The 72,089-nt window shown below is 35.5% G+C and overlaps 1 long non-coding RNA gene across 1 annotated transcript; it reads right to left on the bottom strand.

Moving 5' to 3' along the window:
* Positions 1-48,561: 48,561 nt before the first annotated feature.
* On the bottom strand, positions 48,562-54,836 carry LOC129033750 (uncharacterized). The gene is made up of 4 exons (XR_008501663.2): positions 54,653-54,836; positions 52,269-52,425; positions 49,868-49,915; positions 48,562-48,985 (listed from the first exon to the last, which is right to left on the bottom strand). It is a non-coding gene; the product is annotated as an uncharacterized LOC129033750 (long non-coding RNA).
* Between the last annotated feature and the right edge of the window lie 17,253 nt (positions 54,837-72,089).

A 72,089-nucleotide genomic window follows, 5' to 3' on the forward strand; every position in this document is an offset into this window, starting at 1 on the left:
GTAAAAATATAGAAATCAAATACTGGATATCTATGGTTATGGATGTCTTAGTTTAGCAATCTTTTAAAACAAAGACTAAGTATTATCATTTTAGTTACAGATTAGGAGTTAAATTGTCCAGATCATTTTTAGGAAAGAGAACTAATACTTAACAGCCTTCCTATATGTGAACATTATTTTTCTTCATCTAATCCTCACAACAACCTTTTAGGTAGGTCTCACTCACCATTATTTTTTACATGAGTATGTTAGGCTTGGAAGCACCAATAACCTTGCCCAAATTTACATTATTAGCCAACTATTACACCAACTTGCAAACTCAAGACCCCACAACTAGAAATTCCTTCATTTTTTTTAGATGGCCTCTCTCCAGACTGAATATTCCACAATAAACATGTTTCCATTCATGAGTTTTTTCCCCATAGCACAGCACCACAATTTGTCTCCAGCTACTGTAGGTCAATTACCAGCACTAAAATATTTAGTAATTTCCCACTTCTTACGGAATTAACTCAAAATTCCCTAACAGAGCACAGAAGATCTTATGTAACTTGTTTCTAACCTATTTCTTCAGCCTCACCTTAATTTCTGCCTAGTCTTTTATTAAATAGATTTATCTTTCTTTGTAGAATGACAAGATGCCTTGATCAGAGTTCTCTGACTGGAATACCTTTAACTGTCTCATTTTCCTAGCTCATTCTGAGCCATTTTTTGAAGCCTTCCATAAATATCTTTTCTCTGACACCAACAACAGAACTAATTCTTACTCTTTTGTAATCTCACGCTATATTCTGTACATTTCTCCCTTCATCATTCATTCGTTACATGACATTACACAACTGAAATAAGCAGCTTGAAGCGAGACCCCAGCTTTATTCAATTTTGTATCCCCAGTACCTAGTTCTTAGTAAGTGTCCATAAACCCTATTGAGGTAAAATAAACTATGATTATAAAATAGTTAGTGTTGTTGTTAGTCTTCTTTAGCTATACATTTCAATCCACCATGGATGTATCCCATTATTAAAATATAAACTTTAAAATTCACTACACATTTATAAGGGTGGTAATTACAACTTATTTTCATATTTTCATTAGCATGTCAAGGTATCTTCCTAATAAATAATTACAAAAAGTTTTAAAAATCCTCCTCATCAAGGATAAAGAGATTATCTACTATTAGCTAAAACATGACTTTGGCTTGTATTTAAAATTAACGTCAGGTATATTGGCATAATTAATATGAAAGTATTTAAAATACTTAAAATAGATATTATTTTCCATACTAAGAAGTAGATTGCATCATGCATCTATAAATTTTTTCTCTAAACTCTATTAAAATATGACTGTGAATAACTATAAATTATACTCATTGTATATTACTAGCAAGATATAGAGGACAGACAAAAGAGTCATAGCTGATGGGCCTACACATTTGTAGGATGAACCCCTTTGAGGCTCTGTGGGATGAATACAAAGACACCCTCAATAAATTTGTGTTTATTTTTTATAAACAAATCTGGAAGCCAATTCAAAATGTATGCTCTAAGCTATTTTATGCATATCTTGTATGCTTGTGCATTTTTCTGGAGACATGCATGGGGACTAAATACATTTCTTCAAAACCCTTAATTCTACACTTACTATATGAGATTACAATGACTGAGGCTCCCTTTTCACATGCTTCAAGCCCTTTGTAGTATTCTATATCCATTAGAAGTATATCTGCAATTCATAACACTAGAATTTTAACACATTCTTAGAATTTTAACACACTTTTAGTTTCATTAATTTTGTGTTTTTTTCTTTTTTCTTTTGGATTCTAAGTATGCTGGTAACTAGACCATTCTTTGAAATACATATTTCTAAAACTTTTCTCCCTATTCTCTCTTCTATCTTTCAGCCTCAGTATAATAAGTTCAACTGATTTGATTCCAATTGGAATTTTTTTTTTCTCTTTCGGTACATGTGAATTTAGTTGTCTATGTAACATTGGAAAATTGCCTGAGAGAGGACTGCATCATTGATAAAAACAGTTGGAGTGGTTTACTGAAGGAATGCATTATTTCTAATCTCCTCCATTATGTATCAAGGCAACATCTTGACTGATGTTGCTGAATTACCTTTAACAAGACCATTTGCAGCTGCAATTTGAAAGGGATGTATTCCATGAAGTTCCTGATACTGCCAAGAGCAGAGGCTGGGTTTTTGTGGCCCTGATGATTGTTAGCCAAACACTTGAATTACTGGACTTCACCAATGTATCATTTTGTAAAATCTGAGGAAAGAAAAAGCAATTTTAGAAAACAGCTATACGTACTTTTAGGAAACATTGAACCTTGACAAATCATTTCAAAGACATCTCAAATTAATTAAAGCATCTTAGTTCAAACCTCAAAAATACTATATTCCTTTATGTGTTAGATTATAGGAAAAGCCTAAAAATGCTGATCTAATCTAAAGTGGTAGAAAGTAAATCTTTAAATAGAAAACAAAGAGTAAAAAACCTCGAAGTGCTATTTTGAATTTCACTTAAAAATATAATAGTATGCTTCAACAATAAGGTTTTTAAGCACTTCAGTCAAACAAATGGTTTAATATACTCCCCTTTTTACTTTTTCACTAAAAGTGGAACAATAAAATTAATTCTAATTAGTTCTTTGCATATGTAGACTACAGTGATGTCATTCATGGGTTAAGGATTTTAACTTTCTCTGCTGTGTTTATCCATTTCACATGAACTATCCAGCACCTAAGCCGGAGACATTTGTTCCTTTTCCTTAATTATTGTGGGCCTTACAGGTATGTCTTGTCCCTGAGGAAAAATTCCTCTACAAGTCCAGAGATAGAAAAGCTGTGTCTCACATCATAGAGTAGAAGCTTTATTGCTTTGCCTTCATTTTACCACAGCTGTGGGACGTCCAAAGTTAAATTTTATTCTCCATTATTCTTTGCTCTTGGATTTTTTAAGATAATTTTCTTTGTTTCTTATATGATTCTTATATTTTTATCTAAATTTTAATTATTTTATCTTTAAGCCATTCTGTGAAAACCATCTTAAATCATTTTTGAAAACTTGCTTTTTACAAACAATTTAATAAATTCGCAGGAAAAAGAAGTAGGATAGCCTATGTTAAGTTACAAGAGAACTTTTGAATAGCTGTCTGCACAAAATATTTTGTCTAGTGACATTCAAAATTCCACTCTTGTTAAATAAATGGTAACAAAGAAAAATAGCATTCTTTCCGCAGCCATTCTCTGTATATGAATTCATCAAATTAATCTCCTTAAGTAACTAACAGAATCATGGAATAGCGGCCCCGAAAAGACAGGAATACTGAAGAAAGAAGACATACTCCTTTCTTTCTTTTCTAAGATTGACGCCTCCCTTCCATTACTACGTAGTAGTTTCTAGAAAGTACAGAAAGAATAACTTACTGAGATTAAAAGAAAAAGAAAAAAGAAACCTTCATACAGTGTGGGATCAGTAGAAGGATGATCACAAACTACTGCTGTGTAGGAACTTCAGCCATACATAATAATCTTATCTTCATGAAGGAAGACTCAACCACCTTCGAACTCCATGTTACATTATGCAAAACTCTATTTCAGACCAATAGGTTAATTTGTTAATAATTTTTATTGGTTGTGACACCTCTTTAAAAATGTTCCTTGAGGACCCATATGCATGTTTATTTTAGTATTCAAAAGGGCTGGGTATGGGAAAAGTTTTAAAATTTGGTCAGCTTAATGTATCATAAAATTTAGACCATTGATCCCAAACTTAAGTTATTTATTTCCTATCTTTTGTTCATAAATCTATATTATATTTTTACTGGCCTTAGAACACTTTATTAATGTAGTAAAGCTATTGTCCCATGTATATATAAATGTTTTCCCCAGGTTGCTATTGGCTATAGCCTGCTTTTCTTTCTAAGCTCCTTTATCTCTGTAGTTTTGTATCCAAAATTTACAGGTAAATCAGATTACTCATTCAACTTCCATTTCCCTAGTAAATATTTGACCCTGTACAGTGAAAACTAATTATGCACTATGCTTTTCCTTGAGCTAAGCAATGTGAAGTACTAACTCAGGCCCCAGAGTACCATATCACACAATGAAACACTCACTTTGCTTAATGCCCTAGTGAATTGTAGAATTAATACATTTCTTAAGTGCCAAATATAATCCCATGCATTAGGTCATGTTTTGGGAGAATGTAGTTCAATGTGAAAAAAACAACTTGGTATTAGCACATAAAATAAGAAGTTTATGAAAAATAGAAATAAAATATATCCCTAAGCAAAAAATTTATTTTTTTCCAAGAGATGTTTGTTGAATAATAGTGACAATTTATCAATTATAGTATGCTCTAGGGCTAGTTTCACATTTACTGTTAAGAAAAGTTGTGGTCTCTTCCAAGATGGCTGGATAGGAACAGCTTCGGTCTGCCGCTCCCAGTGAGATCGATGCAGAAGATGGGTGATTTCTGCATTTCCAACTGAGGTACCTGGTTCATCTCATTGGGACTGGTTGGACAGTGGGTGCAGCCCACGAAAGGCGAGCCGAAGCAGGATGGGGCATCGCCTCACCCGGGAAGTGCAATGAGTTGGGGGATTTCCCTTTCCTAGCCAAGGGACAGAATGTACCTGTGACAGAATGTACCTGGAGGAATGGTACATTTCTGCCCAAATACTGTGCTTTTCCCACAGTTTTAGCAACCGGCAGACCAGGAGATTCCCTCCCGTGCCAGGCTCCGCAGGTCCCACACCCACAGAACCTTGCTCACTGCTAGTGCAGTAGTCTGGGATCAACCTGGGAAGCTGCAGCCTGGTGGGGGGAGGGGCATCAGCCTTTGCTGAGGCTTGAGTAGGTAAACAAAGTGGTTGGGAAGCTCGAACTTGGTGGAGCCCACCACAGCTCAGCAAGGCCTACCGCCTCTCTAGACTCCACCTCTGTGGGCAGGGCATAGCTGAACAAAAGGCAGCAGACAAATTCTCCAGACTTAAAACATCCCTGTCTGACAGCTCTGAAGAGAGTAGTGGTTCTCCCAGTATGGCGTTCGAGCTCTGAGAATGGACAGGCTGCCTCCTGAAGTGGGTCCCTGACCCTCATGTAGCTTGACTGGGAAACACCTCCCAGTAGGGGCTGACAGACACCTCATACAGGTGGGTGACCCTCTGGGACAAACCTTCCAGAGGAAGGATCAGGCAGCAATATTTTGCTGTTCTGCAGTATTTGCTGTTCTGCAGCCTCCGCTGGTGATACCCAGGCAAACAGGGTCTGGAGTGGGACTCCGGCAAACTCCAATTGACCAGCAGCTGAGGGAACTGACTGTTAGATGGAAACCTAGCAAACAGAAAGGAATAGCAGCAACATCAACAAAAAAGACATCCACACCAAAACCCCATCTGTAGGTCACCAACATCAAAGACTAAAGGTAGATAAAACCACAATGATGGGGAGAAACTAGAGCAGAAAAGCTGAAAATTCCAAAAACCAGAGTGTTTCTTCTCTTCCAAAGGATTTCACCTCCTCACCAGCAATGGACTAAAACTGGATGGAGAATGAGTTTGATGAGTTGACAGAAGTAGGCTTCAGGAGGTTGGTAATAACAAACTTCTCCGAGCTGAAGGAGCATGTTCTAATCCATCACAAGGAAGCTAAAAACCTTGAAAGAAAGGTTAGATGAATGGCTAACTAGAATAAACAGTCTAGAGAAGAACTTAAATGATCTGATGGAGCTGAAAACCATAGCATGAGAACTTCGTGATTCATGCACAAGATTCAATAGCTGATTCAATCAAGTGGAAGAAAGGATATCAGTGAATGAACATCAAATTAATGAAATAAATCAAGAAGACAGGTTTAGAGAAAAAAGAGTAAAAAGAAACAAACAAGGCCTCCAAGAAATATGGGACTATGTGAAAAGACCAAATCTACATTTGACGGGTGTACCTGAAATTGATGAGGAGAATGGAAACAAGTTAGAAAACATTCTTCAGGATATTATCCAGGAGAACTTCCCAAACCTAGCAAGGCAGGCCAACATTCAAATTCAGGAAATACAGAGAACACCACTCAAATACTTCTTGAGAAGAGCAACCCCAAGGCACATAATTGTCAGATTCACCAAGGTTGAAATGAAGGAAAAAATGTTAAGCGCAGCCAGAGAGAAAGTTCGGGTTACCCACAAAGGGAAGCCCATCAAACAAACATCAGATCTCTCACCAGAAACCCTTCAAGCCAGAAAAGAGTAGGGACCAATATTCAACATTCTTAAAGAAAAGAATTTTCAACACAGAATCTCATATACAGCCAAACTAAGTTTCATAAGTGAAAGAGAAATAAAATCTTTACAGACAAGCAAATGCTGAGAGATTTTGTCACCACCAGGCCTGCCTTACAAGAGCTCCTGAAGGAAGCACTAAACATAGAAAGGAACACCCGGTACCAGCCACTGCAAAAACATGCCAAATTGTAAAGACCATCGATGCTATGAAGAAACTGCATCAATTAATAGGCAAAATAACCAGCTAACATCAAAATTACAGGATCAAATTCACACATAACAATATTAACCTTTAATGTAAATGGGCAAAATACCCCAATTAAAAGACATAGACAGGCAAATTGGATAAAGAGTCAACACCTATCAGTGTGCTGTATTCAGCAGACTCATCTCACGTGCAGAGACACACATAGGCTCAAAATAAAGGGGATGGAGGATAATCTACCAAAGAAATGGAAAGCAAAAAAAAGCAGTGGTTGCAATCCTAGTCTCTGATAAACAGACTTTAAACCAACAAAGATCAAAAGAGACAAAAAAGGTCATTACATAATGGTAAAGGGATCAATTCAACGAGAAGAGCTAACTATCCTAAATACATATGCACTCAATACAGGAGCACCCAGATTCATAAAGGAAGTCCTTAGAGACCTACAAAGAGACTTAGACTCCCACACAATAATAATGGGAGATTTCAATACCCCACTGTCAATATTAGATCAACAAACAGAAGGTTAACAAGGATATACAGGACTTGAACTCAGCTCTGCAACAAGCGGACCTAATAGACATCTACAGAACTCCCCACCCCAAATCAACAGAATATACATTCTTCTCAGCACCACATTGCACTTATTCTAAAATTGTCCACATAATTGGAAGTAAAACATTCCTCAGCAAGTGTAAAAGAACAGAAATCACAACAAGCAGTCTCTCAGATCACAGTGCAATCAAATTAGAACTCAGGATTAAGAAGCTCACTCAAAACCACACAACTACATGGAAACTGAACAAGCTGCTCCTGAATGACTACTGGGTACATAATGAAATGAAGGCAGAAATAAAGATGTTCTTTGAAACCAATGAGAACAAAGACACAACATACCGGAATCTCTGGGACACATTTATAGCAGTGTGTAGAGGGAAATTTATAGCACTAAATGCCCACAAGAGAAAGCAGGAAAGATCTAAAATTGACACGCTAACATCACAATTAAAAGAACTAGAGAAGCAAGAGCAAACAAATTTGAAAACTAGCAGAAGTCAAGAAATAACTAAGATCAGAGTAGAACTGAAGGAAATCAAGAAAGAAAAAAACCTCCAAAAAATCAATGAATCCAGGAGCTGGTTTTTTGAAAAGATCAACAAAATAGACCACTAGCAAGACTAATAAAGAAGAAAAGATAGAAGAATCAAATAGACACAATAAAAAATCATAAAGGAGACATCTCCACTCATCCCACAGAAATACAAATTACCATCAGAGGATACTATAAACACCTTTATGCAAATAAACTAGAAAATCTAGAAGAAATGGATAAATTCATGGACACATATACCCTACGAGACTTAACCAGGAGGAAGTTGAATCTCTGAATAGACCAATAACAGGTTCTGACATTGAGGTAATATTTAATAGCTTACCAACCAAAAAAAGTCCAGTACCACACGGATTCACAGCCGAATTCTTCCAGAGGTACAAAGAGGAGCTGGTACCATTCCTTCTGAAATTATTCCAATCAATGGAAAAAGAGGAAATCCTCCCTCACTCATTTTCTGAGGCCAGTATCATCCTGATAACAAAGCCTGGCAGAGACACAACAAAAATCCCTGATGAACATTGATGTGAAAATCCTCAATAAAATACTGACAAATTGAATCCAGCAGCATATCAAAAAGCTTATCCACCACAATCAAGACAGCTTCATCCCTGGGATGCAAGGCTGGTTCAACATATGCAAATCAATAAATGTAATCCATCACATAAACAGAACAAAAGATAAAAACCACACGATTATCTCAATAGATGCAGAAAACACCTTCAACAAAATTCAACAACCCTTCATGCTAAAAATTCTCAATAAACTAAGTATTGATGGAAAGTATCTCAAAATGATAAGAGCTATTTAGGACAAACCCACAGCCAATATCATACTGAATGGGCAAAAACTGGAAGCATCCCCTTTGAAAACTGGCACAAGACGAGGCTGCCCTCTCTCACCACTCCTATTCAACATAGTGTTGTAAGTTCTGGCTAGGGTAATCAGGCAAGAGAAAGAAATAAAGCACATTCAATAAGGAAAAGAGGAAGTCAAATTGTCCCTGTTTGCAGATGACATAATTGTATATTTAGAAAACCCCATCGTCTCAGCCCAAAATCTCCATAAGTTGATAAGCAACTTCAGCAAAGTCTCAGGATACAAAATCAATATGCAAAAGTCACAAGCATTTTTATACACCAATAACAGATAAACAGAGCGAAATCATGAATGAACTCACATTCAATTGCTAAAAAGAGAATAACATACCTAGGAATCCAACTTACAAGGGATGTGAAGGACCTCTTCAAGGAGAACTACAAACCACTGCTCAGTGTAATAAAAGAGGACACAAACAAATGGAAGGACATTCCATGCTCATGGATAGTAAGAATCAATATGGTGAAAATTGTCACTCTGTCCAAAGTAATTTATAGATTCAATGCCATCCCCATCAAGCTACCAATGACTTTCTTCACAGAATTGGAAAAAACTACTTTAAAGTTCATATGGAACCCAAAAAGAACCTGCATAGCCAACACAATCCTAAGCAAAAAGAACAAACCTGGAGGCATCACGCTACCTGACTTCAAACTATACTACAAGGCTACAATAACCAAAACAGCATGGTACTGGCACCAAAACATATATGTAGACCAATGAAACAGAACAGAGGCCTCAGAAATAACACTACAGATCTACAACCATCTGATCTTTGACAAACCTGACAAATACAAGAAATGGGTAAAGGATTCTTTATTTAATAAATGATGCTGGGAAAACTGGCTAGCCATATGTAGAAAGCTGAAACTGTATCCCCTCCTTACACCTTATACAAAAATTAACACGAGATGGATTAAAGACTTAAATGTAAGACCTCAAACCATAAAAACCCTAGAAGAAAACCTAAGCAATACCATTTAGGACATAGGCATGGGCAAGAACTTCCTGACTAAACACCAAAAGCAATGGCAACAAACGTCAAAATAGACAAATGGGATCCAATTAAACTAAAGAGTTTCTTCACAGCAAAAGAAACTATCATCAGAGTGAACAGGCAACCTACAGAATGGGAGAAAATTTTTGCAATCCACCCATCTGACAAAGAACTAATATCCAGAATCTACAAAGAACTTAAAGAAATTTACAAGAAAAAAACAAACAACCCTATCAAAAAGTGGGCAAAGGATATGAAAAGACACTTCTCAAAAGAAGACATGCAGCCAACAGACATATAAAAAATTGCTCATCATCACTGGTCATTAGAGAAATGCAAATCAAAACCACAATGAGATACCATCTCATGCCAGTTAGAATGATGATCATTAAAAAGTCAGGAAACAACAGATGCTGGAGAGGATTTGGAAAAATAGGAACACTTTTACACTGTTGGTGGGAGTGTAAATTAGTTCAACCATCGTGGAAGACAGTGTGGTGATTCCTCAAGGTTCTAAAACTAGAAATACCATTTGACCCAGTGATCGCATTACTGGGTATATATCCAAAGGATTATAAATCAGGCTACTATAAAGACACATGCACACACATGTTTATTGCAGCACTATTCACAATAGCAAAGACTTGGAACCAACCCAAATGTCCATTAGTGACAGACTGGATTAAGAAAATGTGGCACATATACACCATGGAATACTATGCAGCCACAAAAAAGGATTAGTTCATGTCCTTTGCAGGGACATGGATGAAGCTGGAAGCCATCATTCTCAGCAAACTAACACAAGGACAGAAAACCAGACACCTTATGTTCTCACTCATAGGTGGGAGTTGAACAATGAGAACATATGGACACAGGGCAGGAAACATCACACACCAGGGCCTGTGGGGGGATGGGAGCTGGGGGAGGGATTAGAGAAATACCTTATGTAAAGGACGAGTTGATGGGTGCAGCAAACCAAGATGGCACATGTATCCCTATGTAACAAACCTGCACGTTGTGCACAGGTACCCTAGAACTTAAAGTATAATAGAAAAAACAGAAAAGTTTTTGCAAGCTACAATTTTAAAAAGTGATATGCAATTTATTTTAAAGAGACAAAGTAGGCACAGTTGATTATTACTTAAGTCCTCTCTGTTGCATACCAATATGTCAGATTGTAAGCATGGCTCCCCAAACTTCTTGAGGAACAAGTAACGAGTTCTGCTATGAAACCAGAAAGTGGAGACCTTGTACAATGTTAAGCAGATGATTTTATAAGTTTTTTATGAAAAGGGTATCAATCTACACCAATTCTGTAATTTCCTCTCGATAGAAAATATCTTGCTAGGATAATCTCTATTGAAAAACATAAACAAGCTCAAGCTCAAATATGACATTATGAGTCACTCATCAATAAAACTTGCCCATCAATACAAAACAATGGGTAAGACTGATTTTTTAAACTGATTTCTATTAATTGCACAGACCTAACTGGAAATTAAAGGCTATGCTCCAGATAATTGCTTTGTTCACAGAACTTTCACTCTAATAAAGACATCCATCTTATTTTTTCTCTAGTATTTCCTGTACTTCATATAAACCAAAATTATTATTAATCCTAAAGTTTCATAGTTTTCTTTATATGCAACAGACATGCACCTGAAGCTTCAGTGGGAAATAACAAAACTTGAATTAATACAAACCCATATATTATATCTGTCAAATAAGAATAATGAGCTAATAGTTAATTAACAGTTTACTTCATTATTTTTTTAAAAGATAAAGGGGAGTTGGGGCTGTTAGAGGAGGAACCTTATCTTGAGTGACATCTAGTGGACTGCTGCAAAATGACATTTTTAAAGCTTCCTTTTTAAAAAAAAATAATTTCAACTTTTAGATTCAGAGGGCACACATTTTTTTAAGTTGAAGCTACTACAGATAGAGTAGCTGTAACATATTAGCACTTTGCATTTGTGTAAGTAAAACAATAATCTACTCAAAAAACCTTTATGTAAGCAGTAAAATTATTCTCAAAGGGAAATTACAGATGACCTAGAAAATCTATAAATGGAAAAAAGAATATCTTAATTTTAAAAAATTTCCTATAAATAGAATTGCTTATGTTGTAATATATTATTATTGGAAAAATGTTTTTAATACTTTTGAAAGCCATTAATAGTCGAGATCTCTATTTTAAGTAAATAAAAATATATACTCTATATTTTTACTCTAAAACCTCAATCTTGAAATCTTTAAACTTTTGTTTTATTGCTAAATTAAGAAGCTAATTTATTTTATCAGAAACACTTATTCTCACTGTATATTTTCATTTGTGATTATTTGAAGTGCAAAGTCGTAGTCTTTTGTTAATAGTGGAACATTGGCATATTTTCTCATTGTTCCTTGACTATCCTTATTCAGTAATATACAAAATAAGAATATCATGTGTGATTTCCATTGCTTTATTTCTGTTTAGCTCTTTGCCTTTGAGGCCACATTGAACTTGTATTGTTGTTAGTGTTTTTTCATCTCCATTCATAGTGTGTCTATTGGTAAGACATTTGGTGCTTGACCTTTATTTTGTTTCAGTATCTCTTTGTAAAATTTCCTCTCAATTCTGTTTTTCGTATGCCTTCTACAACCCTGTTCATCTCATCGGAATTTTCCTTTCTGTGTCATTTAGTTGATGTACCTTATGATGTATTCTAAATTTCCTTTCATTGTTCTTACCACCTTAAGCTGTCTCTGTCTGTTTAAATGTTTGCCACTAATCCAAACACTCTCACAGGAGAGAACAAGTGGTGATCTTTAATCATTTTCCTTAATATATCCTTTCTCTTTCTGTTCAAACACTGTTTACTCATTTGTCATATCCACTTTCCTGAGGGTCCTAAGGTGATAACTGAGTAATTTAAAAAAAATTTTAATACTTCACTTTAAGAATATTGATATTCGCTTAAGGGAATTTCCTTAACTAGCTTTATCACAATTTTTGAAATTAGCAAACTCAAGTTCTTTTAGGGTTACTGAGGAAATACAGCTTGTTGTCTATGCCCTGAAATGATTAATCTAGTGATATCACATGTGAAGCAACAACAAAGAAGATAATAAATAACCAAGTGCTAAATTTTGTAGTATTAACACAAGCGTTATGTTAAAAATTTAGAGAAGGTAGAGAACAAGAAAGAAAGAGTGGTATTAAGGAACTCATGGAAAGAGTAGAACTTACTTGCTATCGTTTTAATGTTTGTATCCTCCTTAAATTTTTATGTTGAAATCCTAACCCCAGAGGTGATTGTATTAGGAAGCAGGGAGACTCTTGAAAAATGCCCAGACCATGAAGGTGAAATTTTCATGAATAGGATGAATTCCTTTGTAAAAGAGGCCCCAAAAGGCTTCCTTATCTCTTTACCATGTTTCTACACAGCAAGAAAGTGCCCTTTTTGAACCAGAAAGTGGGCTGTCACTAGAATCCAAATTTGCAGGCACCTTGATCTTGGACCTCCTGGCCTTTAGAACTATGAGAAATAAATTTCTGTTGTACATAGTATCCAATTTACAGCATTTTACTAAAGCAGCTAGCAATCTAAATGGAGAAAGTCTAAATCATTTGAAAGTAAATAGAAATAAAACATGTATAATTTATTTGTTTTTCATAATTATCTATATTTTCTTATAAATAAATGCTTTCTCCCATAAATCCTACTTCCATAGTATTAATTTTATGTCTTTTAACACATAAGTAAATAATAGATAAATAATAAACTTGTATTTAACAATATTTTATAGTAAAAATAATAAGAAAGGATTAAGCTAAGTTCATTGTCATTTTCTAGCATTTCTAAACATTTGATGTGATGTTAATATTCCTTGTCTTAGACTACATAAAACAATAATATAAATTTTAGATGTGTTGATAATTAGGTTCCCATTTTTAAAAGTCTGAATATTGGAATAGTGATTGGAGAGAAGGGAAGATATCAGTAAGCTTATGGAGAAAAAGAGAAGAAATTAGTGAGCTCATAGAATTCAGGGCAAACATGAGACCAAGGGGAGAAGAAAATAGTGTGTGCCTGAAGAAAGTTGTAGCAAACATCTTAATTAAATCCAGAAGCATATACGGGGAGTAAAAAACAAAAAAACAAAACAGGCAAACAGATAACATGAAAGTACTGGAAACAGTGAAGATTTTAGCATCAGGAGAAAAAAATCATCTCATAAGTAGTAAATGTGGTCATTATTGTTTTCACCAAGTAGCCACTAACAGTTTTTAAGAGGTGGAATAACTTGATCAAAGTACTATTAAATGCCATAAAACTGATCATGGTACATACTGGAGAAATAAACCAATAGATTGGGAGATCATTAAACGAGCATCACACAGGCCCAGGTCTGAAATCCTGGTGAGCCTTGTCTAAGATGCTGAGTGGTCAGTTTAGAGAAGCATGGATAGAAAACAGACATTTCAAGAAGAAAAAGCTTAATAAAACTCTAAGACTAGCTGCTATTCTATCAACATAGATTTTTATTTGAAATCGCAAAACAAAATTATCGCTGATTAATTAGTCAAGAGTTAATTAAACGGCTTTGTGTAGCTCACAGGATCATTTGGAAACCTGGAAGTAGACTCAAGCCAAAGCTTCCAGGAGCAATATCTAAAAAAATGGTGTCTGAAGAAACCATTACTATTGGGGTTACTCTGTGAGCACTGGAGAAAACAGCTTACTATGTTGCCTTTCTCCAGCAAAATGAGTACATTACGGTGTTTTATTTCATAATGTGGATTTCCAAATTAAGGTCTCACGTGGACAAGTCTGACTGGCAAAGTCTTCATCACATGCTTATAGGTTAATTGTAAAATAGACTGGGGAGGAGAGATGAGATTCATAAAGGCTGTCACTGATGAAACATAGCAAGAATACTCAGAACAAGCTGTTCTTGGTATCTTCTTCTAGTGATTGTGAAGTATATCATTTTGAACCAAACTTCTTACTGAGAACAACTAGAAAATATGGAGAAGATTCAACAAAAGTTATTGTTTGAAGGTCAGTTTACAGGATTAGAACCTGAGCAGAAGTTTGACATATGTCAAAAGAAAAATTGGCCAGGCGTGGTGGCTCAGGCCTCTAATCCCAGTACTTTTGGAGGCCAAGGTATGTGGATCATCAGATGTCAGGAGTTTGAGACCAGCCTGGCCAATTTGAAAGAAAGAAAGAAAGAGAAAAAGGAAAGAAAAGAAAAGGAAAATCAAAATTTCATATCTTCCTAAAAGGAAGAGAAGATTAAATTCTACACAGCCTTAAATTACCTCTAAAACTTTCAATCTACAGTATCTTTTGTTCATTGAAGTACACAGAAAATAAGTTAAAAACTAGATAAACTTTCAATAAAAATTAAGAGAAAACTTATATAATAGGAGAGGACCCGGAGTAGGGCAAGATATTTAAGTTATCTGAGAGAGCATTTAAAATTAAATGTTCAAATAATTAAATAGCAAGATAGAGAACTGGGGGAGAAATGGAAACACTAGAAATATCAAACAAAATCTAGAAATAAAAAATATAGTAGCTGAAATTAAAACAGGATAAATGGCTTCAATAGCAGATTAGATATAGTATAAAATATGTAAAAACAAAATATCACAAGCATAATGAAACAAAGAAATACAGAACAAATAAAAGAGTCTATGCAGGCCAGGCACGGTGGCTCACACCTGTAATCCCAGCACTTTGGGAGGCCGAGGCGGGTGGATCACGAGGTCAGGAGATCAAGACCAACCTGGCTAACACGGTGAAACCCTGTCTCTACTAAAAAATACAAAAAATTAGCCAGGTGTGGTGGCAGGTGCCTGTAGTCCCAGCTACTCAGGAGGTTGAGGCAGGAGAATGGCGTGAACCCGGGAGGCAGAGCTTGCAGTGATCTGAGATCGCACCACTGCACTACAGCCTGGGCAACAGAGCGAGACTCTGTCTCAAAAAAAAAAAAAAAAAAAAAAGAGTATATGCAGCATATGCGTGAAAATATTTAACACATATGCAAATGGAGTCCTAGAAGAGAGGACCGGGAGAGAAGCAGGCAATATTTAAAGAAAAGACTGAGAAATATTATTTTTTAATTAAATTGTTTTTTAAAATGTATGTGGGTACACAGATGTGTATATTTATAGTGTACATGAGATTTTTTGATGCAGACAAGAAATGTGAAATACACATATATGGAGATTGCAGTATCCATTCCCCCAAGCATATGCCCTTTGAGTTACAAACAATCCAATTACACTCTTTATTTTAGAATGTACAAGTAAGCTATTATTGATTATATTCACCCTATTGTGCTATCGAATATCAGGTCTTATTCATTCTTTCTAACTTTTTTTCTTTGGTACCCTTTAACCATCCCCACTTCCCCTCCAACCCCCTACTACTTTCCCCAGCCTCTGGTAACTGTTCTTCTACTCTCTATTAATATGTACATGAGTTCAATTGTTTTGATTTTCATATCCCACAAATGAGTGAGAGCATGGGTTTGTCTTTCTGTGCCTGGTTTACTTCACTTAACATCTCCAGTTCCATCCCTGTTGTTGCAAATGGCTGGATCTCATTCTTTTTTATGACTAAATAGTACTCCATTGTGTGTACATATACTACATTTTCTTGATTCATTTAACTGTTGATGGACATGTTCGCTGCTTTCAAATCCTGGCCATTGTAAACAGTGCTGCAGCAAACAGCAGTGCAGTTATCTCTTTGATATACTGATTTCCTTTCTTTGGGGTATATATCCAGTAGTGGGATTGCTGAATCATATGGGAGCTTAATTTTTAGTGTTTTGAGGAACCTCCAAACTGTTCTCCCTAGTGGTTGTACTAGTTTATATTTCCATCGACAATGTACAGGGTTCCATTTTCTCCACATCCTCGCCTGCATTTGTTATTGCCTGTCTTTTGGATATAAGCCATTTTAACAAGGGTGAGGTGATATCTCATTGTGTTTGATTTGCATTTCTCAGATGATCCAGTAATGTTTAGCACCTTTTCATATGGCTCTTTGCCATTTTTATGTCTTATTTTGAGAAATGTCCATTCAAATCTTTTGCCCATTTTTTAATTGGATAATTAGATTTTTTCCTATAGAGTTGTTTAAGCTCCTTATATATTCTGGTTATTAATCCCTTGTCAGATGGGTAGATCGCCAATATCTTCTCCCATTCTGTGCATTGTCTCTTTACTTTGTTGATTGTATCCTTTGCTATACAGTCATTTTTTAACTTGATGTGATCCCATTTGCCCATTCTTGTTTTGGTTGCCTGTGCTTGTGGGGAACTGCTCAAGAAGTCCTTGTCCAGACCAATGTGCTAGAGAGTTTCTTCAATGTTTTCTTGTAGAAGTTTCATAGTTTGAGGTCTTAGATTTAAGTCTTTAATCCATTTTGATTTGATTTTTCATAGATAGTGAGAGACTGGGGTCTAGTGTCATTCTTTTGTATATGGCTATCAGTATTTTTCAGCACCATTTATTAAAAAGCCTGTCCTTTCCCTAGTTTATGTTCTTGGCACCTTTGGCAAAAATGAGTTCACTGTAAGTGTGTGCATTTGTTTCTAGGTTCTCTGTACTGTTCCAGAATGTGATTCTGAGAGGAGGTGCTAGCCGGGCTTCCTGGGTCAAGTAGGGTTTAGAAAGCTGTGAAACTTACTTATTTCTTGCATCAGGACTTCTTTCGGTCCTGGATAAATAATATTAAAGATAAATGCTTAAAATATTCCTAACACTAGGAATTGTGCATGTGTTTTCTTTCTCAAGAAAGCTATAAACAGCAAAAATTTTGCTGTCAGTTTCCCTGTGTCCTCTCTCCCTCTCTCCCTTCCCCCTCTCCTGAAACTAAAAATAATGTTAAATGCCCCTTTTTCCAGCATACCTTATCTATGCTCCCAATTCCAATTCATCTGAAACATACTTTGTAAAGTCCTGTGAGATCCTGTCTCCTTTGCCATGCTGCTGCAAGGTCATAAAGTAGATAAAACCTAAGTAGCAATTCCAGTTTTCCTCAAAATCTAAGACATGTCACAAAATAATTTACTGCCTTTGTTTCTCGCTCTAGTAACATCTTCCTGCCACATGTATTTTCCGCCTTAAAGAGTTTAAAAGGCAATCACCCAAAACCAACAGTGGCTACCCACTAAAGACCCCATCCACGCTGTAGAAGCTTTGTACTGTCACTGCTCAATGAAGCCTACAGCTTTTTTTCCTCTTAGTCTGTGTCTCTATCACTCGACCCAAGCAGCCACCACACCAATTCTTTGGCACAGCTAAGGCAAGAAACTTTAGCGTTACATTTTGGCAAGCCAGCCAGGAGATCCAGGAAAGGCGTCTAGGTTGTCACACAGTGAGTATGATTGGACCTCTTTCGCTTGCTATTCTGTCCTGCTTTCTTGGAATTAAGAGGCTAAATACCAGGCACCTGTATTAAGGCCACTTAAAGGCGATTAACGAGGCCACCGGACTAAAGACACAGGTGTCACGCTGTCTGGAAAAGGGCTCTCTAACAACCCCCTACCCTTCGGGGTTAGGAGCATTAGTTAGCCTGGACTCAGTTCTAACTCTTTCACTTTCCACGGTGAAGTACACCCCGCAGTGCTCACCGGATGTCTTAGTCTCCCAGAGATCCTGGTTGAGACCATGGCCCCACCAGAGGCTCCCCCTGCAGGGGTTGCTGAGCATAAGACAGCCACATCTTCTGACCCCTGCCTCCTAGGTCCAAATGTCCACCAGCTAGACTTCTTTTCTCATCTGATAAGCAAGATTCTTCCCTTTAGGCAGGATCAAGATTCCCTGTTTAGAAGTCTTAAATTCTTGAGGTGACACCCAGAAGATCCCTGTTCACAGTGCCCTCCAAGGTTTAGGCAAGTGTTGCCATTTGATGGCTATTTTGAAGGGCCAGTTCCCCACCATAGTGTATGGTCCCTTACATCAGGACAATTTAAAGACAGGTGTGTAATTTTCTTGCAGATAGTAGAAGCCTTAAGGCATTTCCTCCACTGTTCCCCAGATAGACTTTCCCCTTCCTTGGGGCCTCTCAAGTACAATCTGTGGTGCATAAGTACAGCTCTTAGAGCCGTTAAATTGTTGTTTCAATCATTCAGTAATTAGTACTGGAAGGAAGAAAATATAGTCAGTTAGGACACAGGATACTAGTACTGCCTTGAGAGAGGGGCTTACTGCTTTAATCGCAAGTGAGGACAAAAGGCTAGAGTACAGCAGCTGTTCTCTCAGCCCTGGCCTAGACGACACCCACCACCCCCTTTAAGTTTACTATGCCTCCTGTCACTAATTCAGAGATTTCTCCTTGAAGGACAGTTTTATGGCCAGGCCCACATAAATTAGGCCTTAGTATGCAAGCATCAGTGGTGCCCCCAACCCAGGCCTTGCCTCCCTAGAACAGGTAGGATGCATTTGTAATAGAACCACAATAAATCCAACAGTCCTTGTGCCCCGTTTAGTGGTCAATAGGCACATGGCAGGGGCAAGGGAAGTTTCCATCCACTGGTAAGCATGGTTAAATCCGTTAGATGGAGAGCTCAGGAAAAGCGGCCATGAGCTTTGAGCACAATTAGACCTGAACCTTGGAGGACACCCTAGAGGAAAACGAGTCCCAGGACAAACCAGGGTTGTGGGCATCCCTGTGTTTAAAATTCCAGATAGGCACCACACGTTCAAAACCGGACACCCCTTTAAGATGTATCCTGAATAACTGGGACAAAATCGACCCTGAAACCTTCAAAAAAAGCTGCTGATTTTCTTCCATACCACTGTCTGGCCACAGTATTCCTTACAAAATAGAGAAACTTGCCCTCTAAAGGAAGTATTAATTATAACACCCTTCTACAACTAGATCTTTTCTGTAAACAGAAAGGTAAATAAAGTCCCTGATGTACAGGCTTTCTTTACCCTTCGTAACAATACTGCCCTGTGCCAAGCCTGCAAGTTTTGCCCAAATGACAAAGGCCCACAATTGCCTCCATACTCAGGACCTCTTCCCTCAGCTGCACTCTCCTCCCCCACTGACTCTCCTCCATCCCGCCCCACCAAAGTGTTAAAGACACACCAGAAAGAGAACATAAACTCCACAAGCCAGGCACCAAAAGTATGTTCCTTATGAACAGTAGGAGGAGAATTTAAGCCCATTCATGTGCATGCCCCCTTCTCACTCTCAGATTTAAAACAAATAAAGGCAGATTTAAAGAAATTCTCAGATGATTCTGATAACTATACAGATATCCTGCAAGGATTAATGCAGTCCTTTAATCTAACATAGAGAGATATCATGTTACTTTGTGATCAGACCTTAAGTCCTACTTAAAAAAAAAAAAAAGAAAGCAGCTTTAGCAGCAGCCCAGCAATTTAAAGATCTGTAGTACCTTAGTCAGGTAAACGATGGAATGGCCCTAGAGGAAAAGGAAAAATTCCCCACAGGGCAACAGGCAGTCCCCACTGTAGATCCCCATGAGGATACTGACTCAGATCATAGAGATTAGAGCCGGAGGCATTTGCTAACTTTCATTTTAGAAAGATTGGGAAAGACTAAGAAAAAGCCTATGAACTACTCAAAGCTATCCACAATTATGCAAGGAAAAAAGAAAACCCCTCCACTTTTCTAGGAAGGCTAAAGCAGGCCCTAAGACAGTACACCTCCCTAACTCCAGATTCCGTAAAAGGCCAACTTATTTTAAAGAATAAATTTATCACCCAATCAGCAGCTGACATTAGGAGAAAAGTCTGCTTTAAGCCCAGAACAAACTTTGGAGACATTATTAAACCTGGCAACCTCGGTGTTCTATAACAAGGACCAAGAACAGGCTAAAAAGGAAAAGCGAGATAAGAGAAAGCCTGCAGCCTTAGTCATGGCCCTCAGAGAGGCCGACCTTGGTGGCTCAGAGGGAACAAAGAGAGGGGCAGGCCAATTGCCTAGTAAGGCTTGTTATCAGTGTGGTTTGCAAGGAGACTTTAAGAAAGATTGTCCAACCAGAAACAAACTGCCCACTTGCGCATGTCCAATATGCCAAGGCAATCACTAGAAGGCACACCGCGCCAAAAGACAAAGGCCCTCTAGGCCAGAAGCACCCAATCAGATGATTCAGCAACAGGATTAAAGGTGCCCAAGGCAAGCGCCAGCTCATGCCATCATCCCCACAGAGACCCAGATAAGTTTGACCATTAAAGGCCAAGAAGCGTACTTCCTCCTGAACACTAGCACGGCCTTCTCAGTTTTAATCTCCTGCCCCAAATGACTGTCCTCAAAGTCTGTTACTGTCTGAGGACTCTTAAGACAGCCTGTAACTAGATGTTTCTCTTGCCTCCTCAGCTGCAATTAAGAGACTTTGCTCTTTTCATGTGCCTTTCTTGTTGTTCCCCAAAGTCCCACATCCTTATTAAGAAAGAACATATTAGCCAAAGCTGAGGCTATTAGCTACATAAATATAAGGAATAAATTACCCATTTATTATCCCCTACTTAAAAAGAGAATCAACTCTGAAGTCTAGGCCTTAAAAGGACAATTTAGAAAGGCAAAGAATGCCCATCCAGTTCAAATCAGGCTAAAAGACCTCAGCACTTTTCCTTTCAAAGGCAATATCCCTTAAGGCCTGAAGCTCATGAAGTATTACAAGATATTGTTAGACATTTAAAAGCTCAAGGCTTAGTAAAAAAATGTAGCAGTCCTTGCAACACCCCAATCCTAAGAATCCAAAAACCAAATAGTCAGTAGAGACTAGTGCAAGACTTCAGAATCATCAATAAGGCAGTAATTCCTTTATATCCTGCTGTACCCATGAACTCCCAGTTCATGTTGCTATTTCATTAACCAGTCAGAAATCATTACTAAAAAGGTCAAAGAAATAAGAAAATGGATAAAAAGTAAAAAAAAAAAAAAAAAAAAGGAGCTTAACCACTCAAGACCCTAGAATATGTTTAACCAATAGATACCTTAGCTCCTCCCTTTCTAGGCCGTGTAACAGCCATCCTACTATTATTCGCCTTTAGGCCTTGCATTTTTAACCTCCTTGTCAAATTTGTTTCCTCCAAGATCGAGGCCATCAAGCTACAAATAGTCTTACAAATGGAACCTCAAATGAGCTCAACTCACGGCTTCTACTGAGGACCCCTGGATTGACCCAAGGGTCCTTCACTAGCCTAGAAAGTTCCCCTCTGAAAGACACCACAACTGCAAGGCCCCTTCTTTGCCCCTAACCAGCAGGAAGTAGCCAGAATGACCTCCACCCAGTTCCCAACAGCGGTTAAGGTGTTCTGTTTAGAGCGGGGAATGAGAGGAGGTGCTAGCCGGGCTTCCTAGAGCTCAGAAAACTGTGAAACTCGCTCATTTCCTGCATGAAGATTTCCTTCAGTCCTGGATAAATAATATTAAAGATATATGCTTAAAATATTCCTAACACCAGGATTTGTGCATGTGTTTTCTTCCCCAAGAAAGCTATAAACAGCGAACATCTTGCTCTAAGCATCCCTGTGTCCTCTCTCCCTCTCTCCCTTCCCTCTCCCCTGAAACTAAAAAGAATGTTAAATGCCCATTTCTCTGTGACCAGCAGAACTTATCCATGCTCCCAATTCCAATTCCTTGTAAACATACTTTGTAAAGTTCTGTAAGATCCTGTCTCCTTTGCCATGCCGCTGCAAAGTCATAAAGTAAATGAAAAGTAAGTTGCAATTCCAGTTTTCCTCAAAATCTAAGACATGTCACAAAATAGTTTACTGCCTTTGTTTCTTGCTCTAGTAACATCTTCCCACTGCACGTATTTCTGCTTTAAAGAGTTTAAAAGTTAATCACCCAAAACCAACAGTAGCTACCCGCTCAGGACCCCTTCCATGCTGTAGAAGCTTTGTACTGTCACTCTGCTCAATAAAGCCTACAGCTTCTTTTCTCTTAGTCTGTGTCTCCATCACTCGCCACAGGCAGCCGCCACACCAATTCTTTGGCATGGCTAATGCAAGAACTTTTACCGTTACAGTTCTTCAAGTTTTGTTGTTTTTGCTTAGGATATCTTTGATTATTCTGGGTCTTTTGAGGTTCCATATACATTTTAGGATTATTTTTCTATTTTTCTAAAGAATGCCATTGATATTTTGATAGACATTGCATTGAATCCCAAAGATTGCTTTGGGTGTTATGAACATTTAACAATGTTAATTCTTCCAATCCATGAATATATAATATGTTTCTATTTTTGGTTCCCTCTTCAGTTTCCCTTATTAGTGTTTTATACTTTCCATTATAGAGATCTTTCACTTCTTTGGTCAATTCCTAGCTGTTTAGTTTTATGTATGGCCATTGTAAATGGGATTACTTTTTTATTTCTTTTTCACGTTGTTTATTGTTAACATATAGAAATGGTACTGATTTTTGTATGTTGATTTTGCATCCATAAACTTTACTGAATTTGTCTATCAATTCTTATAGTTTTTCTTGTGGAGTCTTTAGGTTTTTCTAAATATAAGAGCATATCATCTGCAAGCAAGGATAATTTGACTTTTTTCTTTCCAATTTGGATGCCCTTTATTTCATTCTCTTTTCTGATTGTTCCAGCTAGAACTTCCAGTAGTATGTTGAGTAACATTGATGGCAGTGGGCATCCTTGTCATGTTCTAGATCTTAGAGAAAAGGCTTTTTAAGTTTTTAATCATTCATTATGGTACTACTGGTGGGTCTGTTGTATATGACTTTCATTATGTTGAGGTATGTTCCTTCTGTCCCCAGGTTCTTGAGGGTTTTTTCATGAAGTTATGTTGAATTTTATCAAATACTTTTTCATCATCAATTAAAATGATCATATGGTTTTTATCCTTTATTCTGTTGATACGATGTATAGTTGATTTTGAGCTTTGCTTTTGCTTTTCTAGATATTTTAGATGCATCATATGGTTTTTATCCTTCATTCTGTTGATATGATGTGTCATGCTGATTGATTTGTGCATGTTTAATCACCCGTGCATCCCCGGGATAAATCCCACTTGCTCATGATGGATCATCTTTCTAATACATTGTTTAGTTTTGTTTGCTAGAACTTTGTTGAGGATTTCTGCATCAGTATTCATCAGTGTTACTGCCCTGTAGATTTCTTTTATTCATGTGTCTTTGTCTGGTTTTAGTATCAGGGTAATATGGGCCTCATAAAATGAGTTTGGAAGTATTCCCTCCTTCTCTATTTTTTGGAATAGTTTGAATTGTATTAGTATTAGATATTTTTTAAATGTTTGGTAGAATATAGCAATGAAGCCATCAGGTCCTGGGCTTTTCTTTACTGGAAGACTTTTAATCATAGCTTTGATCACATTACTTGTTACTGGTCTGTTCAGGTGTTAGATTTTTTTTTCCTGATTCAATCTTGGTAGGCCATATATATCTAGGAATTTGTCCATTTCTTCTAGATTTTCCAATTTTTTGGCATATAGTTGCTCACAATAGTCCCTAATAATCCTTGAATTTCTGCAGTAACGTTTGTAATGTCTCCTTTTTCCTGATTTTGTTTATTTGGATCTTCCCACTTTTTTTTAGTCTGGCTAAAAGTTTGCCACCTTTGTTTAACTTTTCAAAAACCAACTTTTTGTTTCATTAATCTTTTGTATTCTCTTTTCATGTCAATTTCATTTTTTTCACCTCTGATCTTTATTATTTCTTTCTTCTACTAATTTTGAGCTTCGTTTGTTCTTGCTTTTCTATAGCTTTTAGATGCATCATTACACTGTCTATTTGAAAATTTTCCTCTTTTTTGAGGTAAGCACATATACATATAAATTTTCCTCTTATTACTGCTTTTGCTATATCCCATACATTTTGGTATGTTATGTTTCCATTCTTATTTGCTTCAAGAAATTTTTCAATTTACTTCTTAATATCTTCATTGACCCACTGGACATTCAGAAGCATATTGTTTAATTTTCATGTATTTGTATATTATCCTAAATTCCTTTTTTAATAATTTCTAGTTTTGTTCCATTTTGGTCAGAGAAGATGCTTGATATTATTTCAATTTATTTGAAAGTCTTAAGACTTACTTTGTGACCTAACATATAGTGTCTCCTTGAGAATAATCCACATGCTGAGAAAAATAATGTGTATTTTGCAGCTCTTGGATAAATGTTCTGTAAATATCTATTAGATCTGTTTCATCTGTACTGCAGATGAAGTCCAACATTTCTTTGTTGATTCTTTCTGGAAGTTCTGTCCAGTGGTGAAAGTGGGGTGTTGAAGTCTCCAGCTATTATTGTATTGGGACCTATCTCTCTCTCTTTAGCTCCAATAATATTTCCTTTATATATCTGGGTGCTCCTGTCTTGGGTGCATATATATTTAAAATTGTTATAACTTTTTGCTGAATTGACCCTTTACCACTATATAGTGACCTTCTTCATCTCTTCTTATTGTTTTTGTCTTGTACTCTATTTTGTCTAAGTATAGTGACTCCTGCTCTTTTTTGATTTTCATTGTCATGGAATATCTTTTTGAATCTCTGCATTTTCAGTCTATATGTGTCTTTATAGTTGAAGTGTATTTCTTGTGGGCAAAAGATCAATGAGTCTTGTTATTTTATCCATTCAGCCAGTCTGTGTCTCTTGGTTGGAGACTCTAGTCCACTTACAATCAGTTATTAATGATAAGTAAAAGAACTTACTCTTGCAGTTTTATTATTTGTTTTCTGGTTGTTTTGCGGTCTTCTCTTCCTTCTTTTTCTTTCCGATCGAAGTACTCCCTTTAGCATTTCTTGTAGGACTGGTCTGGTATTGATGAAATCCCTCAGCTTTTGTTTGTCTGGGAAAGTCTTTATTTCTCCTTCATGTTTGAAAGATATGTTCACTGGATATACTATTCCAGGGTAAAACTTTATTTCTTCAGTACTTTAAATGTGTCATGCCACTCTCTCCTGGCCTGTAAGGTTTCCACTGAAAAGTCTGCTGCCAGACATATTGCAGCTCCATTATGTCATTTGTTTCTTTCCTCTTGCTGCTTTTAGGGTCCTTTCTTTATCCTTGATCTTTGGGATTTTGAGGTAGTCTTCTTTGTGTTAAATCTACTTCCTGTTCTACAACCTCCTTGTACTTGGAATTGATATCCTTCTCTAGGTTTGGGAAGTTCTTTTTAACTTTTTGAATAAACTTTCTAAATGTATCTCTTTCTCTACCTACGCTTTAAGTTCAATAACTCTTAGATTTGCCCATTTGGGGCTATTTTCTAAATCCCGTAGGCATACTTAATTGTTTTTTATTCTTTTCCTTTTGTCTCCTCTGACTGTGTTTTCAAATAGACTGTCTTCAAGCTCAAGCTCATTCATTCTTTCTTTTGCTTGATCCATTCTGCAATTAAAGGACTCTGATGCATTCTACAGTATGCCAATTGCATTTTCAGCTCCAGAATTTCTGTTTATTTTTTAAAATTTATTTCCATCTATTTGTTAAATTTATCTTATAGAATTCTGAATTCCTCCTTTGTGTTATCTTGAATTTCCTTGAGTTTCTTCAATGCAGCTATTTTGCCAAAAAGGTCACATATCTCTGTTTCTCTAGATTGGTCCCTGATGTCTTATTTAGTTCATTTTTTGAGGTTATTTTTTCATCAATGGTGTTCATATTAGTACATGTTCTTCAGTGTCTGAGCATTGAAGGGTTAGGTGTTTATTGTAGTCATCTCTGTATGGCCTTATTTGTAGCCTTCATTCTTTTGAAGGCTTTCCAGATATTTGAAATGACTTGGGTGTTGTGATCTAAGCTATTTCTGCTTTAGACGGCACCCAAAGCCCAGTAATGCTGTGGTTCTTGCAGACTCATAGAGGTACCTCCTTGAAGGTCATGGACAAGACCCTGGAGAATTATCTGGATTACCAGGAAGATACTCTTGTTCTCTTTCCTTACTTGCTCCCAAACATACAGTCTCTATCTCTGTTCTAAGTCACCTAAAGCTGGGGATGGAGGGACACAAGAACCCCTGTGGTCACCATCACTATTACTGCACTGGGTCAGATCCGAAGCCAATACAGCCCTGGATCTCACCCAAGGCCTGCTGTAACCACTGCCTGGCTACTGCCCATGTTTGCTCAAGGCCCTGGGGCTCTACAGTCAGCCCTAGGTGGCAAAGCCAACTGAGTCAATGTTCTTCCCTTTAAGGCAACAAGGTCTCCCAGGCCTCAGGTTGGTCCAGAAGTGTTCTTCAGGAGTCAGGGACTGTAGTCAAAAACTTACCTGGTGTTCTATTGTATTGCAGCTGAGCTGACACTCAAACCAGAAGATGCAGTTCTTCCTACTCTTCTCTCCCTTTTCCAAAGGCAAAGAAGCCTTACCCCATATCCACTGCCATCTCCCTGGCCATGAGGAGTACTGCCAAACTACATCCATGTTCCCTTAAGGCCCAAGGCCTCTCTTATGTCAGCTTGTAGGGAATGTTGACTGGCCTGGGACTCACCCTTCAGGGTACTGGGCTTCCCTCTGGTCCATAGCAGGTCCAGAAATTCCATTCAAGTATCAAGTCTTGAAACTGAGAACCCCAAGTGCCTGCTTGGTGTGATACCCTCCTGTGGCAGTGTTGTTGGCACCCAAAGTGCAACACAAAGTCCCTTTTACTTTTCCCTCTGCTCTTCTCAAGCAGAAGGAATTTTGCCCCATAGCCACCATGGCTGGTAATGTTCTGACTCTTATCTGAAGCCAGAAAGTCTCAGAAGCTCACCAAAGCCCTTAATGTAGTACCTGGGTATCGCTGATATTATTCAAGGCCCAAGGGCTATTCAGGTTAGCAGGTGATAAATGCTAGCAGGACTGGGTCCATTCCTTCAAGGCAATGGGTTTCCTTCTGGTCCAGAGTGTGTCTAAAAATGTTGTCTGGGAGCTAGAGAGACTGAGAATTTTCTGAAATTGTCTAATAAATAGTTTTTAAAAGCTGATTTGATACTTAAAGTAGTATAAAAGAAAGCAACTACCAATTCAGGACTCTACATCCTTTAACATAGCTTTTTTTTTTTTTTTTTTTTTTTTGACAGAGTCTCACTCCATCACCCAGGCTGGAGTGCAGTGGCTCTGTCTCAGCTCACTGCAACCACTGCTGCCCAGGTTCAAGCAAGTCCCCTGCCTCAGCTTCCCAAGTAGCTGGGATTACAGGCACCTGCCACCATGCCCAGCTAATTTTTTTTTTTTTTTTTTTGTATTTTTAGTAGAGACGGGGTTTCACCATCTTGGACAGGTTGAACTTGAACTCCTGACCTCGTGATCCACCTGCCTCAGCCTCCCAAAGTGCTGGGATCGTCAGCATGAGCCACTGCGCCCAGTTTAAAATAACTTTAATAAATTAAGATAGTAAATATATTTAAAGAAAATAAATTCAAAATATGAGAGAATTTTTCATCAGCTGACAGGCACTAAGGAATACTAAATGAAGTCTCCAGGCAGAAGGAAAATTATTCCATGCAACTGAAAATGTAAATAGAGGAGTAAATACAAATTGATATTAACTGAATATTAAGCCATAAATGATATTAATATCTCATGTTGTTTAAAATCTATAGAATAAGAAGCCTCCAAACTATTTTCAAGAGTGACACTTTAAAGAGTACCACTTTGTTTCCTCCATTAGTGTGTAAGCAATACTGTTGCCCTGCATCCTTGTCAACATTTGATGTCATCCCTGTTTTCTACTTTGTCATTCTGATAGGTATCCAGTAGTATCTCACTGTGGTTTACATTTTATTTACCTAATGGTAAATGCTATTAAATATCTTTTCACGTGTGTTTTTGTTGCCACTTTTATAACTTTTCCACTAAAATGTCTGTTTCTGTAATTTGTTTTCTAGTTGGCTTGATTATTGTTGAATTTTGATAATGCTTTAATAAATTACAAGTACAAGTCCTTTGCCAATTATGTGTTTTTTACATATTTTTGCCCAGTCTGTACCTTGTTGTTCTTGGCAAGGCTTTTGCAGTAGAAAAGTTTTTAATTTAGATAGTGTCAAAATTTTCCTTTTTTCTTTTTTTTTTTTTTTGAGACGGAGTCTTGCTCTGTCACCCAGGCTGGAGTGCAGTGGCACGATCTCGGCTCACTGCAAGCTCTGCCTCCTAGGTTCACGCCATTCTCCTGCCTCAGCTCCTGAGTAGCTAGGACTACAGGCACCTGCCACCACACCCGGCTAATGTTTTTGTATTTTTAGTATAGATGGGGTTTAGTATAGATGGGGTTTCACTGTGTTAGCCAGAATGGTCTCGATCTCCTGACTTCGTGATCTGCCTACCTCGGCCTCCCAAAGTGCGGGGATTACAAGAGTGAGCCACCACGTCCAGCCTAATTTTCTTTTAAGAATCATTCTTTTGGTGTTAAGTTCAAGATTTCTTCACTAAATCTTAGTTCCCAAAGATTTTCTCTATAGTTTTCCTAAAAAAGATATATACTTTAACATTTTTAAATTTAAGTCTATGATGAATTTTCGGTTAATTTTTGTATAGAGTGTGAGGTTGAGGTTGGGGTTCTTTTACAACTTACCATATGACATAGCAGTTGCATTTTTGCAACTTTTGGCGTTATTTCAGTCAGCTTAGGCTGCCATAACAAAATATCAGAGACTTGGTGGCTTAAACAAAAGGATTTATATCTTATTGTTCCGAGGTCTGTGAAGCCCACGATCAAGATGCCACTCTCATGATGTGACCTAAACATGATTACTTCTCAAATGTTCCATGTCCTAATATGAACTTTGAGAGGACACAAACATTCAGTTCATAGCAAGTATGTTTTCCAGCAAAATGAAAGCTTATGTTTACTTTAAAACCCACGTACAAACGTTCATTGTAATTTTATTATAAAAGCACCATACTGGAAACAATTCAAATGTCCTTCAGTGGGTGAATGATTAATCAACTCTGTTACATCCATACTACAGAATACTAGTAATAGAAAGGAAAGGAGTATTAATATATAAAATGACCTGATAAATCTCAGAGGCATTGACCGAGTGACAAAAGTCCATTTTAAAAAGTTATGTACTGTGTAATTCCATTTATATAACATTCTTGAACTGACAAAATTATAGAGATGCTGAGAAAATTAGTAGTTTCCAGGAACTAAGGACTAAGGGATAGAGGCAAAGATTGATATGGCTATCAAAAAGAATCTTCGTGAAGATTGTACAGTTCTCTATCTTAACTCAGGCAGTTACATAGATTACACATGTAACAAATTTGTGTAGAACTAAATATGCATACGTATGCAAGTAAATTCGAGAAAATACTAATAAAGTTGGTGTACTATACCAATGTCAATTTTCTCATAGTAATATTTTACTATTTTTATGTTAGATGTTAGCACTGGGATAAACTGAGTAACGAGTACGGGCAACCTCCCTCTATTATTTCCCAAAATTGTGTGTAAATCAATAATTATTTCAAGATAAAATAATACACACACAGAATAAAAATACAGAAAAATATAGAATTAAAATATAGAAAGACAGTAATTTAAAAAGAGAAAAGTAAACCAAGTGGAAAGATAGAAATGAAAATAAAGTTTACAATAGTGACGATAGAAAAATAACAACAATCAGAGCATAGCAGAAAGAATCAAAATCAGTAAAAGTTGCTTCTCTGATACACAATGGATTTATAAAATTTTGTTAAGGCTGATTAAGAATTTAAAAAATACAAAATCAATATTAGGAATTAAAAACAGGAACATTACTATATATAGTCTAAATGTTAATAATATAATAAAGAGACATAATGAGCAACTTGATGCTACACATTAGTGAAAAAGCATTCTTAGAAAAACTCAACTTACTCAAAATGATACAGAAGATAATTTAAAAATCTGAATAGTCTTGGATCTATGAAAAAATTGAAATGTTTAATGAAAAGCATTTTCACAGGTAAAATGTTGTGATCAACTGGCTTCACTGATAAATTTGACTAATTATAACATAAAACATAGAAGGAGGGACAAGATGGCTATGACTAGACACAGACAGGAAGTACTGCTCCAACAAAGAGAGAGCAAAAATTTGAATAAACCAATATAATTTGAATAGATCTTCAGAGAGAAATTGTCAAGAGGGGGATGGAGACACAGCACAGACACTGAGGCTGAAGAGGGAGGAACCTGGCAACCCTCCATGGGGTACCCAAACACTAGGGCTAGTTCCAAGATCCAATGGTTCATAAGGAAGAGGTGAATGAATGAATGAATTGTGGGGCTTCCCACTCTTGCCAAGGATCTCTGGGAATCTAGCCAGAGGTGAGTGCACAACCCCAGTGGACATTTGATCTGGCAGGAGGATCTTCTAGGAGAGCAGACAGAGACAGGGCTTCAACTGGTGTGGAGCCAGGGGCCTTTGTATCCAGAGGCACTCATTTCCTCATTTCTCTCTAAGAAGCTCTAGCCCCAACTAATCACTAGGCCAGGAGGAAGTGGGCCTAATTCCTCTATGAGACTGAAGCACATTTGTTCTGCAGACCCTCCTGCTCAGCAGTCCCTCCCAGGGTCCCTGTATGTCTCCCCTCAGGAGTATGTAGACAGGGCAGCCTCTGCTGCCAGCTTGGGTGAACTCTTTTACCTGAATACATTTTTGGTGGCCTGGGAAAGTTTCAGATCCCACAGTTTACCTGGAACCTAACCCCGAGAGTCTAGATAGTGGAACTGCAAGCCAGTCTTGGTGCTCCAGGGCTGCAGTGAACAGGTCAGGAGTGCTAAGCCAAGATCTGCAGCCAGCACCCAAGCAGAGAATTAGCCCACATTCTCAGAGCTCTGAGAGGAGTGAGATGCATAGGTTTGTTGGCTGGCACAGGAATGGGGCAAGCCTCCCTCCACAGGGATGGTCTAGAAAGGATATGACCTATCTCCCTGCTGCAGCCTCTGCCTGAGGGAACCCTGTGGCCTTGAACACCTACCAAAAGAATTGCAAGAACATTGCTAGTGATTGGAGGGACCTCAACCAAGGCCCAGGAGTAGACTTGTGAGGGGGTCACCTCTCTCTCCTCTGAACTTCACAGCACAACTGCAAACACGAGGAAATACAAAGAAGCCATATAGGCGGGTAAGAGCATATCAACCACCCATTACTCCTAAGTGCCATCTACTGAATTGCAGCCTAAGGTCCAACACTAAAAATATTTTGCTTATATAGCCCCCTGTGAAAACAAGGGCAATAATTCAATCACAAATAAAAACCTTGTACAGAGCCTTGGCCGGTTGAAAACATCCAGAAGGACTTTAACTGACTTTACACAACTTACAGCCCAGTTAAAGAAGTAACACCCTTCCCAGATGAGACAGAATCACCTCAAGAACTCTGGAAATTAAAAAACCCAGAGTGTCCTCTTACTTTCAAACAAGTTCACTATGTCCCCAGCAATGATTCTTAACCAGTCTGTAATAATGAAAATGACAGGCATCGAATTCTGTCTGGAATCTGGATGGAAAAGAAGTATATCAATATTCAGGAGAAGGTTGAAACCCAGTCCAAGAAATCCAGTAAAATAATCCAACAGCTGAATGATGAAACTGCCATTTTAAGAAGAACCAAACTAAGAGTGCAATGGCTCATGCTTGTAATCCCAGCACTTTAAGAGGCTGAGGCAAAAGGATCACCTGAGCCCAAGAGTTTGAGACCATCCTGGGAAATATTGTGAGACTCCCTCTCTACAGAAAATTTTGTAAAAACTAGATGGGTGTAGTGGCATGTGGCTGTGGTCCCACCTACTCAGGAGACTAAGGTGGGTGAATCACTTGAGCCCAGGAAGTTGAGGGTGTAGTGAGCTATTGTCATGCCACAGCACACCAGCCTGGGCAACAGAGAGAGACCCTGTCTCAAACAAACAAACAAACAAGAACAAAACTGAACTTCTAGAGCTAAAATATCTACTATAAGCATTTCATTATACAATTGGAAGTATTAACAGCAGAATACACCAAACTGAAGAAAGAATCTCAGAGCTTAAAGACGAAACCTTCAGATAATATTAGACAATAATAAAGCAAAAAGAATTTTAAAATGAAACAGAACATCTGAAAAATATGGGATCATGTACAGGAACCACGTGTAGGACTCATTGACATCCCTCAGAGAGGAGAGAGAATAAGCAGCTTGAAAAACATATTTGAGGATATTGTTCAGGAAAAAGTCCTTAATTTCACTAGAGAGGGTGACATGCAAATTCAAGAAATACAGAGGACCTCAACTAGATACTATACAAGACAACAATCCCCAAGACATCAGATTAGCCAGGGTCAATGCAAAATAAATGATCTTAAAGGCAGCTAAAGAGAAGAGAAGAGTCAGGTCATATATAGAGTGATGTCTATCAGGATAGAAGCAGACCTCTCGGCAGAAACTTTACCTCTAATGTCTAGTAAGACATTAGAGGCCTATTTTCAGTGTTCTTAAGAAAAGAAATTCAAACCAAGAATTTAATTTTCTGCAAAACCAGGCTTCATATCTGAAGGATAAATAAAATACTTCTTACACAAGCAAACACAGAGGAAATTCTTTTCAACTAGACCAGTTTTACCTAAGACCTCTACCTAGGATCTCTCCTTTAAGAAGTCCTTAAGGGAATGCTAAACATGGAATCAAAAGAATAACATCTACAACCACAAAAACACACTTACACACATACTCCACAGGCACTATAAAGCAACTACACAAGCCTCCATAACAATGAGCTAAAAACACAATGACAGGATCAAAATCTCACATATCAATACTAACTCTGAATGTAAATGGCCTAAATGCTCCACTAACAAGACAGATTGACAAGCTGGATAAAAAGAGAAGATCCAACAACCATTTGGTGTCTTCAAGAGACCCATCTTACACATAACAACATCCACAGGCTCAAAGTAAAGTGATGGAGAAAGATTTACCATGTCAACAGAAAGGAAAAAGTGGCAGCAGTCACTTTTCTTATATCAGATAAAACAAACTTTAAACCAGTAACAATTAAGATGAACAAAGCAGGGTAATACATAATGATAAAGGATACAATCCAACATCAAGACTTAACTATCCTAAATATATATGCACCCAATAATGGAGCACCCAGATTCATAAAACAAATTCTTCTTGACCAGAAAATACTTAGACAGTCACACAATATAGTGGGAGACTTCAGCACTCCACCTACAGTGTTAGACAAATCAGTGAGGCAGATAACTAACAACAAAACTGTTAAACTTGACACCTACCCAGTTGGACCTGATAGACATCTACAGATCACTTCATCCAGCAATCACAGAATATACATTCTTCTCATCTGCACACGGAACACATTCTAATATTAACCACATTCTCAGTCATAAAGCAAGTCTCAATAAATTCAAATACACTGAAATTATACCAAGCACACTCTTGGACCACAGTTCAATGAAAACAGAAATCAATATCAAGAACATTTATCAAACTACTCAAAAACATGGAAATTAAATAACTTGCTCCTGAATAACTTTTGGGTGAACATTGAAATTGAGCAGAAATCAGAAAATTATTTTAAATGAATAAAAATAGGAATGCAACTTAACAAAATTTTGGGGATGCAGCTAAAGCAGTGTTAAGAGGAAAGTTTATAGCACTAAACACCTTCATCAAAAAGTTAGAAAGATCTCAAATTAACAATCTAATTTTGCACCTAAAGGAACTAGAAAGAAAACCCAAAGCTAGCAGAAGAAAAGAAATAACTAAAATTAGAGATGATCTGAATGAATTTGAGATGCAAAAATCCATACACAAGATGAATGAAACCAAGAAACATACTTTCTTCAAAAGAATAAACTAGATTAATAGACTGCTAGCTAGATTAACAAAGAAAAATAAGAGAGAAGATCCACTAAGTACAATCAGAAATGGCAAAGATGACATTACAACTGATACAAAAGTTCCTCAGAGACTACTCTGAACAACTCTATGCGCAGAAATTCAAAAATCTAGAGGGAATGGATGAATTCCTGTAAACACACAGTATCCCAAGATTGGATCAGGAAGACATTGAAACACTGAATACAGCAATATTGAGTTCTGAAATTGAATCAGTGATTTAAAAACCCGCTAACCAAAAAAAAGACCTGGAACATTTGGATTCACAGATCAATTCTACCTGACATACAAAGAAGACCTGGTACAAATTCTACTGAAACTACTCCAAAAAATTGAGAAAGAGAGGCTCCTACTCAGCTCATTATTTGAAGCCAGCATCATCCTGATAGCAAAATCTGGCAGAGACACAATAAGAAAAAACTTCAGGCCAATATCCCTGATGAACATAGACACAAAAATCCTCCACAAAATACTGGCAAACCAAATCCAGCAGCACATCAAAAACTTAATAAAGCACAATCAAATAGGCTTTATTCCTGAGATGCAAGGCAAGTTCAACATACACAAATCAATTAATGTGACTCACCATATGAACAGAATTAAAAGCAAAAATCATATGATCATCTCAATAGACATAGAAAAACCTTTCGATAAAGTCCACCATTCATTTATGATTATTAAAAAACCCTAAACAAACTAGGCATAGAAGAAACATATCTTGAAATAATGAGTCATCTATAGCATACTCATAGCCACCATTACACTAAATGAGAAAAATCTGGAAACATTCCCCTTGAGAACTGAAACAAAACAAGGATGCCCACTCCCACCACTCTGATTCAACATAGTACTGGAAGTACTACCCACAAAAATCAGGCAAAAGAAAGATATAAAAAGCATCCAGTTAGGAAAGAAGAAGTCAAACTATCTCTCTTCATGAATGATATAATTTTATACCTAGAATACCCAAGAGACTTCACCAAAAGGCTCCTAGAACTTATAAACAACTTTAGTAAAATTTCAGGATACAAAATCAAAGTACATAACATCCAGGCTAAGAGTCAAATCAAAGAAACAATCCTATTTACAATAGCCACAAAGAAAATGAAATACATAGGAATAGAACTAACAAAGTAGGTGAAAGATCTCTACAAGCCACTGTTGAAAGAAATCAGAGATGAAATGATCAAATGAAAAAAACATTTCACGTTCATGAATTGAATGAATCAATACCATTAAAATGGCCATACTACCCAGAGCAGTTTATAGATTCAATGCTATTTCTTTCAAACTACCAATGTCATTCTCACAGAATTAGAAAGAAACTATTCTAAAATTCATATGACTCCAAACAGAGCCCAATTACCCAAAGCAATCCTAAGCAAAAGGAACCAAGCTGGAGGTGTCACAGTACCCAACTTCAAACTATACTATAAAGCTACAGTAACCAAAACAGCATGATAGTGGTACAAAAACAGACACACAGGCCAATGAAACAGGAAAAAAAAAAAAAAAACCTCACAAATAAAGCTATACACCCACACCCATCTGATCTTCAACAAGACCTAAACAGAAACAAACAATAGGGAAAGAACACCCTATTCTATAAATGGCACTGAGATAAATGGCTAGCCATGTGGCAAAGATTGAAACTGGACAACTACCTTTCATCATATACATAAATTAACTAAAGATGAATGACAAATTTAGATGTAAGACCATAAACTATAAAAATCCTAGAAGAAAACCTAGGAAGTATCCTTCGTGACATTGGTCTTGGGAAAGAATTTTTGGCTAGATCCCCAAAAGCAATTGCAACAACACCAAAAATTTACAAGTGGGACTTAATTAAACTAAAGAGCCTCTGCACAGCAAAATTATTAACAAAATAACCTACAGAATGGAAGAAGATATTTATAAACTTTATATTTGACCAAGGTTTAATATCTAGAATCTGTAAGGATCTTAAACAAATCAAAAGCAAAAAAAAAACTTATTAAAAAATGGGGCAAGTTGCAGTGGCTCAGGCCTGTAATCCCAGCACTTTGAGAGGCTGAGGCGAGTGGATCACAAGGTCAGGAGTTCAAGACCAGCCTGGCCAATATGGTAAAACACTGTCTCCACTAAAAATACAAAAATTAGCCAGGTGTGGTGGTGGGCACCTGTAGTCCCAGCTACTTGGGAGGCTGAGGCAGAAGAATCACTTGAACCCAGGAGGCAGAGGTTGCAGTGAGCCGAGATTGTGCCACTGCACCACAGCTGGGTGACAGAGCAAAACTCCATCTCAAAAAACAAACAAACAAAACAAAACAAAACAAAAAGAAACAAAAAATGGGCAAAGGACATGAACACAGACTTTTCAAAAGAAGACCTACAAGAAGCCAAGAAACATGAAAAAATGTTTCAACATGACTAATCACCAGAGAAATGCAAATCAAAACCACAATGAAATACTATCTCATGCCAGTGAGCATGGTTAATCTTAAATAGTCAAAAAAACAACAGTTGCTGGAGATGCTGCAGAGAAAAGACAATGCTTACATAGTGTTGTTGGGAATGTAAATTAGTCCAGCCACTGTAAAAAGCAGTGCAAAGATGTCTCAAATAATTTAGAACTACTATTCTACTCAGCAATCCCATTACTGGGTATGTATTCAAAGGAAAATAAATCATTGTACCCCCAAAATTCATGCACTTGTGTTTTCATGGCAGTGTTGCTCACAATAGCAAAGATGTGGAATCAATCTAGGTGCCCAATAATGTTGGATTGGATGAAGAAAATGTGATACATATACACCACGAAATACTACACAGTCATGAAAAATAATTAAATCATGTCCTTTTCAGCAACATTGATGCAGCTAGAGGCCATCATTTTAAACAAACTAACACAGGAACAGAAAACCAAATACCACATGTTCTCACTTATAAGTGGGAGCTAAACATTGAACACACATGGACATAAACATGGGAATAAGACACTGACGACTCCTGCGGAGAGAGGGAGGTAGATGTCTGTGGGTTGAAACACTACCTATTGGGTACTATGCTCACTACATCGGTATTGGGATCTGCACCTCAAACCTGAACATCATACAATATACCCATCATACAATATACCTGAACTTGTACCCCCTGTATGTAAAATAAAAGTTGAAAATAAAAGAGAAAAGGTGGTACATATGCATAATAGAATACGATCCAGCCACAGAAAACAATGAGATCCTGTCATTTGCAACAACGTGGATGGAAGTGGAGTACACTATGTTAAGTGAAATAAGCCAGGCACACAAAGGTAATCTTTGCATGTTATCACTCATATGTGGAAGCTAAAAATTAAAACAATTGAACTCATGGAGATAGAGAGTAGAATGATGATTACCAGAAGCAGGAAAGGCTAGTGGGCTGAAGTGGAGAGAAGCAGGAATGGTTAATGGATGTATTCCTCTGTTCTCACATTGCTATAAGTTCCCAGTAAGCTCCTCGTTTCCATCTGAGACTTCATCAGCCTGGCCATCTCTGTCCATATCACTATCAGCATTTTGGTCACAACTATTTAACAAAAGTCTAGGAAGTTCCAGATTTTTCCTCATCTTCCTATCTTCTTCTGAGCCCTCCACACTCTTCCAATCTCTGCCTGTTGCCCAATTCCAAAGTCACTTCCATATTTTCAAGTGTCTTTATAACAATACCCTGCCCTCAGTACAAATTTTCTGTATTAGTCCCTTCTCGCATTGCTGTAAAGAAATGCAAGGTTTAATTGTTTCATGCTGCATGTTTTCTCAGGCTGTGCAGCAATCATGATGGCTTCTGGGGAGGCCTCAGGAAATTTTCAATTATGGTAGAAGGCAAAGGAGTAGCATGCATGTCTTACGTGGCTGGAGAAGGAGGAAGAGTTGAGAGCAGGGAGGTGCTACACACTTTCAACCTATCAGATCTTGTGAGAACTCTACCATCAGACTAGAACTAGGGGGATGGTGATAAACCCTTAGAAACTGCCCCCGTCATCCAATTACCTCCCACCAGGCTCCACCTCCAGCACTGGGGATTACATTTAAACATGAGATTTGGATGGGGACACAGATTCAAACAATACCAATGGCTATAAATATATAGTTAAAATAAAAAAGTAATATCTAGTATTTAATAGTACAGTAGGGTGACTATAGTCAACAATAATTTATTGTACATTGACAAATAACTAGAAGAGTATAATTGGAATGACTGTAACACAAATAATAAATGCTTGAGGTGATGGGTATCCCATTTATCCTGATGTTATTACACATTGCATGCCTGTAACAAAATATCTCATGTACCAGTACATATACACACTTACTATGTACGTATAAAAATAAATTAAAAATATATACATGATTTTTCCAGGATATAAAAAATGTTGCATAATTTTCAACTTAATTCGTGAGACAAGTATAACCAATAACGGAACCCGATGAGGACATTACAAGAAAGGAAAAACATAGACCAATCTTTCTCATAATATGAAGTGAAAAATCCAAAAGATGATACTGAGGAGCTAAATCTAGAAATATTTTTTTAAAAAAATGTTTAAAAATACTATTTTATTTTCTATTGCTATCCATAATGATGTGGATTAATCTCACAAATGCATTGTTGAGAAAAAGAGGACATAAAACTAATAATACATACTGTGTAGTTTATGTATGATATAAATAAAGAGAAAGCCAATCTATGGCTTTTAATGTCAGATTTTTTATAACCACTATGAAGAAGTAGAAAATAATGACTGAAAGAAATCACAAAGGGACTTCTAGAAATAAGGTAAATTTCATTACTGGCCTGGGGTAGTGGTTACATAGATGTGAACAACGCTATGCTATATTATACTTTACTTAAAATACTTTAAAAATTAAATGAAGAAATGTAAGTATTGTGTGCCTAGAAAACCTGGCAAGCATTTACTTCCATTGAAGAGAAAGTGAGTCAAATGTTACATGACATTGTTGCAGAGGTAGTGCATTAAGATAAATGTTTTTTGAGAAAAAAATCAGTTCAGGAATATATTGAAGTGATGGATTTAAATAAGTTGTTCTTAAGATGATGTTCTAGTAACCCCCCAAAAAATGTTCCTTAGGCTGTTGGAGAATGGCACCAAAATAAGAACTTAAACACGCTTTTTATAGGTGGCATGTAAAAAAGTATATAAATAAAAGTTGAGAAAGTATACTTTTGAATCCTTCCTCTAGGGCAGAAAAGGAAAGCAAGTCAGCAAAGGAACCATTTCTTAAAATCAAATTAAAAGTAAAACAACTATAATTCATTACTCTTTACTTAAACTCTAAGTTGCTAACCAACTAATGAAGTTCGGGTTGAGAGTTTCTCAGTGGAATGCGGGCTGTGTACATTGGAAGATATCGAATGACATGAGTCCTGTGTTCTGCTTGCCCAGTGACTGGTCCTGGCAGTGAGTAGCATGGATTTTAGAGAAAAAATACAGAGTATTTGTCATCCCAGAAGACTTCTTGGAAGATTAAGGAATTATTTGAAAGGAGTGCTATTAAATATATAAGAAGAATTCTAAGATCATGCAGATGATGTTGTGCTAAATTTTGTTTGTGGGGCAGTAAGTGGTACAATCATACTAGTGAACATAGTTCATATTAGGAACAGTGGGAAATTAAGTTTGCAAAAGATTATTAAAAATAGATGCTGGAATATTCTAGTTTTAGCAATTCTCTGTCTTGCCAGCCTCATGTATTATTTTAGTCAAAGTATCAATTACTTACTGAATGGTGGGCAGAATGGAACCCACTTTTGCAAAAGTGTCTTTTTTTAATGTAAAGCAGAATTATTAATTATTTTTATCACTTTCCTTCCCTATATCATGCTGGATATTACTTATTTTCTCACTAGACTCTCACGGATCTTATCTGTCTTCAGGGTACAGTGGGGAAAGATGGTGTGGAAGAAAATAAAAGAAAATAACAACCTTTCTTTATAAGTTTCATGCTTCCAGGACTAAAATCTCCTCTCTGTAGAAAGTCTGCTTTCATGAAGGGGGATTAGAGCAAACCTTTCATCTTCCAGAGCTCCATGGGCTGCATCCTCTGCTTTCAGGGTCTTAATGTTATTGGCATCTGTTGTGTTCTGGTAACTGGTTATATTTGTCCAAATATCCACCTAGAATCAGTAGTTTTTCAAGGAATTTTAAAAATTTCTTCTCAACTGTCTTCACCTACCAATTTTTTTAAAAAGATCACTTATCAAGATTATTTTAAAACTCTGTCTCATTTTTCTAAATATTATCTCTGGACCTCTAGCTGAAAGATCAGAGTACAAAAAGGCCTTCATGATTGTCTTCACATTTTCTCCCAGTTTCTTCTTGAACACGCTCCTTGTGTGAATAGGACTGATGTTTATCTAAAATCACTGCAACAGACGGATGCTGAAAAGCTTTCTAAATTTAGATATCTTTGTTTGCTTATTTTATTTGGCAAATAAAAGAAGAGAAGAAATGGAAAGATCATCCTTATTTGCTAACACCCACAATAGCCATTTTGTTTCTCAAAAGTGGAGGTCTGTTTAATAACGTTTTCTGTGGAGTGACTCTACAGCCCTGCTATCATTGCAAATGTCTGATGTATACAACACTTAACTCCGAAGTTGAAATCAAATATATTAAAAGTTTAAACTGTAGCCCTCTCAATAAACATGTTGAACTGATCCACACTGCAATGGCCTCTCTTTTTCTCAAAAAAGCAAAATGTGAATATAGACACCAAACGTAAGTCAGTTTTTCATCTTTGAGCTCATTCTCATTGTTTAATATGATCAATAGTGATTCTGAAGGATAGCATACTGATTAAATTGCTGATGATACCATTTTGTGGACAGGTGGAATGTAGTAGATAATATTTCAACAACAATAACAAAAAATGTTACAATGAAATTAAATTCAGTAAAATGAAGATAAGTTTTTAAATGTAAGTATTATTTAATGATACGAGTTTAAATCAATGCTCTCAAAGAGAAGAAAACCAATAATGGGAACCAGTAGACACCACAAGGCATGCTTCATAGCAGCTCGATGTATTTGTTTTTCCTTTCTTTCATTTATTCACTCATTTAATGTAAGTAGCCAGGAAAGTTCATTAAATTGAAGCTTGCTTTACCAAAATACCAGGGTTTGGTCTAGGTGCTGCTGCTCCCTGCACAGAAAGCCAATGACTGAGACAGGTGCTGCAGCTGAGGAGATGGGAGTTCAGCCTCTAATTCATCTCCCTGACTGACAAAAACTAGGGGTTTATATAGCATGGAAGAAATGTACTAGGGGTTTATATAGCATGGAAGAAATGTAACAATATGTAAGAAAACAAGAGCTGGGGGATGGGGGGAAAGGAGGGATCTGGTGCTCTGATCTTGTGCAACTCAGTAGTTGGCCAATCATTCAGAGTTATTTTTCACCATTTTAAAGCATTTAGATTTTAAACTCAAAGCAATCTGGGAAAATGGAAAGGTATTAAGAATCATCACTGTTTCTGGCTTGACTTACCGTAATCACTTACTAACATACTCAGGACAGAGTAATACATGTAAATACCCAATCCTGGACATGCTGTGCTATTTGACAATACTCAATAGACCATCAGTCTAAAGCCCCTGTGCATCCTCTTATGAAAATACTAAACAGCAATTATCTTGTCACATGTCTTTCCTTACCATGAACCTCTTGAGGGAGATTATCTAACCGGCATATTACTGGCATCTATCTCCATGTCTGACACATGGTAGTTGCTCAAACTTCGTAATAAATTTAAAGACGATTAACATTTGACCTAGAGAAATGGATTTAATACCTTTAACATTTTTTTCCAAACTATAACGAAACAACTCAAATTGTCGATAACCAAACTTTGATCCCTGGATCAGCAGCATCAGCATTATCTGGGAACTTGCTAAGAAAAGCAAGTACTTGGGCCTTATACTAGACCTACTGGTTCAAAAACTCTGGGGGAGTGCCCAGTAACCTGTGTTTTAATAAACCTTCCAAGTGATTCTGATGCCTACTGAGGTTCCAGACCACTCTTTATACAACAGATGTCTCTGTAGGGAATGAGTTGGTTTTACAACATAACTGGGCCACAGATATAAAACTGCAGCATATTACTGATAAGATAACAACCTGTTTTTCATTATTCTTCAAGGTATAGGTATGGTGCTAACTGGGATGTTTTCTGTGGATTCAATAAGAAAGTATTTTTTATATGTATGTTTTAAATTTGCAAGGTGACTTAATTTATTTGCCTACTTCCATTATTCTTTATGAGACATCAGGCTGAGTTCAACAACTGATAAAAATTCTGAAGCCAGAAACTTAACTCAGTAATTTATCGACTTATCTATGCAAATGATGGAGAGATTTGTTATAGAACAGTTTTAGAGCTATTAATTAGCAACAACATTCAGATAAGGAATGAGAAATGACAATTATGAACCCAGAAAGTAGAAGAAAACACAGTCTGCTTTATTGATTCAGGCATTTCTTTGACATCTGGATCAGTGGGTCAGGCATAACATAAATTATAACAATAATTTTATTTTTCCACAACTGGTTATCAGTATTTATGGGTTTCAGTTGCTGCCTTTGTTTGTTTTCTTATTCACAAATTTGTTCTGGCTTCTTGTCCTCTTGTTTAGAAAGGTAAATGCATTAAGAGCAAATTGAAAGAGCAGTGTCACATTGAATACAATGGTCAACATCCTGTTACTAATTCCTGTTTCACAATGATCAATTAGATAATTTTACACTGGAAAGCCTTTTCAAAATATAATCAATAAACTATTTTAGGTTTTTGTTGCTATTGAAAAATATAAATCAAACCAAACCAAACAAGAACAGAAACAGAAGCCTTTATTCTCCATGTCAGTATATACTTATTTAAAATATATCAAACTATGGTGCTTTCAATTAGATTTTCTTTCTTGCTCAATAATAAGGAATTATAAGATACAGTCACTCACAAATCATCTGGATAGACTCAAAGCATCTTGGAATGGAAAATATTATACATTTTTTCTTTGCTTCTTCTATATTTTCTTCATGAGTCATTTGAAATCCAGAGACAGTAATGACTTTTCTGAGGATAGTTAGTTTGTGACAGAATCTTAAGTAGAAAACAAGTGTATTTACTTAAGTTTAGTGCTGGTAAAGGGAATATTTATTAACTTGAATATATATGTATATAAATATATGCTTAATTTATATAAACATCTAGGTAACATTTAAGACACTGTAGATAACAGAGGAAAATTGGGAAATCATTTTTAAATGTTGGATAATTTGATAATTTTTATAAGTATTTCTAAGGTTTTAGTTATATTTCCAATTTTCTATTTTTTTTAAATTTATATTAGAGGTAAAAGTTAAGAAGACCAAAAAGGAAGAAATAGCTCAGAATACGATGTTTCACTTGTTTGTAGTAATGAGAGTCAGTTTATTAAATATGGTAACAGACTTTCAAAAAGGAAAATAGCGATCTACTCAAATATTGTTTATATTTAGAAAGGTTATATTATTCCTTCAAAAATTATTTATAAAATCCTAAGAAGTTCCAAGTACTATTTGTGGTGGTGAAGATACAGAAGTCAATAAAACAGAGAAAAATTCCTGCCCTAAGGAAGCTTGGATTCTAGTGGAGGAAGTAGGATAACAGGCAAAGGCATTGGGAGAATGCATAGTGTATAAAACAGTAATAGATGGAAAAATTAAGACAGAAGAATAATAATAGGAAGCACAGGAATAATATACGATATATTTGAAATAAAACGGCCAAGATGATACTTGGAAAACACCTAAAATAAGTATGAGAGCAAGCAACATGTATTTCTGGGATAAACGTGTATTAGAAAGAAAAGCAAGCACAAAGGCCCTCGGGCAGAAGTAGGCCTGGAGAGTTCAAGGGGCAGACAGGAGGCTAATGTATTAATAGAAAAAGAAACCAAATGGAAATTCTGAAGTTCCAATATATAATGACTGAAACAATAACTGCACTAGAGGAATTAATGATAGATTTGAAGTGAAAAGTTAAAAAATCAGTAAAGATTATAGATCAACAAAAACCATGCAATCTAAAAAACAGTGTAAAATGAATAAAAAATAAACAAACAGTGCCTCAAACAAATATGGAATACCATTAAGTACATTAATGTACATATGAAAGGATTACTAGAAAAAAAAGAAAGGAAACATGAAGAAAGAAGGCCAGAGAAATAATGCTTGAAGACTTTCCAAATTTGCTGAGAAGCATTATGTAAATGTTATACTGTAAATATACTCAAAAAGCTCAACGAAATTAAGGTAGAGTAAACTCAAAGATTAATTCTCAGAATATCACAGTACAATTATTTTATGCCAAAGACAAAGAAAATTTTGAAAGAACAAGAGTAAAATAACTCATTGCGTACAAGAGAACCACAATAAGACTAACAACTAACTTCTCATGAAAAACAAAGCAGATCAGAATGCAGTGAGCTAATACAATCAAAATCCTGACACAAACAACAAAAAAGTCCATGAATCTCATGTTCATCAAATCTACATTTCAAAATTAAAGAGAAAATAAAGAAATTTCCAGATAAATAAGAAGTGCAGGAAGTTGTTGTTAATAACCAGTGCAGAGGAAGCCAGAGGGAGAGATGAGAGATTCAATCCATTACTGCCTTTCACATATTCCCCTTCTTGAATTTCCTATTCCCCATTGATAAGGTAAACAGGAACACCTCAAAAGGTATAAAGTACTTTGGAGAGTAGGCGTGGTTTCAGGAAGTTTCCCATATTCACCAGACTCTCAGAGTTGGCCTAGAAAATCCCCTAGGGTTATTTGCTATCTAAGTCACATCATTTTGCTCCTACCAAATGCTATTCCAGAGTAGAATCTCTGGACCAGTTTTCAGAATTCCATTTCAGAATGCCAGATATCACCAAAGATACAGTCAGTGGATCAAGAGTAGATAGCCTCCTTAGATAAGCTGGCTGCTGACTATATTAAAAAAAAAAAAAAAAAAAAAAAGACTTGGCAGCAAAGTCTGTCTTGTTTTACAATTGAATCTGGAATGAAACCTCAGATGATTTAAAATTGGATAAAATGCAGAAAATTAAAATGTTATTTGAGATTTGGCAAAAATCTTGGAACTTTACTTTTATATTATTTCAAATTTTTTCTTCTATGAATATAAATATTGTTGAGAAGTTGACTGTAAAACAATTATATACTCTTTCAAGTATTTTGAGAAAGAGTTGACCAGCTAAATACTAGATTTTCTTTTTCATGTCATATACTTTATATCATTATTTTTAGTAAAGAATTTTTAAAGATCTATTTCAACATGTGTAATGTTACTCCTCTCTTTGATTGCTATTTTTGAAGACTAGAGTAATAGAAAAATTAAAAAATACTATATTTTTATTTCACTGCACCCTCTCAAAATGCTTTCATAGATGGTAAAATTAACTGATACCTCTCCCATGGAGGTCACAGAACATAAGGTGAAATTTCTGGAAACCACCTAGGTTGTTTCTCAGTTTTATCCTAATTTAAATCTAGTTGTTTATTTGTTTGAATGTGATGAGTTCTCATGGTATTAGTTCTAGAAATGATTAGAAGCTTTTGGATCAGATTCCTACAGTCTAATTACACTTTTGCCTTACAACCTTGGGAAAGTAATTTAACCTCTTTACATAGTAGTCTTATAATAATTAAAATGGGTAATAACTATCAATTTCATTGGATTAATACAAAATATATAATGATACTGTATACCTCAATAGTATATGATAAAGATTAAATGAAAGAACTATATATAAATAATCACCACAATGATGGTTTTATATAATTATTTTTAGTAAGGAATTTTTTAAGACCTATTTCAACATGTTTAATTTTATGAGTGCCTTCATTTGATGAGCACTCAGTAATTGCTAGCTGTCATAATTAACAAATATCTTGCTTGCTAAACACTGAGTTTGCTTTAACACATTAGATATCTTTATGTTAATTATTGAACATATTCAAATATTTTTCAGAAATATGACACTCATTTTATGTTCTCCATTTACACAATATAAATTGTACTTACAACATATTGGCACCTGAACTGCATCTTAAATTTTCAGCAAAGAAAACTTTAGCCAAAGAGGGACAGTATCTGAACCTCATTTAGAAGTTGTGTTTTGCTTTCATGCTGGGCCGAACTTCACACTTCAGCAATGTCAAGGTTTTTACTTTTCCCTATAAATTATTGGTAATGTTAATAACAACAAGATGATACTATTTAATATGAATTAAGAGTTCTCAGGGCACTTTCACATATATGGTTTTATTTGATTTTTACAGGAACTCTGTTGTATTAGTGTATTCTCACACTGCTATAAAGAAATACCTGAAACTGCGTAATTTATAAAGAAAAAGGTTTAGTTGGCTCATGGTTCTGCAGGCTGCAAAGGAAGCATAGTGGCTTCTGCTTCTAGGGAGGCCTCAGGAAGCTTCCAACCATTGTGAGCGAACCATCTCACATGGCAGGAGCAGGAGCAAGGAGTGGGGAGGTGTTAAACACTTTCAAAAGACCAGATGTCATGAGAACTCACTCACGAGCACAAGGATAGTGCCAAAAGATGCTGCTAAACCATTAATGAGAAATCTGCCTCCATGATCCAATCACCTCCAACCAGGCCCCACCTCCAATAATGGGGATTACAATTTGACATGAGATTTGGGCAGGGACAGAGATCCAAGCCATGTCACCTATCATTCTCAGTATTCGAGTGCTTTCAGTTTCTCAGTGGTTAGGTGAGTAGCCCAAATTTGAGCAGGTAATAACCAGTGGCTCTATCATGGAAGCCCCTATCTTCTGATTCCTTGTCTGAGTTTCTTTCTAGCCTACCACATTACTTCTACTTCCCATGTGAAAGAGAATATTTAACATCATGAAAGGACAGGCACAACGGACTTCATATTCTGGGTGGTAAGAAATCTGAGGGAGATACATCTTAACAGAACCGCAAACTTTATTAGTCTTCTTCAAATGATACCTGTAGTTTTATACTGATATTCTCCGATTGTCTTTGAATTGATGGAAGGATACTAAGATTACATTAGATTAAATTGCTGGAGTCAATCTGTTAAAATCAAAATGTTTCTAATATTTATTTGAAAACATATATACATAAGTATGTATATATCTTTACTTTTACATAAAATATATTGTATATACATAAGTATGTATGTATCTTTACTTTTACATAAAATATATTGATGGAAAGAATAAATTATGCATATCTCTGGGTATTCATAAAGGATTTTTCAACTTTCATTGATTTTACTATAGTTATAAGTAGAGAAAGTTGGGACTTAAAATTTTCAATACATATTTTCTTTACGAAAATATGTTCAGAAATATTTACTTAGGTTAATGGATTATCTTAAACAAGGCAATGAGTGCATATATGTGTCAGTGTGTTTATGTATGTGCATGTGTGTACATAGCCACATATTTGCTAGAAACATGTGGATGAGAAATAAATAATTTAAGCTAATTGCAAGGGGGTATTTAAAGAAATTCACCATTATTAGTCCAAGGAGAGAGGTGACACATGCGCACCAGCAATTCCTTAGGGGACACGAAGTTCTTGGAAGCAGACTAAGGCAAGAAGATATTTCTTTTCTAGTTTAGAGGAGGTAGAAAAGAAAAATGAACAATCGAAGAAAAAAACATTAAAAAAGAGAGGAAAGAGGAGACGAGGAGAGGGGGAATATTTACTTTAAAGCAGTGAGTTCAGACTGGCCTTTCCCCTTCCCTCCTATAAGTATTGCAAGCAGATGGCTACTCCTGTAATTTAGTCCTTGCCTGCTCTGATACAGAAGGTTTAGGGGTTTTCCCCCTCCTGTAGATCTCTTTGCTAAAATTATAGTCTCTTTAAAGCAAAAAGACCAGGTATAGGCGTGCATTTGTGAATCATGTAAGATAGCATTTTCTAATTTACATTTAAAAACTAGCAGTGAAAATGGAAATAGGAAAGGTACAATGAAATACAGTTCAGATTTAATCTTACATGACATATCGGCAACTCACTGACTGATTCAATCACAAGTTAGCCTACTGAAATTTTTAATTACAATTACTTTTAATGAAAGAACATCATTGGAGCTTGGATGCATTCTATCGATGAGAAAGGAATGGAAGAAATATAAATACTATGTAGGCTATGTAAATTTTTCATTTTTAATATGCTTATATGTTTGCATGAATCACAATGCATGTATCTGAAATTGACCTAAAATAGGGCAGAGCTGTTCATAAACCAATTATTTAAACAGAAAAGCTTTAAAGATACTCATCAACAAAAACTCCATCAAATAACCCTTGAAAGAATAAACTGCATAATGAGAATTAAAAGTTCCAACAATACCCATTAGGGTATTCTACTGCACCATTGATTCCACTAGTATCAATTGCTTTCAGTTAGCTGAACCTTTGAGTGCTTATTGGAAAGGACTAATAAACCACAATCAATTTTCTTTTTAACCTCACAAGGGTAGCTTGAATGAACTAAATGCTCTTCCCCTGTTTTCCATTTCAGACATGTAAGTAGCAGGAAAATCTTAAACATGGCCGTTTATAAGTCTTTTCTCCTGCAAATAAAAACAAGAAAAATGTATGAATCTATTCTGTCTATGATGAAAATATTAGCATTTTTCTCATGCTTTGTATCATTATTGTACCTATTAAATTTTACAGATGTTCTTCTCTTTGTTTCGGGTTCAAAGAAGCAAAAGCATGAGACCGCTAAACAAATTTGGTGCTACCCATTAACTATTTGCCTCAGTTTTATTGAGGTAACAACCTGTACATTTTTAAAAAAATAGATAGGTATACATATAAATAGACAAACACATAGATAAATGGCTTATATGTCCAACATCAATGCTTTCAGGTATTTGACAATTGCAGAGCAAGATGGATTTAAACTGATAATTCCTTAGTGTTTGTGAAAGGAAGTTGTGTTATCATGTCAAGGGACAGAAAGTTTGCCTCTGTACTAAAGATACAATTAAAATTTGTTCATAAAATATAATAAATTATTAGACTTAAAATTACTAGAAGTATATAGATACTATGATTATTGCTGTTTGCATTCTGATTTTTACACCTAATTTGCTCTAAAATAATAGCTAACTTTCAAATGTTAAACACAATGCTTAAAACAAACTTTTAGAAAATTCTGAAATTATATAGAACGGAATTAATTAAACATTTTTATTTTGTCTTGAATGATTTAAATTGTTAGAAAAATGTAGCTGCCAATAAAAATCCAGTTATTTTCTGCTGAAGATCAAGTGATGAAATTTTGTTAAATGTGAGGTTGAGATGTTCCAAATTTACCTGAAAATCTTTCTATGAAAGGCAGTTTTGAAGTACGTTATTTTATATTGTATAAGATTATTTGTATGTTGTATATATAATTATAAAATAAAGACTATTATTAATTTTAAAATAGAAAAATACTGACTTACAGCCATCAATGTTTCAGCCAAAATCTCAGTTGTCAGCCTATAATACTTCTGTAAAAGAAGATATCAGATTTGTACATCGTTGTTAAGATTTGGACCCATTGATTTTTATTCAGAACTATCTGAGTTTAGAAATTTCATCTTTCCCTAAATATATACCTCATGAATTTGCTGGAATCTTGAGATAAATTTGAGTTGCTCACTAATATGTCAAATTCTTATGCATGAATACAAAATTTTGTTTCCCTGGAGGCTAGAACGTGTTTGTTGCATAGAAAATTCCTGTTGATTGCTGTTGGCTTGGATTTTTTTTTTTTTCCTTCAACTTTTATTTTAAGTTCTGGGGCAAATGTGCAGGATATGCAGGTTTGTTACATAGGTAAACGTGTGCCATGGCAGTTTGCTGCAAAGATCATCCCATCACCTAGGTATTAAGCCCAGCATCCATTAGCTATTCTTCCTGATGGTCTCCCTTCCCCCACCCCCACTGACAGGCCGCAGTGTGTGTGTTCCCTGCAATATGTCCCTGTGTTCTCATTGTTCAGCTCCCACTTATAAGTGAGAACATGCGGCGTTTGGTTTCCTGTTCCTGCATTAGTTTGCTGAGGATGACGGCTTTCAGCAACTCCTATGTCCCTGCAAAGGACATGAACTCATTCTTTTTATGGCTGCATAGTCTTCCATGGTGTATATGTACCACATTTTCTTTATCCAGTCTATCATCGATGGGCATTTGGATTGATTTCATGTCTTTGGTATTGTGAATAATGCTGCAGTGAACATACATGTGCCTGTATCTTCATAATGGAATGTTTTATATTCCTTTGGGTATATACCCAGTAATGAGATTGATGGATCTAATGGTCTTTCTGCCTCTAGATATTTGAGGAATCACCACATTGTATTCCACAGTGGTTGAACTGGTTTACACTTCCATCAACAGCATCAAAGCATTCTTTTTTCTCTGCAGCTTGCCAGCATCTGTCATTTCTGGACTTTTTAATAATCATTGATCATTTTAGAATTTTGGGGGAGTGTGTGGTTTGAAATTGTACATTTAAAATAATGTGTAAAAAATTATGATGAGATATAACCTAACAAATCATAACACAGGGTGATTTTCAATTTGTGAAATCTCCGTAGGACACATTCAATAGTGCGCTAGCGATTTTTAACAACTGGCTCCCCTGCCTATCTATTCTCTCAGACTGCCTGCTTTAGTGCTCGAGGTCCTGACCTGCTGATTATTTGTATGGCAATAAATATATAGCAATTGAGAAGTGTACCATCAAATGTAGATTTCAACGTGAATGCATATTTAATATGCCATCCATGCATGATTATGTGAGCTGAGCTCTCTTAAACTAATTATCTCAGAGAATTAAGATGAATTTTTATAATTATTTCTGAAATATAATCACAAGAAACTGATATAACTTACCAAATATGTTAACAACTAACTCCAAAGAAAACTTTCAAGGACATTAAACACACAGGACACGGTTTACCACTGAGAATTTACTCATTGAAATTGAGAAACTTCATCCACTTTCCATAAATAAATATCACTGTGGTGACAGACAGAAAAGTAAATTTCTATCCATACTGAATAATAAGTCTTTAGGAAAACTGTCATTTGATAAAATGTCAAGCCATTCATTTAAAGTGAACATAGTCTATGAACTGGTAATTTTTGAAAAGTTGTCAACAATTTTTTCAAAGATTAATTTATCAGTTTTTGGTTCTCTCTAAAGCTTCCTTCTTTTCCTCAGCCACACAGACCGCTTCTGCCTGTAGGGAAAAATATTAAAATGGCTATAGCAACTTGAGCTTTTCAAGGAACAGCCACTGTAATGAATGAATGAATGTCCATGGTTAGCCCCTCTCCCAGCGTACCTCCAGGGAGACTGAATCATAGTTGTGATAACGTGATGAATCTACTTCACATTGTTTTAGGCCCTGCCCTGCAGATGCTCCCTTTTAGTCTGTGGAGGCTGGAAACTCATGAACCACTGTAGCATAAGATAATTTTGCTGAGTCTGTGTTGAGGGAGGGGCAGATGCTAATGGTAACTAAGGGTGTATTTACAATGTCTAAATAAAAGGAAAATAGAGTTGAATATTTAATCTACCGTCAAAGCCCATTTGACTGAAACTTGCTTTCAGGTAAGCTATTTAATCATTGTGTGCATGTGTGCACTGTGTGCATGTGTTTGTAGGCATTTTAGAAAACTACAAATTCTCAAAACAAATATCTCCTGACAATTACCTCTGCTCCTCTACTTGTTTACCTCGGTTCCCCATCTTACACACAATAGACTCATGAACATTTTCCCGGACTATTACTTGGAGTGGAAAATTAAAATCATACATTTTCTCCCATATTATTACCAAGTCAGTAATACCTTTGGTCTTAAAAACTATCTCAGAGGAAGTATAAGAAATATTAGTTTGGAAACTAATGCCGTCTTCAGCATGTGAATTTTTGAAGACAAAGGGTCTTGATGCAATTTGTATCATCAAGCAAGGAGTGGTTGACTTTTCTCGATCTCCTCCTTGTGCCTAAATGTAAGTAAATTACCAAAGTATCAACACTATAAGCCATTCATGATGGTTTTATAAAACATATATATTTTATATTGAATGAATTTGATATACCACACACAATATGCAAACACAAAATTTACCCATAAATGTTTTGAAATATATTTTTATCCATACCACAAGTATGTAACATCTATCAGCTATGAGACCAGGTATAGACCATAATGTTGCTCAAAGACTCATCACACAGTCTGGGGCATGAAGATATGTGTAAAAGAGCGATAGATACTACATGTGCTAGCAGAGGCTTTCTAAAAGTATTTGGGACAGTCAGAAGTGATGGTCAGAGATCTCACAGATGAGGTGGTATTAGAGCTGAGGTTTTAAAGGGTACCTAATAGACCTCCAAGCTGTCAAATAAAGGAAGAGTAGCATATTCAAGCCATATTTAGAAACTGTAATTAGTTAGCTGTCATTAAGGGTTGAGATTGACAGGGGGACAATCTGGAAAGAAAAGATTCAATATGATCTGCATTTTGGACTTAATACTGGGTCACTGGAGAACGAGAAAGGGTTTTTAATGGGGAAATTTATGTAATTAGTCTTTTTTTAAATAAATATATTTTGACAACAGGAGAAATAAGAGTCTAAAGGCAGAAAAAGTAGATAGGAAGCTATTTTGATAGCCCAGAAGGGCGGTGAAGTCCATGGAGGTAAAGAGTCTAGTGCAAGAGGTAAACATATTGAAGACTATGAAAGGAGGTATGAGACTATAGCAAATGTAGGCTTGTTTTCACTACCAAGGACAAATTGAAAACACTTAACACAAACACACACAGGCACACACAGAAGCACATATACATAAAATCAATGTGCCAAAGAGAAAATGAAAAACTTTGGAAATTTGGGCAACAAATTGGTACTAGCTTCATTTTATCCCCTTTATTATAAGGATTTTATTCTGAAAGTTGATTTAAGCATATAACAAATATTGATTATAAGTTATCTGTGCGCAAATGTCCATTCTAGGTGCTCAGATTTAGAAACTTAGAGACAAATTCTCTGCCAATATGGAATTTGTATACTAGTAGAATGTCATTGACATTGCTTCACTTTAAGTCTAAAAGATAAATCAATGGAGGAAATTTAATTTAGAAGACTTAGCTCAGTAGTAACAAATAGGATCTGCTTCTATGGGACTTTTTCCTAAGAAAGTGATGATTTCTTAGTAATTATCAATAAAAAGCACCCTGAAATTTATTGTTTTACAGAAAATACCTACAGAAGTAAAACTCTTAAAAATTAGACATAATAAAAACAGAAATAATAATGCCATAGTATTATTGTATAACTCAAAATCATCTTTGAAAAGTTGACTTAGAAAAGATAATTATAATGGAAATTGGACTATATTTATTTTCTTCATAATTTGGGTTAAAGGCCATCTAGAAAAAGAAACTGACATTACTGGCTCTATCATAAATATTCTAATTAGGAACAATTAAATTCAATAATTAAATTACATTAAATTCTAATCTCCCCATACTACATAAATAAAATATGTGTAAAACTATATAAATATGTACATACAATGTTATTATATATATTTATGTACACACATATAGATATATATCACTTCTGTTTCCTGATTCTAGAAGCTTTGTGTCAGTTTTCTTGTTTCCAAGTACATCAAATACAAAAGAAAAAAAAAATCATTTTTACAGACCTCAGGCCAGTGACCCAGGTGAAAAGAGAAATGAAACAAAGCTTTCTTGATGGAAGAATAAGAGCTTTCTCATCATTCTTGACCAAGCTTTGAGCCATGTATAAAAAGTAATTTATTTTTGGAGAAAAAAACAACGAAATTACTCGCTGGTGAAAATACAATTGGAGAACTAGAATTTGGGGAGACAGACACCCAGATATATCTTCTCTTGAATCATTACACACACGAAATCTACATACCAAGAAATTGAAAGGAAATTTTAAAAAGGGTATATAGAATTCCCCAAAGTGCCCCTTATTTCTCAGTTGTTTTCACTAGTGAAATATATCTTTTTAAACCAGTTAGTGGAGATTTTTATATGCCGTTGTAGTTAAGTGAGAGTTTTTTACAACAAACTGTAAATTAGTACTGCTCTAGACACACCAAGTGGCCGATATCTCTCACCCTGTTTGCTGTATTTACTACCTCAATGTTTAAATCTTGAATACTTAATGGATTTGTTCATAGTTCCTTACTCACTTCCTTGTCCTCTATTCAGCATGTTCCAAGTCTGCTCCTGTTCTCCAAATATTATCTACGTGTCTGGCACTTCTGTTCCCATATATCCAGACGAGTTAACTGCCAAATACCTAATCTAGAATTTACTTCATGTCAAAATGGAGTAACCCTGCACTGACCTCCCAGGGGACCAGATGGTGCAGGCAAATGTCACAATAGCAGATGTCACAATTAGATGTCACAATAGTACTTAAGTTAAAACAATATTGGAATGGTAATGTGCAAATATTTTATACATATTCATTTAATTAAATAAAACATTGTGTAATTGGTACACAAGGAGGTTTTTACAAAGCGCAGATATATAATGGAGAATGAGGTCACACTTTTAAAATAAAAAGGATCCTATTTATGTCCATCCAGCTTCTTCCTCAGTCTCTCCTGATTTTAATGTTCAAATAAGTTTCCCCAAGTGAGTTTCAAAGTGAAACAAGACGAATGAGCACAGACATGTGCCATTGAATAGATTTTTGGATTAGTTTTGGATGAATGCTTTTTAACGTGAATACTATATTTAGGTGCTCAGTACGAAAGGTCATTCCATAAGCACTCCCTAATATAGTAATTTGTGTTACTTTTAGAGAATTCAGAATTCTCTTACCATCTCAAACGACTTAATTCTGCCTGGCAATTCTACTGTTAGACAAAAGATAATTATACCCTTCTCATTACATCTTCAAGAGGCTCACCACAGCCATGTTTTGTCCAATTTTATTTAAGGCCTGCATAGTTTAAAAGTAACCATTCATTATAATTTTAGTTAACACTTATTTAAAATCTTGTGGATATTTTTATAATTCATACAATGACAGTAATAATAACTAATAAGAAACAGGAATTAGCATCAGCATTTTTATTTTTAAAAACATTTTGCTTTTAAAACTAACAAAGGAAAGACTAGTGACAACATGAGCTTTGAAATAAATTTTATAAGGATCAATCAAAGAAGAATAATGTTAGCAAGAGTTTTTGAATGATAAATGATAGCATTTGAGTTTGTTTCATAGAAGTAATTAACAGACTAATATGACACCATGTCATTTAAATCTTGCATCTGAGATTGCTTCCCATGTGATTTTAAAGAGGCTGGAGTAAAGAAAGAGGCTAAAACTTGAAGTGTTTTTTAAGCCAAAGAAGAAAATTTTAAAAAGCAATCTTCTTAAATCCTTAAGAAAAGGACTGCAGAATTTGTAGACTGTAATATATCTACAATTCACATACACCATGGCTTTTTCAAGTTTTACTGGGTGAACTTCTTGACTGAGTTAATGAGCAGTCATAGACACGAGCTGTTTTTGGATAGATGGTGTTTGTTATTCACATGTGTGTTCTCCTCATTGTTTAACAAAGAACCTTGCAGATAGTAAATAGTCAATGAATTTCTGTTTGATCAAATTATGAATAAAAACCTTTTACTTATTGTTAAATTCTGATCAAATCACAAATACATTTTTTTCCCAACAAATTTACAGTTGTGGTATTGACCAGTGAACTCTTAACCCTATAAATGTAAGGGCTTCACACTATTACTGTGTGTGTGTGTGTATATACAATAATATATAAATATGCAATTAAATAATTAAATTTATTTGTTAAATTTTACAAAGCTCAATCCAAAATGATATTCTTATGACACTTTATTTCAGAAAATTATTTTATGGAAATAAAATGCATTTAAAATAACATATATTATTCCCTATTATGTGAAAACATTAAGTGATAACAATTTAGGTATGAACAACCAACCACTCACAGTGATAGATATGATTTACAATAATGATGGCTGCATCAAAATATAAACTTATATAATTATTTTAAGTAGTCAAGAAATTAATGCTTTGCTTTCTAACAATCATCGTATCTACTTTTCCTGTGGGTTTAGGCAAGTCTAAGCAATTGTTTTCCCTATCATAAACAATAGAATATTCATGCCAAAATGAGAACTATTAAATCAAAGCATGAATTATTTACTGTTGCCCAGAGATGCATTAACTTCACGGAATATTACTAATTCACAAAGGCTTTGAATACCTACCTGAGGTCAAACATTCCTAATACATGATTCTAAAAATAATATTCCCCAAAGTGTGCAATTTTAAGTTGAAAAAGTCAATACAAATCTATGATGAACAGTAAGAATGCATCCGGGTCAGAAAAATGTATTTCTTTTCTCTCTGCAGGTTAAAAATGAAGTAGTGACTTCTAGACACACCTCTTGTGAAATAGAAACAAGGCATTTGCTCCTGAGCGTGTCCTCACCCCTATGGACTCTTCATAGCAATTGCAAAAGGCTGGGATAATGATGTTTCATGCTGACATTTTGATGGCACCAGTGTTCCATCATGACACAATGGGGAAACTCAATAGGGTAGGATTAGATAATTTTGCAAAAGATAATTAAGGGACTCTTTTCTTTTGGTTCCCAACCAATTCATGAAGTTGTGACTGTATCAGAAACCTTCCCTTACCTTTAGAGTTAGTGTGGTGCAGTGCAAAGAACACAAATGTGAAGCAGACTCATCTATGTAATTTTGTGCAAATTAATGAATGTTTCCAAATTCTTGGTTTTATGTGTTAAATAACTACATCCTAGGGATGATGGGTATATTAAATAAACTAATGCATGTTAATTACTTCTTACAGCTCCTAATGAGTTAGTATGAATTTACAGAATTGGACACTTGGGTTCAAATTATCAGTCTGCCTCTTGTGCATTTTGGTGATTTAGAGGAAGCTATTTAATTTTTCTCAACTCCATTTTCCTCAGTTGGGAAATGGATAATAATATCACCCAATATGGTGTGTTGTTGTTTGGGTTAGGGAGTGAATTAGCATCGTAAATAGCATACCATAACATTCTATTTAGGTTAACTTTTATTTTATAATCAGTTATTTTCATTTCTATGATTCATTTGATGATAATAAAATTAAATGACCCTACTGGCTGCTAACATTTGAATTTTAGGGGAAAAATGTAGTTTTAATATTTGGAGAAGGAATATACAATGAATATCTAGCATGAATACTGACAAATTTACATTAAAATTATTTTAAAGTACTCGTTATTCTGAGTTACTGAAGTCAAATATGTGTCTTGGTCGTCAAGAGGCAATAACAAAATATGAAGAATCTTTTAGAAATTTATTATTTTAAATTTTTTTGTAGATACAGGGTCTCACTTTGTGGCTCAGTGTGGAGTGAAGTGGTGCAATCATAGCTCAATGCATCCTTGAACTCCTGGGCCCAAAGATGCCTCAGCCTCCCAAGCAGCCGGGACGACAGGTGTGTGCCACCACATCCAGCTAATTTTTTGTATTTTTCAAAGAGACAGGGTCTCACATGTTGCTTCCAAGTGATCCTCTGACCTTGGATTCCCAAAGTGCTGAGATTTACAGGTAGGAGCCATGATGCCTAGCCTAGAATTTTTTACAAGACTTGTAAGAGAAGCATGTGACAAATTGCATTGCTAATTATTTGGCTAATCTCAGTTCTACTAAAGAAATAAAAGAGAAAGTTTACATTAAGCACTTTTGTGGTGATATTGTCAAGTCATCTGAAGATCTGAATTCAGAGCTCCTCTTAATGAGGTATAAAATTCAATTTATTTATTCAGTCATTATAAAGCTATTTCTTAGGTGACCATTGTGTTTGTCCAATACTTTTCTAAACTTTGAGCATGTAGTTGCCTAAAATCATAGGCAAAAATATATGCCCTTATACAATTTTTTTCTGGAAGAAAACAATATTTCAGAAATACTTAAACATGGTATAGGTTAGATGGATTTCAGTGATTAAGAGTAACAGATGGTTGGCGGGATATGGCATAGCAGTGAGGTGCTGCAATTTTGGATGGAGGTTCTGGGAAGGCCTCGCTGAGAAGGCGACATTTCGGTAGACACCTGAAGGAGGTGAGCGAGTAGCTATGTGAATCTCAGAAAAGCGTGTTCCAGGAAGAGAGAGCTGCAAGTGCCAAACCTTCAGTTAAAGCATGTGTCTGATGTGTTTAGAAGGATGACCATTCCAGAAGGATATACTTAAGTCTGCAGCCTTTGTAGGAGTCCCTAAGCCAGCAATCTTTGTTATCTGCCTACCTTAATTCACAGCTGGTGCCAGCAATGGAAAAGCTTCAGTCTGCAATTAGAGAATGCCTGCCAAGACCACGCAGAGACTCACATAGGGACACTAGCCCAGAGATTTCTGTTTCTTTGTTTTTAATTTCCCTATATGCACATACATGTCTTATTATCAAAAATAGATGAAACATCTTGTTCCCTACCTTCTCAAGTTGTATATAGGATCTTCCTTAAGAATATTGCCTTTTTAAGGGAGGGAAACAGGAAAAAGAAATAGAATAGCTGATAAGTGCCAAGGGAGTGAGTTTTCTCAAAGGCTGCTTCAGCTGGGTATTAATGTAGTGATATAAGGATTATTTAATATAGTTTTATGTGGTATTATCATAAGAAGGAAAAGAGAGATGAACGTTTTATCTTACCATAAAATAGCTCACAAAACTGCTTAAGCAATAGAGAATTGTTATCTTTGCTAGGAGACTGCCTTATAGGTAAAATACCTTATTAAGAAATCCTCTTGATATTATAATAATTAGTATCCCAATTAATAGGTTTAAAAATTTCTACTCTTTATAAAATTTATTAAATAATCTGTATAAGACAGAAGCCTCAAATTATATTTATTTAAATAAAGAAAAAGCCCACATTGAAAAATAATGTTTGTTTAGAAGGCTGAAAATAAAATAAAAACTGTTAAGAGTGGCTATCTCTGGGGTGGTGGGACTTGGAATGATTTTCTTCCTCTGCGCTTTTCTGTTTGTCAAATTTCTCCAAAATGAACACTAAAAAAAAAAAGTAAGAACAAATAACTCAGAAACCTTTATGCCAGAAATGTAAATGCTTAGGCACTGTTAAGATGTAATAAATAAATAAATAAATAAATAAATAAATAAATAAAGCCTTCTACATTATTCTGGTCCAGATGACACTCAGTTTGTGTTTTCTATGCATAACATTTGAAAGATAGGACTTTAAACATAAAATAACAATAATAATAATTGTAATAGCAGCAATCTCATGAGGTTTGCCAGACTCCAGCTGGGTTACTTGAAAGTAAATGAAAGCAATGCCTGGCTTGTGCAATTTAACTGATCAGTTCAGGAACCATTGTTACCACTGCAGCAACCAGATGTCACTGCAGACTGTGAGAAAATGTCAGAGAAAATGAAGCAAATCTAAGGAGTAGTAGAAATGAAATCTCACCCTTCAAGTATATTCTTTCCCACCCTGAAGATTGTCAATTTGAAGAGTCTTTTGTTCGTTTTCAGCATTTACTCTGACTGGAGCTCGTAGTCTGAAAATATTTCCACTTATCTCAACCCAGTATCTCAGCTCCTCCACAGGCTCATTAGGCTTCGATGGGTCTGACCAAAGTACAGGTACTTCAGAGTCTGATAAAAAGAAGCACGAAAGCTTCCCAGGTGCTGAGGGTTTCACAGAAAAGGGAGGGTGGGGGAAGTGAAGTATGTTATTAAGTTGCAGCATAGAGTATGACATATCATTTTCTGGATAGATAGAGTAATGCATGTGCTGATCTCAGCTCTGCAGGAATAAAATACGTTTAGTGCAATCTGTTTTTTACTGCCACTACAAACAAGCTTTCTAAGGACTTTTTCATTAAAAGGAAAAGCCAACCATCTCCAAGCTTAAGTTTGGAATTCGAAAGTGCAATCCTCTAAAATCAGACACTTTATAATACGGTAGTGGAATCTTCTTTCTGGGGCTAATTTTCTGGTCACTCAGGATGGAGGGTATTTAACTTTTCACAGTGAAATACTCTGGCTTGGTAACAAAATTCTATTTCTTCAAATAAAAACAGCTTCATAAAATATCCTTATGGTACACACTCTTCAAATTATAATTTTATCACTAAAATGAATCAATAATGTATGCATGTATCATACTTGTTTATTTTATTAATAACTTATGTATTCGACTTTTAAAATATACTTTAGGCGTAAACATAATTAAAATACTGGTGTGCATTATGTCTGTTGACTTTATGATAATGCTGATCAAATTTTGATAGTGGTAAAAATGTTGTAAACCATAACTCTGAAATGAAAACAAAATAAAACCTGAGGACCAATGAAACAGAAAATTAGTACAGCAAATTGAGGCAATTATAAAGTTCATGGAAGGTGGAGATACAGAAACCGTAAAGAAAATCACTCATTGTCTTCCCATGAAAACACTTTTTCATAATTTCATTAGAAATTGATTAATTGTAGATGCAATTTTTGTCAAAGCTATTATCTCACAGAATACTTCAGAGCAGTAGTTATAGAGAGAAAAACCACTGGATTTCATGTCTCAGTTCAGTTACGCCTGTTGTGGGTTCCTAGGACAATCATCTGACATCTTGGCATCCTCTTCCTGAAAATGGCATAAGAACACCAGAGATGCTCTTAGGATGTTGCCTGCAGTGATACGCACCCACACGATTTGTAAACTGTTGACGTGTTAAAAATGTAAGTATGAATTATTATATGTCAAGTATTTAGCCCATTGGAATTAATAAATGTGTGCTTTAGTAGTCGTGTGCTGAGTCAAAGAATGTGCACCTTGGCTCAATTGCAGATCTTGGTGTGCTTCTTCGTGGTGTGAGACCTCAAAGCTGTGAAGAAGTCTAGTGCTTCTCCTAAGATTGGAAACATATTCTCTTACTAGTGCCTTAATTCTCTGCTGTAGAGCTTTAAAAAAAAGACAAGGATTTTCTAAAGCAACAAAGATAGATAAGTCTGGTTTTATAATTAAGGGCTCTCACAGCTTAGGTTCAATAAAATAAAGAATCTGAGTTGGGAGGAAGAAATGATTTCTCTCTTATAATTAGGAAACCTATTCCCCAGAAAGAAGGGCAGAATGGGAATGAATATTTCTGATTTCTCGCTTTTTCCATCCTCCTTACCTCCTTTACTGTATAAATTAGCAGATTTGCATACATAAAATATATCTCAAAAAACTCAATGAAAGCATGGTTTAAAAATATGCAGCTAATTATATGAGAATGTTCATCTCTTTTTCCTATAAGGCAAATGAATATTTATCAAGTTAAATTCCAAGATACTTATTATCTCACTTGCATTTTGAATATAATTACATTGGAAGGCAATTGTTCTGATGGGTGTAGGCAGAGATTAAAAGATTTGTATGCACTTTTTAAAAATGCAAAATAATCATAGTTGTTTTATCATTGACAGAGTAGCTCAATCCTTCCCTTCAGATGAAAAGTAAGTTAACATTGAAGCATAGTAACTTTAAAATTATTACAGCAAATGAAGACGGTCAAATAAAAACTAGGTTGCAATTATTTTTAGGAAGCTCAGTTTATAAACACTAGGAAAAATGCCTGAAATATTTAAAGGGGATATTTAACCTGTTATTTTAAAATTCAGATTTCTAAATAACTGCCCCGAAATTATTTCACTAATACAATCTAGACAAATAATATAAAATTGAACAAAACTTATGAAATAAGTCAAGATTGTCTTTAATAAAATGGTATTATGATAAAAACAAGATTTTATATATCTATATTCATATAACTTTTATACCTTTTTTAATTGTATCTCTCATTATACTTATAATAAACAACAACAAAATTCAGTTATTCACGTCTGTCATATTTTCCCATTTATCTCTGAGCTTCCAGAAACCATGGCTTGTGTATTATATTTATTTTATTGATCCCAAGTTTCTTTCAAAATGGCCTTATAGCTACTTGGTATTCCATAAATATGCTAACTCCTAGCAATAGAAAAACAATAGCATAGAATATTTTTAAAACTGTAGCCAATTATATATAACACTGGATCTAATTACACTACAAAGCAAATACCTGGTCTACTAGGTATGCCTTGTTACATATTAAATCTATGTTTTCATATCATAATTTTGTTCTCTGATATATCTACCTGTTAGCAGGTTTTTTTCAAGATTAAACATTGGATATAAAGAATAGCTAAAGCTGCTCAACAGCAGGCATGCAAACCCTACTTTCATGTTTGACCAAAACACTTTAATAATTGTGTTAAAAGAAAAACTTCAGTTGAATTAAATTTAAACAAGTTTAATTGAGCAATGAAAAATTCACTAATCGGGCAGCCCCCAGAATCACAGGAGATTCACAGAGACTCTAGCGCAGCCATGTGGTGGAAGACGATTTATAGACCCAAAAAGGGAAATGATACACATAAATTGGAAGTGAGGTACAGAATGACTGGATTGGTTACAACTCAGCATATGCCTTATTTGAGCACAGTTTACACACTCAACGGTGTATGAATGATTGAAGTATGGCTGCTGGGATTGGCCAAGACTTAGCTGTTGTTACAGGTGCATACTCCTAAACTCAGTTTCCAATCTTGTCTGTTAAGCTAGGTTACAGTTCATCCACAAGGACTCAAACATAAAAGTACGGAGTCCTTCTCCGTTTGCTTTTACAATTGTAAGGAGTAAAGCTAAAGTGTTGGGTGGTGAAATTTGATAGAAATTCATACAACAACTGCCACTGAAATAGTGAAACAAAGTCTTAAAAAGGCAATAAGTTTTAACTTAGATTATCTCTGGAGAATTTTATGGCCAAATAGGAATAGAAATGTACTGCTGTTTATAAAAGAGTTATGCATTGTTATTTAAAATACTATATGTACATGTAGTTTGTTTGAATGAGAAAAAAAGAAAACAATCTTTTGGGCTCTGGAGTCGTTTTATAAAATTTCTAATTAATGTTGATAAATTCCTTTGAATACGGCAAGGAGTTCCACTCACGCTTATCAGTTTAGGAGTTATGCTTGTACTCAGTGGACTAGAAACAGCCCTCAGCTAGTTATGCATAACACCTGCTAAAGTTAATAGATATTCCACATGAGTAGCAGATTTTGCTATAGAGTCATGTGGAATTAAGTAATAATGAAATTTGGCTGACACTATCTTTGCTTTTTCCATTTAAAGACTCTTTATTACCTTGGATTGCCTTCTTATATAATTAATTATTTTTGATATGCATTCATTACATGTCAGATGTGTCATCAATATTTCCCCTGATGCTATATAATTAGGCAACAAAAATATTTCTAAGGTCTTATCTCCTAATTTTTATTACAAATGAGGCAGCAGCATATTAATACACATGTAGAGTATACATTTAAGAAAACTTGTAAGTGGACAATATATTGTTTTTGCAAAATCCCTGTGGAATTTGAAAGGCAAGGCTATGTCCTTTTGAAAACAAATACAGTTATCGGTTTAATAATATAAATAGTAAAATTTTTAGAGACATTATTCTTAGTAAAAAAAAAAAATTGGGCAAACAGAAATGCAAGCATGACTGCCCTGCTTGAATTTAGTCACCCTCACAGTACTGCTTTCTTTACTGTGTTCACATCCGCATATACATTGTTTGTCTCTCTTGGAAAATCCTTTCGTTGCTTGTCTCTCTTGGAACACCCTTTCTTCAATTTCTTTTACACAGAACTTTTAGAGTTTAGGTCCTCACTCACATGCTTGGTGCAGTCTTTCCAAACCTACAGAGGTTACTCCTTCCATCAAATTATTTCCTCACTTATTACTTGTAGTTTACTTAGAACAAACTGAGATTATATCCCATGTCTGTGTCCCTTGTTTTCTTATTCAAACTGAAAGTTCCTTGAGCACAAGATGTGTTCCTACATTCAGGGTTTCTTCTTGGGTCCCTATCTAGTAAATCATGTACAGGATGTGTTTAGAAAAGAATCATCAGAGTGTTTTATTTGTATTGATGTAAAATGAATTAGTATATTTATGAATTCTATATAAGGTATTAGTGTGATGCACTTAATCTGGCTAGCAACACCAAGCACTATTTTCCTGTCTGAATATAATTTCTGTTAAGATGAAGAATACTACCACGCACACTCATCATATATCAATTTACTGAAAAAAAAAACTAGTTGCTGATATATATGTATACCAACTGCTGATACATATGATGTTTGTCTAACAGTTGCTGATATATATGTATATGTGTACATATATAGACAACAGAAGTCTATATATGTACATATATACATATATACACACATATAGTGTTATTTCTGCTACTAAAGTCCAATGTTTTCAAATGAAAAATTTCAAATATACATATTTTTTTGAGATGGAGTTTCGCTCTTTTCATCCAAGCTGGAGTGCAACAGCGTGATCTTGGCTCACTGCAACCTCTGCCTCCTGGGTTCAAGCGATTTTCCTGCCTCAGCCTCCTGAGTAGCTGGGATTACAGGCACCCGCCACCATGCCCAGTTAATTTTTGTATTTTTAGTAAAGACGAGGTTTCACCATGTCGGCCAGGCTGGTCTTGAAATCCTGACCTCAGGTAATCCACTTGTCTCGGCCTCCCACAGTGCTGGGATTACAGGCGTGAGCCACCATGACCGGCTGATATTACTTTTTTATATCACTTCTTAGGGTCCATATTTGTATCCTTTTATTTTATACTTATAAATATTTATTTTATATAATATACTATGTACTTAGCACATTAAAGGCTGGAAAGAAATTGGAGTTGTAATTACTTCTCCAGGGAATTTCAACTTTTATACGATAAAAAATTAACATCTAAGAAAATGTTACAATTATCTGAAGTGCAAAGATAGTGAATAATTGTTCATGGGTCTACAAATAGTTCAGAGGCATGACGCTATGTGCTCAGACAAGAATGAAGATATTTTTAAAAGGCATATTAGATATAATATGTGAATAAGGGATCTCAGAAACTGACAGAGAATTTCAAAGAAATTCATCAGTGGATATTTCTCTAGCTTTCTCAACAGCCCTCTTTCACTCTATACAATTTTCTTTGTGATCTCTTTAATCCACATCTCTTTAACCACCACATATTGTCATCTTCATTTCAGATCTCTTTTCTGATTTGTGAACCTGTATGATCAGCTACCTTCCAGATATCCTGTGCTCGCCTTCCAAAGATATCAAACTTGACTGAACTTGGCTGTGGCAGAGATAGCTAATTATCCCTTGTTCCTTAGTAATAAAATATCCAAAATATTTCCAGGCTCATAAGCAACGGGAATAAAATCTACGTTTTTCATTCCCACTGGTAGGTCATTGTAGCCTCGTGACTAAGTACTGGCCAATGGGGTGGAAGCACGAATGTGAAACTTCCCATATGTATACGTAAATAGCACAAGCAAGCCATCTTCGACTCTATTCTGTCTTCCGGCTGTCTGAAATACAGATACTATCGTTGAATTTGGAGCTGACTAAGTGATACTAGATTATGAGATTGATCTGAGAGCCGAGGCCATGTAAAACAGAGCAACAAGATCAAAGGAGCCTTAGTTCCTGACGCTGTGATGAACTCTACCAGCTATGGACATGTAATTGAATTTTTATGTGAGACAAGCCTCTGTCTTGGCTAAGTTACTATTATTTGGGGTCTCCTGTCACTATCCAGCAAAAAATAATTCTAATAAATACAGTATATTTAATTACTTTTTTTTAAGTTTGCATGGCACCACTAGTCATTCAGGTATGCAAAACAGAGTCTTTTCTTTTTTCCTCATCCCTCAAGAAACCAACACAGGTACTATCTCTACTGCCACTACCTTAGTTCATGCTCTTGTCATTTCTTGTCAAGATTATTTCAACACCTGCTACTTCCTATTTCTAGTTTTGTTCCTCCTCAATCCAATATCCAATATCTCTACTTTGCAGCAACAGTTATCTCTTTTATAAGGTAAAAAATGTTGGCACTTCCTTGTCTAAAATCACCTAAGGGTAATATGCAAATTTCCATGTATTATCTCTGTCAGCTTTTTCCTGATTGGCCACTTGCCTACGATTCTAATCTCATTGTTCATAGGTTTTCAACCTTCTCCCTGCACTCTAACACTTCGAATCTTTTACAGAAACTCATTTCCTATGACTGTTTCATTTGTGTAAAACTCTGTTTCTCCTTCTGTGCGTTATTTAGGACACTGGTACTTGCCGTTAAGTCTCTGTTCAACAATCTTTCTTCTGGATACTTTGGACGAAGACTGCCCACCTTGTGTATTCCTCAGTGCGCCACCACATTCTACGTAAAGTTCCTGCTCAACGTGATCTCATTCTTCTGGGCATCTCATATCTTGAGAACCATCACAGTGTAGTTGACACTTTACTAAACAGTATACAAAGTGAACTGTAAAGAGGGAAAAACTGAAGTTTGTCTTCTTAGAGACAGTTTTAAAGCCTAGTACTTTTACGGTTTTTACAGTGCCCCCTACACATTTTCATTTTTATTTTCACAATAACCCTTTGATTCAGATACTGCCATTATTATTCTGTAGATACCAAACATAAGGCTCAAAGAAGCCATGATTTATTCAAGCTTATTAATTTGCATAGGCATATAGGAGGTACAGTAGTTGTTTTATTTCAGAAATCTAAAGACTAATAGATGTGATGAGTGAAAATTAAGAGTAATATGGAAAAAACTATTTGTTTAACCAAGTTAAACATCCATATCATTTTCTTCAATGACAGTTTTTTATAAAAACAAAACCTTAAAAAATAGCTGAGTGACATTTTAATCACTCTGTTTGTAAGATCATGCATGATTAGACTGAGTTAAATCCAAATAACCATGTATATGTATGTACTTATCTCAGTCATTTTTAACTGCTTAGTGTAATCCTTGTTCATCTTCCAGATTTGAAGAATACATGGCCCCTTAATTCAGCTTGAACCTTTTTTTAGTGTTGAAATCATTTAGGGTTGTACAAAGAGTGTGAGTGTCAAGTGATGTAGAATATTTTTCTTGTGTGGCAAGAAATCTTTTTTGTTAAAGTCTTACATTCACAACTCCATACATGAATCTAGCCTTGGTGCTTGGGACTTGAGGGCATTCTGGTGTCAAGAGCCCTTCAAAATCCTTCTACTTAGCCTTTAATCTTTTCTCTAGATGGAGAGATTTGACTACTTCTAACTTAATAAGAATGTTGGATTTGGTTTACTTTCTAGTTCTTCCAATTAGCTTTTGGAGTGTTTTTTTTTGGAGCCTTTAATCTTGCCTAAACTTGTGGGAAAGTAGAAAGAGGAAAAAAAGAACACTCTTACTTAACAAAATATATTACAATTAACTGTCAGTACACTTGACTTAAATCATCTCATAATTTGACTATGTGGAACTTAGTTTAATTGTATGATAGATATCATTGCTTCTAAATGAGTGCCATTTTTATTAAGAATTGGACAGAATTTGAAACTAAATTGAAGGAAAGTTCTATAATGAGACCAATGGAAATAAAGTTGTAATAGTATCAAATACAGTATTTTCAATATTTCCAAAACTCCCCGGAATTAATGCAAATTTAGGGCTATTTCATTGTATATCTTAGGCCTACATGGAGATATATATGTGCACATATTTTTGTCTTTTTTTTTCAAGAAGTAAGAGTTACAGTTTGCATTTCTGTCTGTGATCAGTAACCAGAGTTGTCTGCTGTTTTAAGTTAACTGAGTGAGCTACACTCCACTAGCGCTTTACCACTGCTAACTCATATGGAACTTCGTTGGTCTGGAAATATCAAAGTAAATTTCACAATAGGTGAGAGAACTGAGTTAATTACAAGAACGATTTCTATAATTATATATTTGTCTCCAGGGACATAACAGTACAGTTAAAAAATTATATGTCCAGACTTTAAGAAGATAACTGCTCTATTTTTTGAATTATGTTAACTTTTCCTTAAAATAGTTGTAATAGTAGTATATAAATAACACTACAATTTGATAACCAGAATCATTTAACCTACTAGAGGAAGCTCAGAAAAGTATCCAAATTAATAAAAATCCACAGGTTTAGGTACTTCAGCAACAGAAGTAATTGTATCTTCTGTAAACTTGCCTCTCTGGAAACATTTAGAAAAAACAAATAGCTGTTTATGACGATATTTTAAACCAATATTTAAATGCACCTTTTTTCAGAGGAAATAAATGGAAATACACAGCTTTCACAACAAATAATGAAGTAATTATCACAAAAGTGCTAATGTTAAGGAGGCTTGAATTGGTCTTATACTTGTCCAGGCCCTGCTGGATCAAGCTCAAGACAGAAGCATTCTTCCACAACTTGGCAAATAGTTGCCAAACCTCAGCCACTCAACTCCACCCTGAGGAGCTGCCCCATCAATGAAAAGTGACCTGTTATTCTCTGCTTACAGGCCAGGTGAACAAGGATATTTGAAATCTGTCATAACCATGCATAGGGGAAATAAATCACTGGTGAAAAATAGAAGTCTTAGTCCTGCGTCATGCGTAGTTGCAGACTCCAAATTAATACTGCAGCATGATGTAGGAGCCCAAGCCAATCGATTAACATAAACTAGAATGGTTTACATCCTTAGAGCTCTTGAGGAGGAAAAAAAAATCATCTCTTTAAAACTTTTCACAACTCAGGGATCATAGCAGTCTGAGAGGAAACAAGTCTCATGGAATGAGAACTAACAATATTGCTTAAAAAAAGATGACCAAAAATTAAAATTAAAATTAAAAAAATCAAAGGAAGATGGTAAATAAAAATAGAAAACTTGATATTTGCTTTTAAATAATCAGAAATGATGGAACCATTTGAAAAACATCATAACATATATGTTTTAGATGACTAAACATACAAAATAAAATGTGTCAAAAAAATAAATTATAGAACATGAAATAAGAACAAGTACCTTTGAAAGACAGCTAAGCAAAATTGCAAATATATTTTAGAAACAAATGAGTCATTGTTATTTTTTAAATCCTATGATTTAATTACAGTTAAATAATAAAATTGTGTCCTCAGTGGCTATATCATCCAGAATGACATACTGGGACATATATAGGTGTGGAAAATGTTAAAGAAGCTAAAGAATATAATGAACAAAAAAGAAAAACAGATCTACTACATGTTTATTAGAACTTCCACTTCTCATTAATCTATATGTCTTTCAGAATATACAATAAATCCTAAATAAATAGATGGATGAATGAACATATGCTTAAAAAGTTAATGAACAGATATGATAAAACTCAATGTCTAACAATCAGTAACAATGATACTTTGTGATGGATTTATTTTTAGAGTTATTTTTAATCCATTGATGACCTTTTATAACTTTTGGCCTTTATTTCCTGATATCTAAAATTGGCTTCATTTCTAATTTGCATCAAATTCTTAAATTCACTCATTAAATATTTCCCTTGGCTATAATTCCAATTTCATAGTCTAGCTTTTGACCCAGACATTACTTTTACTTTATAAGATACAATTATAAAAACATTTTAAAAGTCTATAAGAAGCTCTCAATAAAGAAATGTAGTGTGATTTCACTGCAGTATATATTTGATAGAAACATTTAATCTTACTTTGCTGGGGAAAGTTTCCAGCTAAAATCATTAGATGAATGTTCTTACAAAATGTGCCTATAATTGGAAAAGCTAGATTGCAGCCAGGTATAGTATCACACCAACTTTCTCCTAAATCCCCAGAAGGCATGCTTATGCACCTACCATACAGAGAATGAGGGTCGCAAACTCAAAATTCCATAGGGGACAAACAGGTCATATAAATGAATGAAGTTGGCTGGCTGTAAGATGAACTTATTATAGATTTTATTGTTAGAGAAACATGCTCTATATTTCTAAAGATGCGTGTCCTTTTTGGTTCGCCTTTTATTTCTCTATCATTGAAGAGACTTTTTTTCTATATAAAAATGTACATGTTTGATGAGGTATCACAAATAACAATAGACACAAACCACTGTGTCAGGAAACAGTCAGAGTGGTAAGAATTCGGGGGAAGTGTATGTATCGTAGGAAACAGGCAGCCACTATTTATCTACAGTGTTTTGGGAGAATTATAGGCACAAAGCTGCCAGTTATGCAAAAAAATTCAAAACCTCAATGTAGAAGTGTTAATGTGGTCCATCAAAACGTGTTTACAGACTTTTGGCTTGCACATATTTTCTTGGATCCCAAAAGAAAGTTTTAATAGCCCTATTTCAATAATTCACCACAGAAAAATATTCAAGAACCCTTAGCTTATCCAACATTGACCTGTGTAGCATGATTTTACATTGCTGAATTTCAATCTTGCATCTCAGGTTCATGGTTCCTGGGCCCTGACAATTGCTGTTCAGACTCTAATGACTTCCTTACTGTTCTGTCAGACTAATGGTTTCCCAAAGATGTCTACATCTTAAAACCCATTTATTCCTAGTGTTTCATTATTGGAATGCTAAGCATGTGGGATTTATTTATATCCTACTGCTCAAGGTCATTGCCAATGTCTAATTTCAAATTTCAAAATATTGCAACCTCAGGCATAAATGGGTTAATCCCTGGAATCTGTGAATATGTTAAATAGAAAAAGACACTAAATTTAGCAGATGAAGTCAAGGTTTCTAATCAACTGACCTTAAAAAAGGGAGATTATCATGGATTTTCAGGATCAAATGTAATCACAGGATCCTTAAATGTGGAAGAGAAGGAAAGAAGAGTTTGTGTTAGAGTGACAAGGTGTAAGAAAGACTCAGCTGGTCATTGCTTTCTTTAAGGGTGGAAGGGGGTCGTCACACAGGAATGAAGGCAGTCTCTAGAAGCTAGAAAAGACAAGAAGATGAATTAGTTCTTTGAGTCTCCAGAAAGAAACACAGCCCTGTTTGCACCTTGGTTTTAGACTGGTGAGACCCTTTCAGACTTCAGACATCTAAGGAAGATGTTTTAGATCAATATATTTATAGTAATTTTTTACCATAGCCGTAGGAAACAAATACACTCACTCATAATTCCAATGTTCTGCTTACTAACTGATCCTATTAACCTTCCTGAGCTTATCACCTGTTAGATGGCATTATTGAAAACTGACCTATCCAATTGAACATCCCTTTTTTACTTCCACATGTGGTCCTAAACTATCTGAGATAGTTTGGAGTCAGGATTAATTTGTATTTTAATCTGACTTTTACCATTTACCTACAGTGAGCTTTGGTTTTATAATCTATTAGATGCCAACCTCGTAGGCTTGCTGGAAAGACAAATTTAGATATTGAACAAAAAGCAAGTGCTTAGTTCAGTGTAGGACTCCTAGTGAGATACAGAAAATCTAGGAAATTGTGTTTTTATTATTTTATCCTTGTTAAAGCTTTAGACAGTTTTGTCAGGTGATGTAGCCCTTAGTTACAACTTTCCTGCATTACTCTGAAATACAGTTGTGAATCTTTGACCAACGATTTATTTCATTTGCTGACATTCGCGTTCATCTTTTTTCTTCAGACTGATATCTACCTGTAGGCCATACCGTCTGAATTTTCATGTCA

Source organism: Pongo pygmaeus, chromosome 2, assembly GCF_028885625.2.
Source record: "Pongo pygmaeus isolate AG05252 chromosome 2, NHGRI_mPonPyg2-v2.0_pri, whole genome shotgun sequence".
NCBI lineage: Eukaryota > Metazoa > Chordata > Mammalia > Primates > Hominidae > Pongo > Pongo pygmaeus.